The sequence below is a fragment of the Populus nigra genome, chromosome 11 (assembly GCF_951802175.1).
Source record: "Populus nigra chromosome 11, ddPopNigr1.1, whole genome shotgun sequence".
In the NCBI taxonomy this organism is placed as follows: domain Eukaryota; kingdom Viridiplantae; phylum Streptophyta; class Magnoliopsida; order Malpighiales; family Salicaceae; genus Populus; species Populus nigra.
Genome location: NC_084862.1, coordinates 7,104,698 through 7,165,645, shown reverse-complemented (window position 1 = coordinate 7,165,645; position 60,948 = coordinate 7,104,698). Strand labels below are relative to the sequence as shown.

The 60,948-nt window shown below is 32.0% G+C and overlaps 1 protein-coding gene across 2 annotated transcripts; it reads right to left on the bottom strand.

Moving 5' to 3' along the window:
• Positions 1–19,981: 19,981 nt before the first annotated feature.
• On the bottom strand, positions 19,982–33,308 carry LOC133668527 (uncharacterized). Of its 2 annotated transcripts, none has more exons than XM_062088434.1 (7): positions 33,085–33,308; positions 32,768–32,860; positions 30,302–30,350; positions 30,067–30,151; positions 24,768–24,820; positions 22,698–22,760; positions 19,982–20,524 (listed from the first exon to the last, which is right to left on the bottom strand). In XM_062088434.1, the coding sequence occupies exons 1-7, from the start codon at positions 33,192–33,194 to the stop codon at positions 20,351–20,353; spliced, it is 627 nt and encodes a 208-aa protein (XP_061944418.1). In that variant the 5' UTR covers positions 33,195–33,308; the 3' UTR covers positions 19,982–20,350. The 2 variants fall into 2 exon arrangements, with proteins under 2 accessions (XP_061944418.1, XP_061944417.1); XM_062088433.1 differs by having other exon boundaries at positions 19,982–20,623; positions 33,085–33,305.
• Positions 33,309–60,948: the final 27,640 nt, after the last annotated feature.

Sequence of the window (60,948 nt, the reverse complement as noted above, 5' to 3'; positions counted from 1 at the left end):
GCCACCGAGGATGTGTATGAGGCCAGAGTTCATGTTTTTATCTACAGTCATACCAAGTTTGAGCAGTCCGGGGCGGAATATAGATGTTTGTCTTCTTCCGTTGATTGATGGGTTGACGCAGTTATGGTCCTCTAGAGCTTTGACTTATGATATCTCAAGGAAATAAAAAAATTTTATGAGAACGGCTTTGATGTGGACTATCAATGATTTCCCAGCTTATGGAATGGTTTCTGGTTGGAGCACGCATGGAAAGCTAGCATGTCCATACTGTATGGAGAACAACAAGGCATTCACGCTAACAAACGAGGGTAAAGCTTTTTTTTTTTACTATCACCGTCGTTTCTTGCCACATAACCACAGGTACATAAAGAACAGAAAGGATTTCTTTATTGGCAGATTTAAAAAGGATGTTGCATCCCCGCGTCTTTTCGGTGAAGAATTGTTTGATGTTGTGTCAGAGTACGGTGACATTGTGTTTTGGTCTCCAATCAGGTAAGCAGAAGTTTCCTGGTTTTGGTTTGACCCATAATTGGGTGAAGCGAAGTATCTTTTGGGAGCTTCTTTATTGGAAGACCAATCTGCTCCACCATAACCTTGACATCATGCACATTGAAAAAAACATGTTTGAGAACATTTTCAACACCGTCATGGATGTGAAGGGGAAGACAAAGGACAACATCAAGGCTAGATTGGATGTACCGCTGTTCTGTAACCATAAAAATATGGAGTTGGTTTGTGATGGGTCACGGGTCGCAAAACCAAGAGCAAGCTTCGTGCTAGAGAAAAATGCACAACTACTAGTCTACAAATGGCTTAAAAGTCTGCGTTTCCCCGATGGACATGCCTCGAACATATCAACGCTGGTTAATACGGAGGAATGCAGATTATATAGAATGAAGATTCATGACTGCCATGTGTTTATACAAACACTCATCCCATTAGCTTTTCGTGATTTGTTGCCAAAGGGGATATAGGATGCACTAACGGAGATCAGTCATTTCTTCAGAGATATATGCTCCAACAAGTTGAATGTTGATCACATTGAAAGGCTTGAAAAGAATATCGTCGAGACAATATGCAAACTTGAGATGATATTCCCTTCATCATTTTTTGACTCAATGGAGCATTTACCCGTACATTTACCGTTTGAGGTAAAAGTTGGAGGAGCGGTCCAGTACAGATGGATGTATCCATTCGAGAGGTTAGATATTACATGAGCTATGTAATTTATAATTAAATGTTTTTGTTTTTGTTTTTAATGTTTTTAATTGATAATTTATTATTATTATTATTATATATATATATATATATATATATATATATATATATATATATATATGCAGGTACTTGTTCAATCTTAAAAAAAGGTTAAGAACAAGGCGTATGTTAAGGCGTCAATATGTGAGGCCTGTATTGTTGAGGAGATATCAACATTTATCTTGTACTATTTTGAACCTCATCTGAGAACGAGAATCAATTGTGTTCCACGGCATAATGATGGTGATAAAGTGCCTTCAAGTGGGAACTTGTCAATATTCTCCAATCCTGGACTACCCACACCTAAAAATGTCGTAAAGGGAAGATATTTGTTTGAAATAGAGTTCAGACAAGCACACAATTATGTCCTATTTAACTGTGATGAGCTAAGACCTTTTATTAAGTAAGTAGATGTTCGACTTAAACCTTGTCAAGAGTGTACTATTTATGTTTTGTGATACCATACACTCATATAATTTGGAACAACCTTGCAGGCAACATCGACGATATTTACTGTCCAATAACTCACAGCTGACCGAATCCCAGATCTTTCAATTACAAGATGAACAATTTGCCACATGGTTTAGAACACATGTAAGTCCTATCACAAACTTATTATCTCTGGCAATGTAATTAATTGTAATCAATGTTACATAATATTCGTTTATTGATTATTGTTGTATTTAATTTACAAGCTAGGTTTATCAAATGGGAGGTAGTGCTGTTATTTCACTGTCTTTACTATGCTTGGGCCCTGAAAGAAAAGTCAAGTGCTATAACAGGTATTTTGTCAATGGATATGTCTTTCATACTTAAGAATACAGGTATGGAAGAAAGACATACAACAACGGTGTTTGTATTAAGGGATCGACTTCTAGTGAGTTTGAAGTTGACTACTACGGTAGATTGGTAGAGGTCATCGAACTGTAATATCATAACGAGCAAAATAGAGTGTTTTTATTCAAATACTATTGATATGACACAACTGACAGAGGAATCAGAGGAGATCCTCATTGTGGTCTCATTGAAATCAACTCAAAAGCTAAACACCGCAACGTAAACGACGTCTTTGTTTTCGCAAAGCAATGCCAACAAGTTTATTACACATACACCCCTTCCTTTAGAAATGACCAATCAAGAGTTGATTGGTTATCCATTTTAAAAACAAAACCCAAGGGTCGTTTCGAGGTTGTTCAAGATGAGAACGAAGACACAAGTGTGATAGATGAAGTCTTTCAAGCTAGTGAGTTGGTTGAACCATACCGAGTGGCTCCGTCGATTGACTTAAAAGAAAATTTGAATTTTCGTGTTTTCAACGATAGTCTTGTTGATGTTGACGCAGAGGAGTTGAATGTTGTTCTGAACTCTACTAGTGGAAAAAAGAATGTTGTTGAAGAAGATGATAATGAAATTGAAGAGTGTGATGAAGCTGATGATAACAATTCAATAGAGGATGAAGATGAAAATTCCGACTAACTAAACACGTTCTAAAGCCTTATTTTATAATGTAATAATTTGAAACATGAAATATTTGTTCTTCTTTAATGGCCAGCCCTTGTTATTGTGTTGTGTGTGCAATAAGATTGCAATTCAAGATTTTGTGACAGGGTTACATAAAAAAATAAGAAAAATTTAAGGTTTCACCGACGGACTATAACCCGTCGGTATTTTACAGAGAGTTGAAAAAAATTACGGGATTGTGCCACTTTCACCGACGAAGTCACCAACGGACCATAACTCGTCGGTATTTCACAGAGAGTTGCAAAAATTTTGCTATATAAAACCCCCCCTCCCCCCATGTGGTTCATTTTTTTCTCTGGCTCTGTTTCTCTTCTTCTCCATTTCTCCTCTCCTCTTGGTTTATATTTGGCTTTTGGAAGGGATTTTATTGTTTTGGTGGTAGTTTTAAAAGGTATGTATTCTTTTTTCTCTATCTTTGTATTTTTTATTTTAATTATGATTATTTTTTTAGTGTTTTTTGTTTTGTGTATTGTTTGTAGATAAAATCTTAAATTCAACACACTATTAAGGTAAGCATTTTTTATTCCCAAATTTATTTTGAATTGATATAGTGTTTTCTAGTTTTGTGTATTGTTTGTTTTATGTTTATGTTGTTTTGTATAGTGTTTTTTAGTTTTTTCATTTTATTTATTAATTTTATGATGTTATTGTTTGTATTGCTATAATTGTTATTGTTGAATTTATGTTAAAAATGTTAATTTATATATATAGAATTACATTTAATTAGTTTATCTTAATTTACGATATTATTTTTTGTATTGCTATAATTGTTATTGTTGAATTTATGTTTTAAATGTTAATTGAAATATAGAATTAAATTTAATTAGTTTATCTTAATTTTAGGATATTATTGTTTACCTGTCATTGTTATTGCTTGTTATTATATTTTTATATTTATGTGTACACGTTAATTTCTATTTTGAGGTCCATTAGAGTCGATCGTGTTAGGAATGATATTGATTTAGTTACCTTTTGCTTTTGACCATGTAATTATTTATAAATTAAGAGTCTTGTCTCCTAAAACTTGAAATGTAATATTAATCCATAAATTGTAATGTATGACTTTAATCTAATGTTTGTAACTCTAAGTACCAATTTAACAATGAATGTTCATAGTTGAAATTGATTCTTTTACTTGAATATCATTATATGATGTTATTGAATAAGATGTTTTGTGTTGATGATGATGAGTTGGGTTGAGATCCAGGATGATTGGATCGGGATGTGAAATAAAATTGGAAGTGTAATATGATTTTGTCAATAACTTGGGACCCCCCAGTATAGGGGAGACTGTCGAATTTTTTTATAAATAATCAAAGTTAATTATGTAATTATTCGTATAAATTTGTGTAGATGCGTAGAATGAAATCTACAGCACGTCGTCAGAAGAAGGTTGCAGCTAGTTCTTCTAGCAGCGAGGAGGACGTATCCTTAGGTGCTGATCACGACGACGAATCTACGTCAACTTGTGATGCTGCCTCTTCTAGCGCGGTTTCACAACGCCGAAGCGGTGTGCCTTCACAGCGGGGTCAATTCACCCGCAAGTACCAGGCACAATGAAAGGATGACCTCTCAATGCAAGTTTGTTTAGGTTTTAATTTTTTATATATATACTTATAACATAATTTATGAACAACTAATTAATATTACTACTTTTATTTAAATTCAGGTTCATAAACATTGAGGCTGCAAGTACTATAACATTGGCGTTTAAATCGTCGATGGAGATTCCATTGTTTCAATGGAGCTAGGTTTCCAAACATCCTGAGTGGAAACCTAATATCGATGCATGGTTTAAGCGATTTCAGGTCGGTGTTAATTTTTAATTTCCAGCTTATTTTTAATAAATGATTTTTATAATTTTATATCTTCTACTATTTTTATTTTATATGAATTATTTATATACACAGAACAAATTTGAGTGTGATAGGGCAAACAACAATGTTGTGAGAAGGGTATGGGAGAATCACGCGGCAACTAGGTAACATCGAAAATAATATTTATTTTTGTTTTATAATTTTATGTTTTAAATTCTAATTTGTTACTATAAAAGTAGGTTGCGTGATTTTTGGTATGACACCAAAAAAAATCAAAAAGACATGCGAGGGATAACAGCTTGAAGGATGGCATAAGTTGGCGGTTTGGCAGGAATTCAAACTGCCATTCATCTTGGGGGAAATATGGACAACATATATTGAGCACGTGACCTCAGAGCGGTTCTCACGGCGCTCACAGTCCGGCGCCAACAACCAGAACCTGCAAATTCATGGTTTGGTGACCACGCACACTGACGGATCCGTCCTCTTCAGCGCACATGCAAAGCGGATGGTAAGATTAATTTTAATGAAATATATCGTTAATTAATTTTTCATTCCTTATAATATATTTAACTTTCAACCTATTTTTTCCTTACAGGCTACGTCTCTTGGACGTGAGCCGAGTCCAATGGAGCTGTTTGTAGAGACGCATGTGCGGAGTCAAGACCGCCAAAAAGAGGTGCAACAGTTCGTGGACAACCGTGCTCAACACTTCGTGGTATGTTCGTTCATTCATTTTATTTTGTAAGTTATTATTTTCTTGAATTGCATCTTGAATTGCATTTGATGATTTTTAAAAAAAAAATCAGGAGACCTATAATAGCCGGTTGAGGGAGAGATATGGGGACAATCCTTCGACCCATCCAGATTTCGATCCAGATTTATAGATGGAGGTGGGATCGTCTGGTGGACCCGATACAAATCAGGTATACGGGCTCTCCAACACTACAGCTGAAAATTTGTGTTCGGCTCGTAGTGTCTCAACCGTTAGAAGCACTCCATCAGTATCAAGCACCCAGTCTAAGGAGTTCATTGCTTTGAAACAACAATATCAACAACTCTCGATGAATTATGATGAGCTCCGTCAAATAGCCATGGAGATGAGATCAAAGATGAGTGATGATACTTGTGCAAGGCCTTTTTGGTCGTACGGTCCCGGGAACAACCAGCCTCCTCCTCCTCCAGCTCCAACGCTATTCTAGTTTAATTTTGTTTTTTAAACACATTAAATTTGTAATGAATATTTGGATGAATATTATTTAACATTATTTTTATATTTTTAATGTTTAATCCAATTTTATTTGTTTATTAGAGTTTTCCTATTAATAAATTATTTTTTTATATATTTTTTAAATATATGCCGACGACTTTACCGACGGATAATATCTGTCGGTGATTCACAAACAATTACCAGCCATACTATAATTACCGACGGACATATTCCGTCGGTGATTACATACAGACGGATTTACCGACGGATAATATCTGTCGGTATTTCACAAAGATTTGCCACACAATTACCACCAATGCCATCATTACCGACTGATTTATTCCATCTGTAATGTTCCCACGGGAAACTTTTTTTTTGGCACGCGCGTATCCGTCGGTGGGTGGTTTTTGTATTTGCAACAAAATTAGCGACGGAAAGGGTAGTTACCAACGACTATTATACCGATAGACGTGTTTCGTCAGTGAGGCTGTCGGTAATGATTTCACCAACGGCCTTCATTCCTGACACCGACGGAATCAGTCTGTCGGTAAAACTGTTTAATGGTGTAGTGGGCAGAATTCAGTTGTCATCTTTGAAAAATAATATCTCCCTCATATGACATCATTTGTGGCTGAAATTTAGAGCGTTTTATAGATCTTTGAGTCAGGAATCCAAAAAAATTGAGTTTGCATCAATTGGACTTCTATAGCTCTAGATATTCAAGTTGGAATGGCCGAAGGTCAATGTTGGCAGATTGCGAGATTTGACTTTGAAAGCTGCGATTTCCATGCTCTTCTTCATTTTATTTTCTTGCCTTAGATATCCAGAAAGGTATGGATGTTAGCTTTTTAATGCCACTGGAATCACTTCATTTTTACCTCTAGAGCTCACGCTCTACACAAAACATCGACTGAAGGTCAAATCTGTCAATTATCTCCAATTTACTCCTTTTTGCATCTTTCATCCAAAAGTGCGTTCAAAACATAAAACAAAGAATATCAAGGCATTTTATATATAAAACATGGACAAAACATTAGGTAGATGTGGGTGAAACTATCGAATAATATGGTTACATCAAAGGATATCATGGCCTTGGAACAACACACGGCTAATCTCACTGAGAAATACGAGCAACTCTCGGTGAATTATAAACAACTCCACCAAATGGTCATGAACATGACTGGACAGAGTGGTGATACATGTGCGCCCCCTTTTTGGCCATATAACAACCAGCCTCCTCTTACTCCAGCTCCGCCAGTGTGCTATTTTAATATTTTTTAAAAAAACACATTCAATTTGTAATAAATATTATTTAACTTTATTTCTTTGTTTCTGATGTTTAATAAAATTTTACTTGCATAATTGGTTTTTTTTACTATTAATTTATATTATTTATTCTAAATAATTTTTTAAAAAAACAAATTTAAAAATACCCATCGAGGGATTTACAAACGGAATATATCCGTCAGCATTTGACAAAGACTAGGAAATGCCACCATCACCGACGAATTTACAGACGGAATGTATCCGTCGGCATTTCACAGAGTGGTGGAAATGCCACACTCATCAACAAATTTACATAGAGATATTGTCCGTCAGCATTTAACCGGGAGCTGAAAAATATTTACTAGATATGCCACTATCACCGACGGAATAAATCCGTCGGTATATTTCAAGCGAGAATTTTTTTTTGGCATGCAATTTCCGTCTGTAAACCATCGGTAATATTATTTTTTACCGACAGACTTAGCGATGGATTCTGGTATTACTGACGAAAGGTAAGCCGACAGACGTTTTCCGTCAGTGATTTAGTTGGTAAAAAAATTACCAACGAACTCTGAATCTCATACCAACGGAATCTATCCACTGGTAAAACTGTGAAATCTTGTAGTGATTCCACAATGATAATGGGTGTTACAATTTAATTTTTAAAAAATAACAGAAAACAACAAAAAATTCAAAAAATGTGTTTCCAACTATTTGTGTGCCCATTTTATGATTTTAAATATGTTGCTTGGAACCAAGCAATTAAAAGGAAAGGATAAAAACACTTGGTCTATAAATACTAAAATCTTAGCTAATAGGGAATCCATAATTAAAAATACATACCAGAAAATAAATAAATAAAAAATAGAGACTTTCTCTTCTACACACCAAAAACAACCCTGGACTATTCTTCTTAGCCTAGTTGCCACTCTTACAAAATAAGGAGACATGGCCATTCTCTCTCTTTGACGTTCACCACCAACATAAAAAATACTAGCTAATACACTGTGAAAACCTCCATCACACTGTTGAGCCATCCTCTTGTCGGCCACCAACACCGACAGCATTATCAACAACAACCCACAATTTTCTCCCTCTCTCCTTGCCAACCTCTCTCTTCTTGACGAACCTCCTCTCTCAGCCAATGCCATAAATTCAACTAGCCAAGACTCACCAACCCCAAGTCCTCCTCATTACCAGCCAAACACCAACCTCATCACATCATATTTCCTATACCGCTGCCAGACGCCATGGAAGTTAACCATGACAACAACAAACATCAATAGTAGAAAAAAAGGAAACCTAGTGGAAGAAGAAAGAAACAATGAGGACCAAAACTTTAGGGGCTTCGATCTCCTCTCTCGAGTAATAGTGGGAGACATCGTTTGTACCAGAAGGAGGACCAAGAAGAGTATTGAGCGGAGTGACTCAAGCATATCCATCCCTTGTCAGCGCATGCAACAATGCGCCACCGATAATTGTGCCCTCCTAACACATGTCAGACACACTACCACAATTCATCCCACTTCCAACAACTCCTTTACTTGACTTAATTGTTCTCAAAGGTTGATTTTAAACCTTAAACATGGTTTTTGAATAATATCTTTGCATGTTAATTGACTTTAATGAGTATTATAAGGAATTTTATGGGATTCAGAAAAACATTTAATATGTATTGAGTTTAATTCATGTTATTTTGAATTATTGTGAAATGTTTGAGGTGTGGAGATAGTTTTTGGATTTTTGTAAGTGTTGTTCTTGAATTGTGTTATAAGGCAATGTTATAGATTTTTTTGTGTAGATTTCCTACTTGCACGGTTATGGTAATTTTGATTTGTTGGTGTTATTATCTTTTATTTTGTGGGTTTTTATTTTTGATGAATGAATATTTGTTTATGGTTCATTATTGTAAGTTGACATAGGATTAGAAAACCAATGGTTTTATCCTTAGAATTCAACCTAAAAATGATAATAAACCTATTTCAAAAGAATATATGTGTGTGTAGTCAACATATAAATATTCAGTGGTAATTTATTATTCATTGATCGATATAGGATAAAGAAACATTTAATGGATCCTTGGAAGTTGATCTAAAAGTGATAATAAAATTATTTTAGAAAATATATTTTTAATATATAAATTTTTATTGTGATTTTGTTATCTATGGATTGACATGGGAGAAATAAACCCTTGATAGGATTTATCCTTAGAAGTTGATTTAAAAGTGATAATAAAATCACTTCGAAAAATATATTGTTATAGGATTTATACTTAGAAGTTGATTTAAAAGTGATAATAAAATCATTTCAAAAAATATATTTTCAATTATCCATAGATCGACATGGGATAAATGAGTTCTTAGTAGGATTTGTCCTTAGTGGGGTTTATCCTTAAAAGTCGACTTAAGAGTGATAATAAAATCATTTTGGAAAAATATTTTTTCAATGTACATTAGGCATTTTTTTTCATTAAAAACAAATATTAATACAACTTATCTTAGGTAAAATATATAAAATGATAGCTATCTTCTTTATTACATAATCAACATCTTACTTAAAACCTCTAAAAACCGGTTAAAGTTCTTAGTTACAATAAAACTAGGTGATAAGTTCTTTTTCCATTTTTACACGTAGTTCGCCTCAATGTCCCCTGGGACAAAATGATGATTCTACTGGGGATTTTGAGGCTAAGCTATGTTGGTTTGTTTTGTGATGATAATGTGCATTTTCTATTATTGTTTGTTTGATATGATGTTTATTTATGTGTGTGATCCTGCATCTTTTGTTCCTTTTATTGCATATATTATGCATGAATTTATCCCTTCACACTAAGTCTAACACACTTTGATCACACTCAATATCAACTTTAGGTTAGGTGAACGAGTAGTGGTACCCCAATATCTTTAGTATGGGCAAGGCTCGTGAAATCTTCCAACTCCCGTTTGATTATTTACTACGTAATGATTGATATGCCGACCAGATATTATACATGGTCTTTATCTTCACACTCCTTATAAAACTCATATTGATTATCATATTTTAATTTTAGGTTTCTCCTAAAATCATCTTCTTTTCTTTTAAAAAAATAAAAAATAAAAAAGGACCAACAACTTGATTGGCAAAGATAGGCTGATGAGGGATTTAAGTGCAAAATTGGAAGCTCAATTGCACTGTTGAAGAACCTGAATATGAAGAAAAACACAGATTTAAGGCTAATTTGAGTGCATATCAAATGAATTTGCATAAAAATCAAATCTAAATACTTAAGTAGATTTTTAATAGGCCAATTTGATTTAATCACGAGCTCAATTAAAGATCTAATTGAGTTTAAAAATTAATTTAGGCTAAAAATAGAAAAATTAGTTAAGTGTAAGAACTTAATTAGACTTTCAATAAGTCAAATTAATTTTATTAAGGACGTAATTGGTGAAAAACTAAATTTCAAAACCTAATTTGAGATTAATTGAGAAGATTAGAATTTTAAAGAACTATATTTAATTTAGGCCAAAAATAGAAAAATTAGTTAAGTGTAAGAACTTAATTAGACTTTCAATAAGTCAAATTAATTTTATTAAGGACGTAATTGGTGAAAAACTAAATTTCAAAACCTAATTTGAGATTAATTGAGAAGATTAGAATTTTAAAGAACTATATTTAATTTTCTCAAACTCAATCAGATGAAATCAGGGGCAAAATTGCTAGAAATCAAAGTTTGAGAGTCAATTAAAGACCAAATTGAAGAAATTTAAGACTAGTGACCTCTTTACAAAAGGTGTCCATATTCAAGGACCAAATTCTATTGAAAATAGGGGTGAAATTGAAGAAAATAGATTTTTTAAGGTCAATTGAGAACAAAATTGAAAATATTTGAGGTGAATGACCAAGTTGAAAAATGTGTTAAATTATAGAGTCTTTCTAAAATTTTGCAGGGGGGAATTGAATTAATTCTTAAAATCAGAATTTAAATGAGGACTTAAATGAAAAAATTGAAAGATTGAGGGTTGAAATCAAAAGAGGAATTTATGATCTAATTTAGTAAAGAAGTACCAAAACAACGCCATTTTATTTAAATGAAATAATGTGTTTTGACCGTATTCTGACCAAAACAGTGTGTTTCAGCTCAAAATGATATCATTTTAGTCGACGCCCAGTCAAAAAAAAAACAGACGATATGTCATCTGGCATTGTTTATCATCTTCATCACCTTTCAAGTTGATGGAGGTTGTCTCTGATTCCACATTTCAAGCCTCCAAACAAGATAAAAAAAAAATACTCCCCTACACCCCTCTGACGCTAAGCTTGGTCTGCAAGCCATTTTTATTTGTCTTGACCTTGCTGAAGCTCTGTCATGACAAACAAAGAGCACAAATTGAGCAGCAAATTAAAATCTACAGCTACAATGTACTGAAAAGTATCTTTGCAAGGCAAGAATCAACAACCAAGATGAAGACTTGATCATCAACCATGATGATCTTGCCAGCTCAAAACCCTGACATTCCCCAAACCCTTATAAATACCAACCTTAGGGCAGCCATGAAAAAAAAGGTGAAAAAAAGGAAGAAAACTAAGAGAAAATCGAGAGTGAAGGACATGAAACCAGCGAGGAAAAAAAAAACAATCCCACTCTTTGCTCATTCCTACCAAATTGAAACTCAAACACATATAATTTGCTACCTCTCCTCTCCACCCTTTGCTTTACACAAATACAAACACTTTCAATTTCCACCCTTTCTTTTCCTTCCCAGTAGCATTGTCATGTCCATCCTTTAAAGATTTCAGCTTCCATTAAAGCAACTCTACAGCCCAAGGTCAGTATACTCTCTCTACTTAACTGTCGTATACATTTTTACCATGTTTCACATTTGAAAGTTAGGAAGAAATAGAAGATTAATTGACTTTGGTTACTGATAAATATCATTTCTTCTTTTCTTTCCTGCTAATGCCACCAGGCTTGTAAGGCCTTTGAAGGAGTAGAGATTGGTTGATCCAAGCTCAACTCGTGTGGTTGTGCTAGGTTCATATAAGAAAACACAAAAGCCTTTTAGGTTGTTTACCAACCCAACATAATCAGGTTGAGTTGGGTCTGATCCTAACCTGTATGTATGGCTTGGGCCTTGGCCCAATAAACCCAACCCAACCCAGCTTTAAGAGCATGCCTGGCATGCTCTATTTTTGCCAAAGAAAAAATGTTATTTTTTGTCCTTAATACGTGTTTTCCAAACACAACCTTAAAGCATTTTTTATGCCTCTAGAGTTAGGCTAAGGGTGTGTGGGCATACATGTTCCACTATCTTCCCTTTTTAATTTTAGTTTGTCTCTATTTTAGTGTCTAACAAAACAGACCCTAAATAATTTTTAAAAAAAAAATCTTAAAAATTCAAGGACCATTTTAAAATTATTTATAGGTATTTCATGTGTTTTTCTAATAATTTTACCTAATATCTAGCTATAGACTTACACTATAAGATACTGACTATTAAAAATACTTGTTTTTCTCCGAGATTTTGAAAAAAATAAAAATAAATCCTCATTTAAAAAATACATAAAATTTGTTTTTATTTGCATGCATACGACCAAATTCTAAAAAAAAAATTCATGCATATTTTTATAAAAAAAAAATTGTATTTTTATCTTGTTTTAGAAAATACAATAATGAGTATCATGATATCTATTAGGATTTGGCCAAACTTTCAAAACATCATAAAAATTAATTTGTTTAATTAATATTAGGGGTATGAACTTTACAACACAATGCATACTCCCGGTATTAAATCAAATGAATTAATAGTAATAAATATTAGGAATAAATGTAGACTTTATTATTTGAGGGTATAAAATTACATTGTAAGGAATATCCTCAAATATTAAAGATACAGAGTATAAAATAAATGCGATGCTAAAATTTGAGCCTTAGAATGATTATGATTTAATTCGATAAGGCATAGACTTCCTCACGAAGGGAGATATGCCTTAAACATTATATCAGACAAATGAATAGAAACGCAACCTGGCATAACAACCAATCAATAATGCAACTTACAATAGGTAGGGTGTATTGGGGGTGATGCGTCTTCCCCTTACACAATTAATCTTTTTACTCAGACTCTCGTAAACCATTAGATTTTCTAGTAACCATGATACTAGGTGGCTTCTCCTTCAAAATTATAATTAAACCCAAACCCCTTCAATCCATAAGAAAAACCAGTCATTCAACACCATGCATACCATAATAGAATGGCAACTCCACTGAGGAATTGTCTGGTTAGACTAAGCTTTGTTGATTCTTTATGTGTGATTGTTTGTTGTCTTGTTTATTTTGTTAGTCTGTATAACCTAATTTTAGCATGCATTTACATTCTGCTCATATATAAGTACATCGGGTATGAATATGCCTTCATGCATTTTAATTTTGAGAATAAAACTAATTCTAGGCTAGGTGGGGGAGTACCGGTTTACCTCATGACTTTCAGTTAGGGTTTAAATTCGTGAAATACCTAACTATGCATTGAGAGTTTACTTGGTAAAGGTGGTTACATTGTGCCTCAACTATTCCTTTTAAACCTCTATATGGCCTTCACGAGAGATGGTCATTGGGCAAATCATAAATCCTTTTAAGACCAAGTAGTAAGTTTACCCCTCATATAGTGGCTAGAAATTGCCCTTAAGATGTCGACTTCATAATAATTCATTTTGCATCAAAGCAAGCCTGATTAAAATCCTGAACTCTGTAGGATTTATTCAAGCTAAGACCATGACTTTCAAGACCTTTTTCGAGTATAGGAAAAAGTCCAAGATGATGCAATTAGTTAAGAGGAACTTTTCAAGAACCAAGGCTGGGGAATTACCACACATGACCAAATTACATAGCTCGGTGAATAACATGGAAAACCTTATGTTAGTCTTAAGATATGTGGACGAAACCCTTTTTAAAAGAAGGTATGAGAGAATTGATCATCTGGTAAGCTTCCAATATAAATTTCTGCAGTCAAAGCCCTGTTATATTTCTAGGACCTGGGTTATAAATGCTTCACTTTCGGTGATATCAACCTAACCCCTACTATCAAGGAATATGCTTAGATCCTAAATTTTCCAAACAACTTTCACAATATGTATTTTAAACAAATAATTGGGGACACGACTACCAAAATCGCTAAATTACTGCACCTAGACCAAGTTAACAATATAGGACAACTAATGGTGGGTTTAACTAGAAGCTCATTAAAACTAAGTTGAAGGCAAATAAAGATAAGGGAAAGTTAGGAGAAAAGAGATACTAAACGATCATTTTTTCCATCTTTAAGTTGTACCTATTTCCTTTAGAAGCTGCTAGGATCATTAGTGAGGAAGCCATCAATGCCTTTGTTGATTATGAACAAATAAGGAATAACCTTACTACAACTGTATTGGTTAAAACTTTCATGTCACTGAACCACTATAGACTACATAGAAAGGTAGTGATTCGATGTTGTATTTCCTTGTTATTCATATGGATAATGAGTAATTTGGAAACCCAAAGAGAATGTTTTTTTAATAATTTTTTGTGGTTCAATATGAGGCCCTTTAAGCTAGTCTTGAGTGAGGACTGGAGTAACTTGGATGAAAAGCCATGGGTAGAGAAATATCTAGTTGTCCCTTATAGTAACTTTAGGTGGAAAGCCCTTTGGGTAAGAATTCCTCATATATCATGAGTTATGAAAATAAGGCATGGATCCAACTGATTGGGTTCTTTGGTTACATCAGCTATTTACCTTTATTAGTTTCCAAGAAATTTAGAGTGATTCAACATGTGCCAAAGACTTAAGGTTTAGCTTAATATACTGGGTTTTTCAATAATTCTAGCTCTCTTGCTGAATTAGAGGCTATTAGACATGATTGGAAGTAGCTTGTACTAGTCCACAGAGATAAAGATGAGATTGAATCCTCAGTTAGCCCTAATTACTCATTTTGGATGAATGATGGATTGTTCGAGTTACTTAAAGGCTTGGGAATACAAGGCCTAATGATGGTTAGCAAAATTGGACATCTATCACTAGGGAACCCAAGAAAAAAAGGGTTAACAATGAAAACAAGTTGTGATATGAGTTGGATAAGCTAAGAATTGAGCTAGGTAATAACAAGAGTTAGCAGAAGTTCTTAAAAAACCAGCTATTAGAAGAAGAAAAGATAAAGGTCTTTTTGGACCAATAGTTAAGAGAAAAGGATGAATAAATATTCGTATTAATGCAAGACTTGAAACAGGGAAAGAACAATTAAGAGATGATTAGTGAATGATAGGACATGGCTAAAAAGTCCAAGAGAATTACATAGGGAACCAGGAGTAATTGAAGGAAAGAATGGTCAAGTATGATGATTTGGTGAACAAGCATGTGATGATGGAAAAGGAGCTAGTTACTCTAAAAAGGGTCTCTAAAAGTAAAGCAAATGCTAACAAAGAACTTATTACTTTTAAAAAAAAAAAAAAGACAATAAAAAAAAGGTTAGAAGCTGAGAAACAAAAGAACAAGTTGACTAATCTTAGCATTAAGAAAGAAAGAAGCTTAAGAGCTTAGTACAAGATCCAATCTGATGATGAAAGAGAAGCTTGAATGGTAGCCAAATCATACATGAAAAAGTACCAGGATAAAGCAAATGCATAGTTTAATCCGAGCTACAAATCCATGAGGAGGAATTGAAGAAGCTGAAAAAGCAGTATCAAGAAACTAATGGAGAATTGAGAAAACTGAGACAGAAGTTTAAAGAATGGCAAGATCACATCAGTCGACTCGATGTACAAATGAACACGAAGATAACTGAGCTTGAAATTGAACGAGAAGAAATTTATAGGGTTATAGACCAGTTCCAGCAGCTTTAAAGGACAATTCAAACAATGAATAGGAACAACGAGTCTTAAATTAGCTCTTTGAATAGGTTAATCCATATTCGATGTACATGTACATACTCTTGCATCCATAAGCATACATGTATTCATGCTTTGGGGTTTTAAATGTCATATATGCATATTCAGGTAGAAATATAGATCCCTAAAAAGCCCAAATCCAAAGAGTTCACAACACACGACTTCGACAAACAAACATGGTAAATGAAGAATGTGCTCATCGTGGTGCTCACTTCCAAGAGTTAGACTCCTTAAAGATTAACATGGCCCGTATCACTAACTTGCTTAAACAAACGCTCAAAAACATCTTTGGTGAAGGTTCATCCAATCGGCTTGTGCCTTTTGCCCAAACTCCAGCAACAATTTAACCTGAAAAAAGGATTGGTGGACAGGATCAGGAACCCTAGTATAATATAAAATTTGTATAGTCAACAATACTTGCACCAGCCCCAGCAACCATGGATGATTTCACTAATAAATCCCATAAGACAAAGTATTTTGAGGATATTAATTATAATAAGATAGTAGCATTAGAAGTGAGAGTAAGGGCTATCAAAGGAGTGGACTTGTATGATCTCGTATGAGCCACAAAGATGTGCCTAGTTTTGAACGTGGTTAAACCAAAACATTTTTGTGTACCTGAGTTCATAAAGTACACCGGAACTCAATACCCTACCACTCACCTCAAGTCTTATTGTAACAAGATGGTTGAAGTCATGCGTGACAAAAACATTATTGATGCACTTCTTTCAGGACAATTTGAGTGAGGCAGCTCTAAGCTGATACATAAAACTAGACAACAAAAAGATCTAAAAATGGAAAGACCTCGTGGATGCTTTCATCAAGCAACAATATGGATATTGTTCATGATAGATCAAGTCTGGCTCTTTTAGAAAAGGGAGACAAAGAAACCATGCGAGAGTACGCCCAATGATGGAGAGATCTAGCTACACAGGTACATCCTCTACTTTTAGATAAAGAGATGGTCACCATATTTGCAAATACGCTTGAGGCACCGTACTATGAGCATGTGATAGGTAGTTCGGTGTAATAATTTAGTGATGTATAGATGTGGCCAAACTTATATAGCAGGGGTTAAAGAGTGGCAGAATATTCATGTCCATTGATAAAAAAAGGCTTTAAAGGGAAAAGAGTGTTAATCGTATCGAGGGTGGTTATAGAGGCAAGAAGAAGCATTTTCAAAACTACAACCCTCCAACCATTTATCCCAAATTGCCAACATTAACTTCAAGTCACCTTTATTTTATCAAAAAACTTGAAACCCAAAGCAACCAAGCTAAAAACCAACCAGGGAAAAATTATCAAAGAACCTAGGAATAATTACCCCCGTTATCGCTACCCTTGAGTGAGATGTACCATAAATTATTAAGCATTAAACATGTAGTTCCAATATCACTTGCGTCACTGCAACCACCCTATCCCTACTGGTACAAACTAGAACTCACATGTGAGTATCACACTACTGTCACAGGGCACAACATTAACATTTGTAATGCCTTTATGAACAAGCTCTTACAATTAATCAAAGCCAGATGAATAATATTTGAGGAGGCTCTAAATATGAATATAAATCCACTACCTAATCATGTTACGGGTAGCAGATCTGTAAACTCATTGGAGATTGAAGGCCCGATGAGCTTAAATATGTCTCTGGATAGGATTTATGAAATGCTGGTAGAAGCTGAATACAAGAAGGGTAGTTGTGAAGAAGGGTTGAAAAGCAAGGACTTCTATAAGTATCACTAAGAAAAAGGCCATATGATTAACCGATATGAAGATTTACATAATGAGGTGATACAAATGCTGACGGGCAAAAAGGTTTCCATGGTAGATGAACCTAGCAAGAACAAAGAAGTATATCGAGTATAATTTACTGCAGACATGTTGCTCAAGTTGATTATGTCTAAACCTACAATAGCAAGTAATGGAAACTACAATACTTGTCGTATAATCACGGGTATTCCTTCCAAAACATGCGACCAACATCCATTTTCAAGCAGAAGTTAGAGGCTTTATCCACAGCAAAAGGTGCTTTACCCTGGAGGAACTTGAGAAACAAAGGAAAGCCAAAGGGAAAGAGGTAGTTGATCTATTAGAGGAAGTAAATAAGCCCACCATTGAGGAAGAGAACAATGAGTTCTTAAAGTTGATGAAACATAATGAGTACAGCGTTGTTAAGCAACTCAAGAAAACTCTTGCTAGAATATCAATGTTATCTTTGATTTAGAGCTTTAAACCATATCGAAAGGCTCTGTAAAAGGTACTAAACGAGGTATATATACCTCACGATATCAACCAAGAAACCATAAAGCACTTGGTAGGCAGGATCCAAGCTTCAAATTATCTATATTTTATTGAAGGTGAGTTGGATCCCGATGTACTGGGCATAATAAACCATTGTACATCACAGTACGATGCAAAGATGTCTTAATAGGAAAGGTATTAATCAACAATAGTTCGACTTTGAATGTATTGTCAAGACACATGCAGAAAGAGATGTTTGTCATTGAATCACATATAAGGCCAAATACTATGATGGTGAGAGCATATGATGACTCACCAAGATAGATAATAAAGACCATGTAAATGAAGTTGTATGTGAGGTTGCAAGTATTCTTGATGACACTGCAAATGATGAACATTCATCCTTCTTATAGTATATTGTTAGGAAGACCTTAGATCCATAGACTGGAGTGATAGCTTCCTCATTACATCAATAATTGAAATATATCATGAATGGAATGTCGGTAACTATCAAAGCTAAAAAAATAGTTTCCATAATAAGAGAAAAATTGACCCTCATAACTTCGCATGATCCATAGTTCTGATCAAAATGTTGTGATCAAATTAGCCTTGTGAAAATCCTTCATTAAAACAAGTCTGAAAAATTAAACTTGTTTTTTTATTTCAAAAATAATTTGATGTTTTCTCAAATCAATGTTTTAGTATCTTGCTCATAGGATAGAAAACAATTAATCAAATAGCCTCCACTCTAAGATGATTAACTAACATGAACTAAAAGACATGAAATTTAGAGAAAAAACATGCAGACACCCACACATACCATGTCTTTTATATCATGTTTTAGATGTATAAATAATGATATGTAATGGATTTAGTAGTTATAGACTCGTAAAATACATTTCTTTCCAAACCCAAACCATTACACTAGACGAGAAATAAATTTATTAATTCTAACAAATTATGCTTGAAATGATAAAGGATCATATTTGTTATCCCTTTCAAATTTAAAAACAAATATATCTTTTACATTTCTTTTTGAGCCTGCAAGAAATTTTCTTATAAAAACCTTGACTAGTTGACCATCTACAACATCAACCTGAAAAACATGATCAGCAAAAGAAGGATGTTTAACATCTTCAAACAAATTAAACTCAACCTCTTTTTCACTAACCTTTTAAGGTCAGCCTACCATTCATAACATCTATGATAGGAATCTTGGTGTCTTTTTCCATCTCCAACATAATAAAATCAACTGGAATGATAAACTTCTTTACTTTGATCAGCACATTCTCAAGAATATCCACAGGATATTTCACCGATAGATCAGCTAGCTGTAAGGAGAAGTTGCAGGTTTCAACTCCTTTAATCCAAGTTTTGTAGACACATAAAAGGGCATTTGTGAAATACTAGCATCTAAATCACACAAATCTTTAGAAAAACTAACATCACCTATAGTAAAAGGGATAGAAAAACTCCCTGGATCTTTTAGCTTTGGTGGAAGCTTATTTTGGATAATGACACTGCATTTTTCTGTCAAGGCCACGGACTTAAAATCCTCTAATTTCCTCTTCTTAGACATGATCTACTTCAAGAATTTTGTATAGGCAAGGAGCTATGCAGGCATTTGCAATAGGAATATTACCTAAACACTTTTAAAAATGTCTCAAACTGTTGACCAATTTTATTTGAAAAAGATGACCGCGTAAGAGTAATTTATAAAAACGAACTGCCTATTATTTTCTTCAACTCCAGAGTCCTCTGGCAGGCTCATGCATAAAAATGTGCTTGGGCGCAGCTATATAGTAGTTCCACCAAATAACACCAATCAGAATTTCTCAAGACAGTTCAAACAAGTTTTCAGATATGCCGACCTATGTGGTGTTTACAACATTGAGTATAAATAGAGCACTCGAGCAAGAGATACAGACTCGAACATTGTATTAAATTCAAATGGCAGGTCTATGCTTTCCCTCACAGCCGCTAACATGGACAGACTTGAGACTCAAGAGCAGAAAACCATGGCCCACCTCATTGTCCACAACATATGTGAATCTTGTCTTTAAGTTCCCTCTCTAAAGAGAAATATATCAATGTGAGCTTAGTGGACTGACTTGTACTGGCTGATAAAGACAAAAAAACTCAAGAATTTCCAGTTGATGTAGAATTTGTTTCTGATGATGCAACTATTTCTTCCAAGGCTTCCATGTCAATGGTCATATCATCATCAATGTCAGCCTCCTCTACCTCAGTCATTATTTCATCACCATCTCCTACCACAGGTTCAACACCATTCTGTACCGCGCTGGATTGCACCTGCAGTTCTTCATTTGGTTTATCAGATTCACCCGGCTTTTCTAATGCTTGTGGATACGGATCAGTACAGACAGCCAATGTGGATGTAACCAATAAATTCTAGAAACAGGAATTGGGGAATATTAGCATATCTAAGCATCGGGAAGATAAGCATAAAGGAACAAAATTTTAAAAAAAAATCATTCAGTTGATAGGAAAATTTTTCATATTAAACATTTGAGGTGAAAATAATCTCAAATTATCAACATATATTCTTTTATTCATTTATGTTTTTGTATCATATAATGGATGCAAAGGATACCATTTCCCAGTATTTCTCCCAACACAACTTCCATACCCAACATGCCAATCAAGTACATAACAAGATATGCATGTGATGATGGAAGAGAGCAAGAACTCCCCAGTCTACCAGAAGTCATTGTACAAACAAAATGCTGTTGAATATATCCTTCCTGAATAACAAATTTGCTATAAATGTTTCCAATCCATCCAAAGCTTTATGCAACCAGCCAAATAAGGGTTTACTAATAATTGGAAACTGATTAGAGAAAAAGAAGAATGAGAGGACAACAACTCACATCCAGGGCTCAAAGGAAAGAGTAAAGTGAATGAGAACTGGCTCTCCCACAATTTTATTCAATCAAAATTCATCACCTCCATTTGCAATCCAGATAGGAGCTTTTCAGTAAACAAGAAGCCATCTAGGGCAAAGGGCAGTCCTCAGTTACATTTTCACCTAAAGTACGAGTATTTTGAAGAATCCTAATTAGTATATGCACCTAATTGGATATAGCATTGTTTCAGGGCTTGTTTATGATGTACAGTTTCTAATGCTTGGGTAGTTTTCCTCAATGGAAGTTGAATGAGATCGACGAGCTCTTTTCTATTAAAGCTTTTTGTATTAATAATTTGAAAGATGCATCATCCTCCCTATTCTACTATGTCCTCTTCTCTGAAATCCATGGGGTTAGCTTTTATCTTTATTTATTTTAAACTGCAATTGGGAGGTGCTTTTCCAGCCATGGCACTGCCAAGAAACATTTCATAACCTAGAAATACATACTTTTTGAGCTTTTATGGTGCAAAATTTGCAGAAAATAATCAATTGTTTCAAACTGCTTTTTAGTTTTTTCTTGACAGCAGACAAACTTCTTCAGCTTTTCATATTACTATTATATGACCATTTTATTAAACAAATTGCAAGTTATTGATATTCAACAACACTATCATGATTGTTATATATACTTTTCAGCATTTCTCTGACAATTTTATCCAACAAAAATAGTAAAAACAACATCAATCCAAATATGGGTCTCTTCTTGACTTTATAGGTGCTGTAGAAACTACAACAGTCTAATACATAAGGTGAAATTAAGAAATCTAAAAGCTCAAACATGAAAATAAAAGTTGATCTTCCATTTGTAACTTAAATCATGTTTCCATAATTGTCTGTTTTTTTAATACAATTTACTTTAACAACAATGAGAAAAAAAAGAACAAAATCACATCAAGGAGAACAGAACAACTTCAGTTGAGAAAACTAAGAAAATACAAAAATATGACTGAAAACTATTAAAGAGAAACTGCCCTTCAATAGTCCAAAAGTCTAATCCCTTCGAATGTCATAAAAAGAAACCCCAAAAATTTTCCCCAAGCGGAACACTTCAACAAAGCCAAAAATACAATTCCATCCCACAACTGCTCATGTTGAGATCAAACCCCAAATTTAAGTTCTGCTTTCATCATTCATTAAATAAAAACAGCAATGTTTAAAAAACCTGCTATACTTGTGTCGATTTAGAAAAATATCCAGAAACATGTCCTATAAAGGACGGAGGTTGAAGAACTAGATTTGTTTTTTTTTTTGACTTATTTGCAAGTTAAGCTCTGGTTTATGACAGTCGAGTTCATATGAAATCTAGACTTCAAGAAATCTATTTGTGCACAAATTACACTTTGACAACAGATCAAAATAATAATAAAAAACAGGTTCGCATAATTTAGAAACAGGTAACAGGATATTGAATAATGCAATTAGACTTGGGGATTAAATATTATTCGCTCTACATATCAAGAAAGGACTATAAAAGAGGTTAACATGAGCGTGAAAGCATGTAACCTCTAGCAAATCATTATATTCAACAAAGAAAGTATCAAAGATCAACGAACACACCTTTTCTAGGGCTAGGGCAAGCTTTGAGAGATTTGGATAGAGGTGTCTTGCTGCCAACAAAATCTGTTGAAAGCATAGAATTATATCACATGATGTTGTTCAGTAGTATTTGAAGAATGACCAGCAATAAATAGGATGAACAGGTGCAATAGGAAGAACAAGGAAATATAGTTTTAAAATCATGATTTGTATCAACTGATGCACCCTTCTGCTTATTTGATAAGATCAACTTGCCACAAAGATAACATTGAATATATGAGTAAAATCATACATCACACATGACTAATAACTAGGATTTCATCGTGTAATAGATAACATGAAATAGCAACAAAAAAGTTGATGGCACATACTTCACTAACTCCGTCACATCCAATTCTCATTGAATTGCTAGTTTAGATAACAAAAACATAAAGGGAAACCTATCAATGTACCCTTATATGATACATGTTTACTCAATTATATCCTTGTAAAAAAAATAATCAATTGCAACATTTAGTTTATCCATATTCTCTAATATGCTCATTCGATCAAATTTTTTTTTTTTTTTAAATTAATAATCATAGGCATTGCACATGGTAGCTTTCTTATGAATCAATGTAAATTCCCTTTCAAGAGTATGTAAAAGGAAACAACGAATGTTTTAAATGAGCAAGTTTTAACAGAAAAAAATTGATAGATGAGCATATATCACAGAAAATATGGATATCTAAGGGGTTATGACTCATAGATTTTTTTCATACAAGTGTACAATTGAGAAGATGTGTATTATATAAGGTGGCATTTGTTTTATGTGAAACATTTTATGTTTTCCTGATTTTCCCATGTTTGTTTGGCATAAAGTATTTGAAATCATTTTATAAGGAAAATTGGTGAACGAAAAATATTTGATATTCCTATTCTCAATCGAAAAGGCCCTCCAAATGCCATGATTTTTTTTTGTTTACTTTTTCAATCAACCTATAAACTTGGTTCATTTCTTAGACAATATTTTCAGCATAGGAAGTTGCATAAAATATTTTACTAATAGTGATCAACTCACAATATCATACAAATATTTCTACCACCATCACCACCCCACTGCCAGCACCCAACACACCACCACCTTCAACACTGCCACCACTGTTCCACCACCACCACCCTATCACCAACACCACTGCCGCCACCACCTCATAAATGCACTTAAAAGACATTAATCAGTTTAGAACAAGGATGATCTGCCCATCCTAAGTATTTCTCAATCTTGCATGTAGAAAAAGAATTCTGAAGATCTTCACTACCTTTATGAGGATGGAGAGTAGAAGGAAAACATTTGGGGGCAAGGAAAGTGAGGGGGAGGAAGTTACCTTCCATTGTTTTGGAAAGAAGGAAGATGAGAGGAAAGGAAGTGAAGGGCATATACTTCCATGGACTCATCAAATAAGTGCAAGGAAAATAAATACAATTACTCAATTTACCTCATATTATATTTTATTCCATCACAAAAATAAAGGATGAAAATGTAATCTCATAAACTTACCCTACACTTCCATTCCCTTCAAAAAAATTTCTATCCAAACAAAAAAAAGAGAGTTCTTTCCATTAACTTTATCTCCCTCAATTTCAATCCTTCCACTTTCATGCTTGTCTTTTTTGGTTCCCAAACAGAATGTTAAGGTTCTCTCTGAAGGCTAAGTGCGACAATCAAAGAGTAAGTTGTCATACTTATTCTCCAGACTCATGAATCACCATACATGTACCCTAAGAATCACCCAACCTAAAATATTCTAATCATAGCAATTTCTGAAATTTACATGGGTTTAGGTGACGCACAAATCTTAATGTGTTCAAGCAATGGCCAAAACAAGTCACAAGGAACAAAAGCTACTGAATAGTCAACTTTCATCATTATCGTGGACCCAAATTGAAATCAAGTCATCATTATCCTAGGCCTCACATTAAAGAACCCATTACAGGTACACATCGATTTTGAAGCCATAACCAATGCAAGACTACACTTGGTAAACTAGAGAGATGCAAACAGCAAAGAAAGATCAAAAGAAACATAAAGCCCAAAAATAAAAAGTAAAGCACCTCGCAAAGCCTCTGTAGGGTAAAAGGAGGACCTTCTTCGAAGTTGTGGAGAGCTGGGGAACAAAAGACAAAAAAATTACAAATTATCTCATCCAAGGGCAATAATAAGACTCAAAAATTTAGAATATTCATAAGGCCTATCAATATAGCTAATTAAACACCCTGTATCAAAACCAAACAAATTGCATGTCCATTCACGGATTGAGAAGAAAAAAAACCAAATGTGAGCACCATGTCTATACTAAAGCTACATACCAGCCCATTAAACACCCATGGAAGTTGAGAGATACAGTTAGCTCATTGCAACAAAGCTCTCTTAAGACTCTCTCATCTATTATTTAGATTTCTTGTTTTAATTCACTGTTTTCACTTCTGATAAAAGATAGATATTTAAATAATAGTTTTATGGTGAAGAGCTCGTAAATATAATGTAGTTCTCAAATTATTCTATCTATTCCATAGCATTTAATTTCTTCATTTCCCTTCACAATTTTCATTTCTTACGTGTTTATGAAATTAATTTTATGTTTTCAAGCTCTTGTTGTTGTGACATTAACTCAAATTTGTGCAATTTAAGTTGAAAGACAATAAAAAATGTAGGAGCACACATTTAGTCAATAGTGCAAATTTCGAGACATTTCTCTCAGAACTGCAAATTTCAGTTTCAAATTGTAGGATCTTTAAATTACATCACCTGGTAAACAGGTGCGCTATGGGGGTGCCTAAGGAGATGCTCTTTAGGTGGGGCCATCTAGCCTTTCAGCTATTATTACTGCAGTAGTTGACCATCAACATTTACAACATTACACATATCAGACAAATATTATAGAACTGCCAAGGCAGTTTAGGCCCCTGAAATCCAAAATAAGAGCTAGTGAAAAACACTACATAGGCTGGTTCCAGCTGGGGTTCGAGCCAAATAGATTTGCTTGCTTTAGTGTTATGTTTCCCCATTCTTCCATAAACTTTGTGCACAATATTTGCATCACAAATTTGTGGCCCCTAACCAAACTACATTTAAGCAAGACTGGAACAATCTGAAAAATATAAAATTTCAGGCAGTCATCAGTTAAATTGATTTTATGGCTAATTATGGAGCAAAGTTTCTATAAACCCAATTATAATTGGACGCTTAATTTACATATTAATGCATGAGGCCCAAGTCAACATCAGGGAATGCCATTTTATAAAAGGTAATAATGTGGGAAGGGGAAAACAGTAAAAAACAGAAATTAAAGCAGCATAATGGCTAAAATTAGGATAAATAGAAATTGGAACAAGATAATAGAAGACATTTAATCATGCATGTGAACATGATCACTTTTATAATGAAAGAGATCAGATAGAAGGGCATTCCTTTCAAACAATCTTCAACAAGTTGATGCTTCCTTTTTTTTATTTACTTTGAGAGTAATATCATAAAAGACAAACAAGAGAAAAAAATCATTATAGTATTTGTACAAAATTTCCATCAGAAAGAACTCTAGGGTACAAAAATTTGGTCTACAAACATAGTCTGAAAGTTGAAGCAAGAAAACGAGGACCATGTGTTACAAATACAGATTCCTGGCAGCCTTCCAGAGTTGACCCTATATCTAATGCCACAGACACAAATTTATAGTTCTTTGCCCATGCTAGTAAATTACAATTGGTAAAACAAGAAAGCATGAAATGTAAAAACAAGGAAATGAGGGATGATTTCCTAACATGCATGATGCCGAGAATTCCCGCATTAGAAAATGTCAAGCGAGGTTGACCTCTTACTCAACCACATAATTGCATTATTAGACTAATTCATAAGTTTTAATAACAGTAACATCAGAAATTCAAATTTGCAATTAGCTACGCTAATACAGTTTTAGGTCTTCGAAACTGAAATCATGCAAATAGGATTTGAATCTTTTATTTTATAAACTGAATGAAGCAAAAAGTTTTTGATAGCCATGATGTGTTAAATATGTTGGGTATTTTAATTCCACACCACTGTAAACGGGGGAAATTTAAAAGATTTTCTTGCATGGTCCGTCTTGCAATGACTTGGATAACCCAAAAAAAAATCATTGGATCAAATCATTTTTTGTGAACTTTGACTTATAGAAATAATGAAAAAATTCAGACGCTGCAAAATAAAGCCACACGCTTGATGCAGACACTTTCTTCTCCACTTCTATTCTTCTGATCCCTAATTGACAGTCTTTTTTTGTACAATCTTCCTCTCTGCCAAGATCTTCCTTCTTGATGAACTCCTATTTGATAGATTCCAAAAGTTGACACAAATATAAAACATTGTTGATGAAATGGACAAATGATTACATTGCCAAACCATTTGTACCCCTCAGATTTCATTTCAGTTTAAAAGGAGCTCTTTTAATGGCTAAGCTTTCTCTTTTTATACATCTTTCACCTTCTTTATATATTCACTGCTTATCAAGAACTTGGTCGCCATGGCTCCCCTCGTTCTTTTGCACAAGCTTGATTTTGAAGGATCTAAAGACTCTTTCCAGAATATGTGTTGGGCTACTTAATTTGTTGACGAAATGGACAAATGATTACTTTGCTAAACCATTTGTACCCCTCAGATTTCATTTTAGTTTTAAAAGAGCTCTTTTAATGGCTAAAGCTCTCTTTTATACATCTTTCACCTTCTTTATATATTCACTGCTTATCAAGAACTTGGTTGGTGGCCATGGCTCCCCTGGTTCTTTTGCACAAACTCAATTTTGAAGGATCTAAAGACTCTTTCCAGAAGATGTGTAGGGCTACTTAATCCAAGAGATATGGCCAATTTAGAAAATCACCTTTTTCAGTTAAATTCAACCTTCAAGATTTAGAGTTTGGAGACATAAAAACTGACTCCAAAGATGGTTGTTTTTCCAAGCATTCCAGCATCAGTTGCTACTTTTCTGATCAGAAGATCAAGAGAACTTGGGTAACAGAATATTAGGCTACAAAAGCTCAATACTAGAAACTTATGAGAGAAGTGTTTTATGTTAAGCTGGGATTCTTTGGGATTTTGCACTGGTAGATAGAGGGGGTTGCTTATGAGATCCAAACTACCAAACCTGAGGAGGGGGGTTTCACCTGATACTGGTGCAATTGGCCACACTGCTGAGTCCTCAAGGACATTTGTACCTAAGAACCACCATCTGTATCACAACCAGTTCCACTCAAACTGGCCAAAACCCACCAAGAAAATCCTAGTTCCACTTCCACCCCGTCACACATACAACTGAGGATCTCTACTGCAATCAACTACACCAACTTTACATTCCCAGTGGCAACCCCTCCACATTGACAAGCCATGTAGTCACCCCTGCTCTAGATCTACATCTCTTCCAAAACCCATGGATTCAATTTAGTCTCCTTTCACCGAATCATAATACTAATATAAATTTAAATTAAGTTTTGCATGCAAACAACTAGTGACTAAGTTTTATGGTACATTTGTTTCAATTAAGATTGTGGTTTTGAAAGGCAACTAGGCTCTTATTTTATGCATAGCATATTAGCTTAATAAACTGCTCCAACCACACAAAAAAAGCAATGTCAGTTATTTAAAAGTGATCTTTAAATCTCTAGATTTCTTTCTTGCGAACCTAGTCTATTTAGGAATTCATCTTACTTAAGAATCTTAATACTATTTAGAAATTATGGTTTGCTTGGGAATTAGCATATTAATTTGGAGTCTTATGTTATTTTATGATTTCCTTTTCTTGTTGGCTTTTCTATTTGATGTAGGACACAGGAAAATAGAAAATGCAGCCAAAGGATAGTTTTTTGGATTGTACAGCCAGGAAAGAGAACAAAGCTCTTTATCAAATTCTCAAAATATCATATCATTCTTTTTTACAGCAGTAGCAGCCTTAAATACTAAGGAAGACCCGAAATAAAAAGAAATTGTGGCCCTTGAAAATAACCAAAACCTAGTCGTCCAAAACTCCATATTAAGCAGCACACAAATGAACAAGGAAAAAATCCTAATTATGAGAAAGCAGCTAGAGTCAGGTGAACAACAACTAAAGATTTGTCTTGCATCATATTTCCTCTCTGGTTTAGAACTATTGGGCTTTGGTGCCTATAAAGAAAAGGCTATTCTGTGTGATTGTAAGGATATAGATAATGGAATATTATTGAGAATTTGAGTTATCTTGAAGGCTTCTTCATGCTTAGGGTTTTGCCTTCTCTTTTCCTTCTATATACCCCTTGTTCTTCTTCTGGCTTCTAAAAGTCTGCTTGCTGTTACAGTCCCACAATTACCATTCACAGCCTTGAATTCAGTCCCACATTCTTCTAAAACACATAACTAAACAATTCTAGTTCCTTAGACATCAATTCTAACCCTAATTCCCACCTAAAATCCTTAATTATCTTAACCTAGCTTCTTCCAAATCTTTTGCAAGACAAATCCAAAGCTGTCCTACATCATGACATGCCTGTAATTTTTTGAGGTTTTAGCATGGTTCAAATTTATTCAGCAAGGTTTAGGGGAGAATAATGAGCACAGAGGTAACTTCAGCACATTATAAATGCAATGAACCGTATTGTTGGTTTAGAAACACAAAAAATAACATTTTACTACACAAAAAATCAAAAATAAAATACACTTCTCTTGTCCATGTTCAGCTGCACTCATTTGGTTTGTTCAGTAAGGGGTAGACAAGTCTTAGTTGGAAACTTTAGACCATATAGATTAGAATTAGTTCATCTGTGAGTTTGCTGTAACCAGTGCTTTTACAAGCAATCCATCAGGTGACTAATATAAAAATTCTCACTACATCATGTTAATGTCTTTTACACACTCATTTATTTTGTTAATTAGTTTGTCAGTTTTACTTTGTTTTGGATAATAAAATGGGCCATAAAACTACATATTTAAACATTAAATTTGACCTCACACTCTCAGAAGAACAGCCCATGCCCAACATATGCATAGTTGACCCAGCTAGACCATTGTCATAGACTTTGACATTTTGTGTGGAGTTATTTAGGGACTTCTCGGTGTTTTCTTGTTGATTGTCATTTTATCTTTCCATAAAAAAAAAGACGCAAATGTTTAAAAGAAAAGAGAGAGAGAGAGAGAGAGCTTTTTAAGGCTAAACTAAAGCCATTTCTGGGATTTATAGCCCCAAGAACCATGCATCTGAGTCCACAATAATTGCTCCCAGCCAAACTCTATAAGAGGCTTGGTGCAGCATAGTCATTATCCCCATCCTTAATTCATAGTTTCAAATTGTATCACAGATGCAAGCGAACCTTATAGACAGCTGAGAAAAGCAAAGCAAGGATAAAGATGAGATACCTTCATCCAACTTTTTCACCAGCTCTTGATAAGTTTCCTCCTGTTCCTTGGTTGTCATTTTTGCCTCGGGATATTCTGACAGAACCTTCATAAATTAGAGAGGGAGGTGAGCATCAAAACCAAGGAAACAGATATCATTCAGACAATGCACTATCATTAGAAACAATAGATATCTTCAGTTATCTTGCCATTGCAAAGTAAGAAGAGGACCACATGCAAGCATACCTCCCCATACCTGCTTCAGCTGAAAGGATAGCACACTCTTCAATTTTCCCCAATCATGCCTGAGATAAAAATAATGAAAATACACATGTTATTAATGGGAGTTAGTAATTTTATTAATCATTTTACTTCTCACAGTCATAACATGCAGAAGAAAAGAACATGAAGCAATTAACTTCTAAATTATAACATGCTTAAGGCTGGTTGGAGTGTGATACAGTAAGAGATATGTTGCTGACATCTAACTGCCAAGACTATGCATATCCAATGATGGATTTAAAAATTCAACGTTTACTAACTATACAAGGTAGTATCTTATTTTTTTTCCCTTTGGATTTCATTATGAATGTAATGATCATGTACCTAAAGAACTAATTCAATCATGACAAACCTTTAACTGAAGAGAGAATGGAAAAAATTCAATATATAGTGTAATTTTTCTTATTTTGTGAGTGGTCAGTGGAACAAGAAGGAAAGGATTAAGGAAACTACACAGACCATATAAATCACTAGGAGTTCCTTGAAACCACAAGGAGAGGGTAAAAAGCACACCCAATAGGTGAAAGATGACTACTGTATGAACTTTAAACTAAGCTGGTTCATAAAAATATAGCTTACAACAAAATACAGTTATTGAATTTCTCTTATGTAGGCATATCTAAAGAGCCACTAAACTCCCAAAAAGAATAGGAAAGAAATAAAGCTTTATTTCAAAGATCCTACATAAGATCAAATCAAAAAAACAAGGAAATTCCTAAATCATGCTGAAAATTTTAATTTATAAAATTATTAAAATCACAATAAATTTACAATAATTGTTAAAAGTCCTCCTTCTGGACTATTGAGTGCATATTTTCTAATACTCTCACAATGTTGAAGCATATAACCTCTTGAGCTAGAAACCAACAATTGCATAATCTGAAGGGGAAACAACCACGACACTTAACCTCTGTTTAGCACAGTTATTAAGCAACTTTTGGTCCAACTTTAAAAGTAGAAGTTTTTGGTAGGGAATTATTTTTAAAAAAGAAGGCATGTTCATTATAAGGGAAGCATGTATTCTTCTGCTTTTATTACACTATAAACTAAAAGACATGGGATTTTTATTGTTCAAAGTTATTGTTCATTTCACTATAACACTTTGGATTGCTATAGTGTTTTTTCCCAAAAAAATCAATTCGACCCTTGAAGTTTATTTTGGAAATCTAAATCAAAAATTATTATTAAGAGTCATAAGAGAAAAGAAGGAGATTAATAATTGGACTTTCCAATTTGGTGTGCAAACAAGGAAAAGAACAGAAGAGGAGTCAAGACATTTATTTTGGAAATGAAAATGCATTATCAAGGAAAATGTGTTATTAAGTTAGAGAATCCATGATGTATTTATGCAATGCATTGGGCCCCAAGGGGTGAAGGAAGGCAAACGATCCCTGCAACAAAAAAATGGAAAAGTATGCCTAGAAGAAAACTTGTAATGAAACAACTGCAAGACTTCACACAAGGTTCAAATTATTTTCAATAAATATCCATAAAAATACATTAATGGACAAGTGGTGAAACCATTTTTCCATCAATTTGCTCAAGAAGGTTGATGGGAGAGTGGAGATATGACTACTTTAGGAACTTTGAAGAATTATTTATGAGGATGATGTGAAAAACAATTGGAAATGGTTCACGGTGATGAGTAAAAGTACAAGTACAGCCTAAATTATAACAAACTATGGTGTTTCATATATAGGTATAAAGCATGCTTGTGAGATGATATATGAGAAGAAAAAATGTAATAACATCACGGAAAATAACCATCCAATAACAGAATGGTATCGGTGGTAATGGCATGAATAAGGATGGCAATGGATACTGACCAGAATGGATAGGAAATCTTTAGACCTGCTGGTTTCAGGTAAATGCCGAAGGCAAAAATCGAGTTTCAAGTTGGGTACAGATATTGGTCTACCTAAACTAAACCCTAACTTGAACCCGGCCTGAAATAAATAAATAACTTTAAAGTTTGAAAAAGATAACATGTATACCAAGTTAATTGTGTACTTAATAGTTGTAAATTATAGCATTCAAGTTTGGGCTCGAATCAGGTTTGGGTTATGGATAACAGATGAGTAGTCAAAACCCGATCAGGTCATGTTCAGGTATCAAAGATCCATACCCGGTCAGGTTTGGATAGTTATTTGGGGTTCGGGTTCAGGTATGGATAGTGCAAAACTTGACCCATGGGTATCCATTTCCATCCCTACGCAAGAAAAGGGCATCATGACACGGTGATTAATGGGTATGTTGAAACTGCTATGGCTCCGGAATCCGGTGGTTTATTATGTGATAAAGGTGACGGATTTAGTCTTTAAAATCAAGCCGGGTAACTAAATTTTTTTGTGCAGTTGCATCTATCTAGCATGTGAAAAAACAAAAAGCACCAAATCTATGTATTGAAATCAAAATAAAGGAAACATCAAAAGTGCAGTACCAAAATTTGCCAGTAGATGCAATAACTTGTAGAATGCCTCTCACTTCTTCTTCGTCTTCTTCTCCAGCAATCTCAGGCTTGGATTCTTTTTCTCTACGTTCCAAAAAAACAAAAAGGTTCAAAAGCTCAATGCCTAGAGTACAATCCAACAATAGGGACATGAAGGCCTGTGCCTTAGCAGTTTGATATTTAATTTAAGAGTTCAATTTCTTTGCAAATCGAAGAAAAACAAATAATTCATGACCAAACATAAATTTCTCCTTTTTCCTTTTCCAGAAATCCAAGTGGAACAAACAGAAATTACAAGAAAGTAGTACCCAGGATTTATGGAGGACGCATCCTCCGGATTTTCATCGAGATTGCGAGGGGAGATGGTGTTATCAGCAGCGTCGTTTGCAATTGAAGGTGGCGTTTCCATATCTACCATTTGTGATGAGAAGAAGATATTTTATATCTCTCTGTTGCTTTTTCGCACTGGTAGCAAGGAACCTAGGTTACAGCCACTCGGACCAAGAACGCCTTCTATATTCGCTTATTATTATTACTATTTTTATTTTTATTTGTTTTTTGAAAGGAACTATTAACCAAAAAAAAAACCTGAAATATTACAAATTTATCATTATAATTAATTTAATGCCACGAAATGTCTTTCGTGATTCTTATATCTTACTCCTCCCACCACCGTTTACCCATCTTTTCCCTTCACTATCCTGCCTCTTTTTTTTACATTTAATTTTCTAATTAAAAATAAAATTTATGTTCTCTCTTTAGTCTTTACATAATGTGATTGTCACCTGTTGGGTTAAATTTAAAAAAAAAATTGTTTAAAATTAATTTTTTTATGTTTTTATGAGTGAAAAATAATTTTTAAAAATAAAAAAAAAATTATTTTAATATATTTTTAAACGAAAAGGCACTTTAAACCACAACCGCTACCATAATTTTACATACATCCTATAAAAACCATCAAATAATTCATCATATTTTATTTCTTGGCTTCAATTTCATTCCATAATCAACATAAAATCTCTTCAAAAACAAAACTCTGGTCCAAAATCAATACCAAAACACCAAAAATCATTAAAGTAATTATCTACTAGTTTACTAATCTTACCAAGACACAAGTCTAGAAATTCAAACCAAAAGGACTTTAATTATTCGTATGCGTTTAAGTATATTTTTAAAGTGTGTTCAGCTTGAAAAAACTTTAAATTAATGGTTTTTTAGTGTATTTCGATAATTTTGATATATTTATGTCAAAAATAAAAAAAAATATTTTGATATAATTTCAAGTAAAAAACACTTTTGAAAAGCAATTCGCACCACAATATCAAACACAAATAGCCTTTTGCAATATGTATGGTTGGATTGTGGTGTTATAGAGAGCATTCAGTAGGCTTATTTATAATATTTAGATCAAGGTGGATTTCAAAGAGGAAACATCAACAAGTGAAGATCAGAATTTAGTCAATATAATTCATACATAAAAAGAGCAAGATCCATCTACTTCACGGGCTAATTAGTAGTTAGAGGCTTTTTTTTTCTAATGCATAGTTTTATTCTAACAAGTATTATTTTTTATCCGACTAGTACATCGGGCTAAAAGTTCACCATAATTTTTCAGATGTCTTGTTTTATATTGAATTAAAGTTTTAAGGCAATAAGACATTTAGAAGGCCTTGTAATAAGGTCAACAAGCTGTGAGGGAATTGTATTAGTTTCCTAGTTAATTTATTATTCTTTCTCCTATTTTATTTAGAATTTTATTATTATTTTTCTAGCATTTTTTAAGATGTTTTTACCTATTATAAATAGGGTTAATTTGCTTGTATTTAGGTTTTTTTATAGACTTTAATTTCAGCAATTACTATTGTATATGAGATATTTGGCTCATTCTTTTTTGTTTTTCATTGAACCACTGACTTATCGAAGAATTAACTAAGTTTCATGGCGTCTTTTATACTTCTTATTCATATCTCTTTATAGGTGTTGGGTGGGGGTTTAGTTACTTATATTTTTTATCTCTCAATACAGGTTATTGTTATATCAAGCTCAATTTCAAACTTGATTTTAGCTTTATTGGAAAGAGTCAATTTATATGGGTTTCTAGATTTTTAAATCCATAAGGTTCACATTAGTTAGTATTAAAGAAAACCTCCAAATCAATTTATATTCTTTTTTCCTTCAAGTTTTCGCATACTTCATTGTTGTTGAGTTCTTTATTTTCTCTAAAAACTAGTTCCGACATCAAGTTAAAAAAAATATTTGTATTCTTGATTAAATAAAGTTTTATTAAAAAAGAAGAACAAATAAAATCAAAAGAAAAAAAAGGTTCTCTGTAAATTTTAATTTAAAGAAATATATAGTTCAGCCACTTACTTTATTAACTCTGGAAAAATCTTGATTCTTGAGGTTTCTTTGAGATAAATCTTAATTTGGAATATTTTAGGTTTACTTGGTCGGGTTTTCTTGAAAATTACAAAAAAGAAACGGGTAGTTTAAAGCGCTATTGTTATTTTTAGTCATTTAAATCTTATTTAATTAGTTTTTTTAGTTTTCATAGTCTTTTTTTCGAGTATTTGTATCATTCATATTTTGCATGAATTCATATTAATATTTGCGATTTCATATTCATAATTTCATATCGATAGTTTTCAATCATTATTACTTCTTGAGTCTTTATATTATTTGATTGCATCATTAAGATATTAATCTTTGACTTGTTATGAACTAGTTTCTTAAAGAACTGAAATGTTGAGAATTGAGTTGTAAAAGGTGAAGGGGAGTATATTGGAGTGAAAAGCAAAGAAATTATGTGAAACACAAGAGGAGTGGCATCTAATAAGTTAGTAGCAAAATATATATATATTCTTATTAACTTAATTTTCAGTTCTTGACAATGTTAACTAAAAGTAGATCGCGATCACCAGAAGATAGGAATAATCCTAAATAGGGTTATCTGGTTATGCAATAATAATTGGAGTTGATGAATTCAAAGTTTACTAAAGTAATGAGTGGGATGGCTAGTTTGAGAACCGTAGTGGCTTATCTTTAAGATGGGTTAGATCGTAGGGGTTTGGAGAAAAAGAAGGTATATGAGACAAGTTAATTCACATCTAAAACAATCTATAGCTAAAAATACAGATAAGAAAGCTAGGGATTTTGATGATAACCATGGTAATTAGTTTCGGTCAAATAAACCAAAGGCCTAAGGGATTCCGACCACTTGAGCAATTTGGCCATAATAAGGTAGATAGGGAGGATGGATTTTAGGATGGTTTGGATAGAGAGTTAGGCAGTATTAAGATGAAGATTTTAAGCTTTTCAAGGCAAAAACAATTTGGAAGCTTATTTGGAATGGAAAAAGAAAATTGAGTTAATGTTTTAGTGTCCTTATTACTCTAAGGTAAAGAAAGTGAAACTTATTATTGTTGAGTTTAATGGTTATGCTATTATTTGGTGGAATTAACTTGTCTTGAGAATGAAGAGGAATAAAAAGAGACTTGGTATGAGATAAAAAGCAATTATAAGAAGTGGTTTGGAACTAGTCATTATTATCGGGAACTATATCAAAGATTACATATCTAATGTTTTAGAGGATAAAGAATTTATAATGACAAGGTTATTGAATGGATTGAATAGAGAGATAAATAATATGATTGAGTTATAGTATTATATTAAGCTTGAAGATATGGTTCATATAGCTATCAAGATAGAGAGGTAGTCGAAGATATAGGACAATACACATTAATGAGGTAATTTAGGTTCCTTTTAAGCTTGGAGGCTTAATTATAAAAGAGAGGAGTTGTCACTTTAAAGCCAAATATTATGGGCAATAAAGCCAAATCATATAAGACTTGAAGGAAAGATTTGACCACTCAAACAAAAGATAAAATTGAGATCTCATCTAATCATAACCACAATATTAAATATTTCGAGTGTTTAGGGAGTAGACATATAGCTTTATAATATCCAAACAAAAGGATTATAGTTAGGAGGGAGCATGAGGAGATTGAGTCTAAAAGTGATAAATCCAAGAAGGATTAGATTAGGGATAAGCAAAAAAACTGAGAAACCGAATAAACCAAGAAAAAAATAACCAAAAAAACTGAACCGAAAAAAAACCGATTAAACCGATTAAATTTTTTGTAAAAATTTTCGATTTGGTTCGGTTTCGGTTTCAGAAACCTGAAATTGGAAAAACCCCAACCGAACCGGTTCGGTTTAAGGGGTACTATAAATAATTACAAAAAAAAAAATCACGTTGTTTTTCTTAACCCTAGCATCCATACTCCTGCTCTAGCCGTCCTTCTCCTTTCTCCTGAGCCACTCCCTCAACTCACAACTCACAATTCACAATTTCACATCTGTAACAAAATCAATCCATCTTCATCTACTGGACCACAACCAGCCACATCCCTCTCCCACCATCTTCATCTTCAAACGCTAGTCAGCCACATCCCTCTCCCACCGGCCACCATCTTCATCTTCAAACACCAGTTAGCCACATCCCTCTCCCACCGACCACCATCTTCATCTTCAAACCCCAGTCAACCACGTCCCTCTCTTACACGGTTACACCCGATCTTGAATCGTAGGACACACACCATACCGGCTCACCGAACCTTCAGAGTCCAACTCAAGATTAAGCGAACCAATCAGGCAGTCACCTCCCTCTCTCACACCCGACCTTGAATCGTGTCACACCAGGTATGATTTTTTTTTTTCTATCAATCTTTGTTTTTTTTTTTGAACATATGCTTTGTGATTCTGTTTATTTTTTAATAAACTTCTTAAGAAGAGATTTATGACAGAGACAATGTGTTTTTCTTTGCTGAGAAAGACAATATGTTAATGAATTCGTGTTTTATTAAGGTCATTAGTAGCAATGAAAAAATAATGGAATCTAGATTAATATCAGAATGAGGATTAATTTAATATACAAACTCTTGCATGTTAATTTAATATACAAAACGCAGATAATTGGCACTGGTAGAAATGGCACTGGTCATGAGAAAGACAATATGTTATGATTGTTCCAAATGCTAAAGCTAACAGCACATCACTGAAAGAAATGGGAATAATTGGCACTGGTAGTGGTAAAACTTGATCATTACTGAAGAAACCTCTTTGTGCCGTTTTAGCTAGACATTAGAGATTGAATTCCACTCATATTCTGAGGTGGAGTACTAGTAAAATATTAGAAAAATTATCTCATTATGTCAATAGCCAAGCGACTGAAGAAGAAAATGATACTAAACAAATGATAAAAGCTTGCAATACCAATGCGGTGAATTGGTATTATGAGCCTGATGTTATTACATCAAGGAGAAAAATGGGAAAAGACAGTTTTCCCGAGAGGCATTTGTTTTAAATATTATTGCTAATCCATTATTATGGTGTGCTGTGTGCTAAAAAAATAGAGAATAATGTTTATTATCTGTGTTAAAAAAAAGGAGGTTCGGTGGATTGTAATTTATCAATTCTGAAAATTGATTTTATTTTATTTTATGAAAAGAGAATAATGTTTATATATATATTGTATTGTATTGTTGTCTATTGAAATTACAAAATACAATCTCAGCACTCAGCAGTAGAATTTTTTTAACAACATATCAACCAAAATAAAAAAACTTAACTTGTGAAAATAATATTTAAAATTACAGCTGAACTTATGCATGTCATATTATTGTTAATCTATTATAAATTATTGGTTTTTAACATGTTTTCATTATGTAATAACAAATGAAAACTACTCAAATTCAAAATGCTTCATCCACAGGCACTACACCAACATCAACTACTTCTCCAACTTCAAAACCTAACGCAGAATCAACCAATGCAGGATCCACCACAGATACAAAAGGTAAACAACCTCAAGTCCTTACATCTAGGAAAAGAAATGCTGATGATAAAAAGAAGTCACAAATTTGGGATCACTTTACAAAACTTGATGTTGATCCTAAAACCCTTAAAGCTGAATGTAATTATTGTGGAAAACATTATGCATGTCATACTATTGTTAATGGCACAAGTAATATGTGGAGTCATTTAAAAGTGTGCAAGACGTTCCCTTTTATGATTGATAAGAAACAAAAGGTTTTGGTATAAGAACCTAAGATAGAGAAGGGTGAATTGGGAGAACAAAATATGGGAAGTCTTAAGGCAATATGTTATAATTATGATGAATGTAGACAAGCACTAGCAAAGATGGTTATAATTGATGAGTTGCCTTTTAATTTTGTGGAGGGTCGGGGATTTAAATTGTTTGCTAGGACTATACAACCTAGATTTGACATTCCTTCTCGTTTTACAATTATGAGAGATTGTTTGAAACTTTATGTTGAAGAGAAGGATAGATTGAGGACAGCTCTTAGGGGTCAACGATTGTGTTTGACAACAGATACATGGACATCAATCCAAAATATTAACTATATGTGTTTAACAGCTCATTGGATTGATAATGACTGGAATTTGCATAAAAGAATTCTTAATTTTTGTCAAGTTTTCAATCATATGAGTGAGACAATTGGCCAAGTTATTGAGAATTGTTTGTTGGAGTGGGGGATTGATAAACTGTTGACTATTACATTAGACAATGCAAGCTCTAATAATGTGACCATTTCATATTTAAAGAATGTGATGAAAGATTGGCCAACTAATATATTGTCAAATGAGCACTTGCATGTTAGATGTTGTGCACACATTGTAAACCTCATTGTGTGTGATGGCTTGAAAGAGATTAATGATTCAGTTGTTAAGATTCGAAATGCCATTAGGTTTTTGAGATCTTCACCGTCGAGGCATCTTGCATTTAAGAAGTGTGCTGAAAAGTTGCATATAGAATGTAAGAAATCATTGTGTTTAGATGTTGCAACTCGATGGAATTCAACTTATCTTATGCTAGAAGTTGCTGAAAAGTTTGAAAAGGTGTTTGTGAGGTTAGGTGAAAAAGAACTTAGGTATATGAGTTACTTTTTGAAGGTTGATTCAAAGGGGAATAAAAAAAACATAGGGCCACCTAGTTTGGAGGATTGGGAAAATGCAAGAACTTTGGTTAAGTTTTTAAAGATATTTTATATGGTTACATTAAGATTTTCTAGCTCATTGCATGTCACATCAAATTCTTTCTTCAATGAATTGATTTACATGCATACAAACTTGTTGCAATTGTGTAAAAATAAAGATAGTATTTTAAGTGGAATGACGATGAAGATGATGTTAAAGTTTAAGAAGTATTGGGGTTGTGAAGTAAATCAGAATTTTTTGTTATATGTGGCTAATGTCTTAGATCCACGTTTGAAGTTGAAATATGTGAAATTTTGTTTTGGTGATTTGTATGATTATGACAAAGCACAATTGCTAACAAATAAGGTGAAAGATACTTTGATGAGCTTGTATGAGTTTTATTTGAAAATTGATGAAGTGGTGGATAATAATAGGCATAAACAAGATGTTAATGCTATTGATGATGTGGAGGTAGATGTTAACACTTTGGCTCGATTCAAAAGACATTTGCTGGAGGTGGATAGTGTGGAAAATAAAAAAGAGGTTGAGAGGTATTTGATTGAAGGTTGTGAGGATCCTAATGGTGATAAGTTAGATATTTTGGGTTGGTGGAAAAGTAATGCTTTGAAATATAAGACACTTTCAAAGGTTGCACAACATGTTCTGGCTATTCCTATATCCACAGTGGCTTCTGAATCAGCATTTAGCACAGGTGGTCGTGTACTTGATCAATTTCAAAGTTCTTTATCTCCAGCAACTGTTTAAGCACTCATTTGTTGTCAAAATTGGTTGCATCATGGATCAATTCCAACTGATATTACAAGCTTGATAAATAATCTTGAAACCTACGAAAACCTTGAGTCAAGTAATTTTTTTTAGAAATTTACACATTTTATTTTGTTATTTATTAATTAAATTGTTTGCAATCATCTAACATGTCTAATTTTTTATTTTGTAGAATTTGGTGGAAAGTTACATTTAGTAATGGATGATAATTAGTTCAAAAGTTACTTTGATGGTAAAATACTACTTTTTATTTTTACATATTCTAATTTATTTTATCATGTTATAATTTTAGATCTTGATTTTCAGGTTTTGATGTCAATGGTATTACGGAATCAAAGTGCAATGTTCTTGTCATCTTGATGTGCTTTTTGATTGAGATGATGTGCATAATTTATATTTTTTGCATGAAGTATTTTATTTTTTATGGCAATGTTATTTGTTGTTTTTTTAAGCCCTTTTAAAGGCAATGCTTTGTAATTTTAATTTTAATTTGGTGTGTGTGTTATTTAAATTTTGATGCATGAGGAGTCCAAACTCTAAAACATAAATATTAGAAAGACTTGCAACATATTAAACATAATATTAGCACTAATAATATAATAAAAATGAATATTTAGTGATAAAATATTAAATATATTATAGAATTTTGTAACAAAATTAGATGATATTTACATTAATTATAAGCCCATCAGAAAACCCATTAAAAAGCCCAAAAAAGCCCAAAAAACAATAATACAGGTTTTCCGGTTTTTCTGTTAAAAAAACAAACCGAACCGAACCGAAACCGGTCGGTTTGAACCGGTTCCGGTTCGGGTCCGATTTGAATTTTTAAGTTTTTTAAATTTGATTTTGGTTAGTTTTTTAGATAAAAACCGAATCGAACCGAAAATGATCACCCCTAGATTAGATATCACCACTTAAAGATTGTAATGATATTGAGTATCTAATTAAGTAAGAGGCTTTGCTGATCAGGAGAGCACTTAAAGTTTAGATTAAGAAAGATCGTATGAAGCAACAAAGAGATAACATATTTAGTACTAGATATCACATAAATAATAAGATATGTAATATTATTATTGATAGTGAAAGTTATGTTAATGTTACTAGTACTATACTTGTTAGAAGATTAAATTTGAACACTATTAAAAATGAAAAGCCTTGTAGACTTCAATGGTTGAATGATTGTGGAGAAGTAAGAGTTACTAGTAGGTTTTGGTTTCTTTTTTTATTGAAAATATAAGGAGGAGATGTTGTGTGATGTTGTGTCTATGCACGTTACTCGTTTATTGTTGGGAAGATCTTGACAATTTGATAGAAAAGCCAAGTATAATGGGTTTAAGAACAAGTATTCTTTTGAGAATGATGAGAAGGCATTCATATTTATATCATTGTCCCCTAGACAATTATATGAAAATCAATTGAAATTGAAAGATAAAAAGTGAAACTGAAAAAAAAGATCAACCATGTAAGGATGTGAAGACATGAAGAAAAGTGAAAATGAAGTGAGCCTAGAGAGAATAAAGTTAAAATCATTCAAAATAAGAATTGATGGCGATTCGATCAAGAGAGAAAAGAAGAAAGTGTAGAAAAATTAAAAAAAAATATGTTAATTTTTATGTAAAGAGAAGTGAGATTAAGAATACTTATTTTTCTGACACTCCTATGAATTTACACGTGTATAAGAAGATATATTTTAACATTAATAACCTTGATCATTGTCTTTCTAGTGTTTATGTTTTTTTATTACAGGTTTATGAGGATATCTTTTCTGATTAGATTCCTAGTGGGTTATCACCTATTAAAGGAATTAAATATCAAATTTATCCTACACCTAAAGCTTTTATACCTAATCAACCAGCCTATAGAATTAATCCCAAGAGGACAAAGAAACTTTAAAGGCTAGTGGAATAACTTATGATAAAAGAGGTATGTAAGAAAGAACTTTAGTCCATGTGCAGTTCCAGTGTTGTTAATACCAAAAAAAGATAAGACTTAGAAGATGTGTGTTGATTGTCGTGTCATCAACAATATTATGGTAAAATATAGACACCTAAATCCTAAACTTAATGATATGTTAGATGAGTTGTATGGATCTTGTATGTTTTACAAGATTGATTAGAATAATGGTTTGACTAGTTTTTATAGGAGATTTATTAAGAATTTTAGTACTCTAACCACACATTTAACTAAGATAGTTAAGAAATCTATGGGTTTTAAATGGGGCAAATAATAAGAGCATGCTTTAATTTATTAAAGAAAAAAAATAGGTTTGGCTCTATTATTATCATTGCCTAATTTTACAAAAACTTTTAAGATTGAATATAATGCCTCATGGATAATATTGGAGCTATTTTAATGCACGAAAAAAGACCCATAACTTATTTTAGCGAAAAGTTCAATGGAGTAACATTGAATTATCCTATATATGATAAGAAACTTTATGTTTTGGCAAAAACTTTGGAAACCTGGCAACATTACTTGTGGCATAAGGAGTTTGTGATCCATACCGATCATGAGTCCTTGAAACATTTTACTAGCCAAGAGAAGTTGAACCGTCGACATGCCAAACGAGTAAGAATAATTCAATGTTTTCTTAAAATAATGTTTAAATACCTCTTTATAAGATGGCAAATAAGTCATTCAAGCAATTCCCATTTTAATATGACCAAACAATTTTGAATCAGGACATGAAAAATAAAAAACTCATACCCCGTGTCTTCTTGGCTATATTTTAGTTGTATGCATAATCGCATATAGTTTGATTTGCTAGTCATTGATCATGAAAACATAATTCTTATCGCACGTGTGCGGCGTCGCGGTAATTGTCCACTCTTTGTATATGGGTAATCGAGAAAATGGTGAAGATAAGGATTTATTGTTTTTTATCCATGGAAAACAGGAATGGGAGTCTCACCTAGTATTTTGGTCACTAAGAACCCTAACTGATCTCAAAGATCGTGTACGGGGACTAATTATGTAAAGGAAAGATATTAGCACCTCAAATACATCTTACCTAAGGTAAGTTGTATTATTTAATTGTCTGATATAAACTAAGGTATTGTCTTGTTTTCTAATTGTTGGTATGTCTAAAACTTAAGGTAAGTCTTAATTGGTAAGGAGATTCTTATTTTATTCGGTAAAACCTAACCATATGTCTAAAGCTTAAGGTAAGTCTTCCTTGGTAAGGAGATTCTTATTTTATTCGGTAAAACTTAACCATTTTAAAGTCTACACATAAAAGAACTACCTTTTTAATACAAGGAATACGTCTTACATGTAAGTTCGTACTCCAAGATATTAAAAGAAAACAAAATAATTTTTTTAATATTTTTGAAATATTGGCCTAGTTCTCATGGCTTTAATAAACTAGTTATTAAAGTCCAAAATGCATGTTAAAATATTTTTTGAATTTTTGTTTTGTATGAAAACATGATATGAAATTTTTTTATATTTTTTAGAGACTTGGCTATAAGTATGAAAACAAATACATTTTTTTTTGTTTTTTTTCTATATAATTTTTTTTGCAACATTTTAGAGAAAACCGGGTATTTTAATACCGGATTTGTATCTTTATACTATAAAAATACAAACCAATATTAATCAAAATTGGTAGAACAATGAAGACGGGGGTAAATGAAGCTAGGAAAAAGGGGGAGAGGGAAGGTTTTCCTGCTGATGATGTTGGCAGTGCTGGTGGGTCACGGTGTCGGTGTTGTGGCAGCAGGTGGTGGTTCATAATGATGCTTCTTCTTCTCTATTTTGTTTTTCTATATTTCTTTTTTTTTTTGTTTTCGTTCTTTCCCTTCTTTGTTTCTTTTTTTCTTTGCCTAGTTTTTCATATGTTCTTCTGTCACTCTCTTCTATGTCTTTATTCTCTCATGTTTCTTTCCCTTTCATTGTTCTGTTTCTCCTCTTTATCCTTTATTTTTTTTTGTTCTCTTGGTCCTCTATTTTTCATTCTCCCTCTAGTCCTCTCCAAAATGCCCCCTCGCCTTCTCTAAATTTTTTTAAATCTTTTTATTCCCTCTATAATCTCCTTTATTTTCTCTCCTTATCCGTCCTTTCCCTCTGTGTTGTCCTTCTCCAAAATCTTTCTCTCTCTCTCAAGCACTCTTTCATTTGTTCCCCCGTTCTTTTTCTCTTCTTTTTTTTCCCTCCCTTCTCCCTCCTTTTTTGCTCTCCTCTGCCTCCCCGTATTTATAAGCAGGAGGAGAGGGGGCCACCTTGTCCTATCCTGTTATCGCACAAGGTAGGGTGACATGGGGCGTCCTTTGCAGGGCATGGCTTCCCTCTCCTTCTTCAGCATGATGGCAGGGCGTATAAGGTGGTACGAATTGTCAATGTTTAGTCCAGTTGGGGGAAGAGAAAGAGAGAGAGCGCGGGAAAAAAAACAAATTCAAAAACCTTCCTCTTCCCCTACTGCACATCCAAGGGAAGAAGAAGAAGAATGCCATTCAAAACATCACCGTTTCGGGCTTCTCTTTTTTTTAGGTATTTTTTTTTATATGGGGATCCAAAAATGGGTAACAACAATTCTTATGCAAAAGTTCCAAACCATTGAGTCTAGTTGATTACAAAATCTTGAAATAAAAGAGAATCTTTAAAGATAGATTTGGCCTAAAAGGATAAACCTAGTCGTATTAGTTAAAGAGATGTTCATGATCATTAGTAAAGAATGACTGTAATGGTTTTCTTTAAGAATCTAGGAAATTATCTCATATTGGAGAAGCATGGCCTAACTAAGGACAACTTAATGGTTACATAGTACCTATAATGGTTGCTAGAAATGTTCACTTCGATCAATATAAGTTGTTCAATAAGATTAAACGAGCTGAGAGCAATTTATTGTGAAGAACATTAAGCATACAATGAGGATCCTTTGTTATAAGCTGAGTAGAAAAATGCATTCATGAAAATGATAATACATGACTTGACAGTTCCATAAATGTTGATGATAATATATGCTTGAAGAGTATGGTTCAACTAGAGGCAACTTGACGGCTAATTGACAATCTCAGATGAGGTCGATACTAGAAAACCTTTTGATAATTGTTGGCAAGATGCATATAGCTAATTAGAAGACAATTTTTGAAATAATTCATGAATTTGAGTTATTTTTTAAACTTTTTTATGATAAAGCAAGCAATAGCACACTTTGGTGCATAGTCGAGCTTGATAAATAATGAGAGCAATAATAATTATAGATAACCCAAGATGGGCACTTATATTTAAGTAGAGAATTGACATACAATAAACTCGAATGAGTTCGTGAATCAAAGGACTAAAAAAGCTTTGGATAGCAAGCAAAATGCACTCTATAATGATGGAGCATCGAAAAGGGAGGGCTATGTTTCCAAACCAGGTAAGGATGCATTCATCTAACCCCAAAGCATTGCATAATGTTTTATTTTACAAGAAAATTCCTTAAAATTAGACTTGGATGAGTCAAATATTGGTAAAAAATAAATCATTGGGCTAGGTAATTAAGAAAGGGGAAGTTAACCCTATAATAATGAAAAGGAACTAGCTTTGCACTCAAAATGTTTCGAATTCAATCACAATACTTAAGACGCTTTTGGATAGTTCTAGTTGAAGGGAATCACTGAGACATAGGATTTCAGGTCAACTGATCTGAAAATAAGAGTCGTTGAAATGACAAAACTCTGCCAAATAGTTGTATAGGAGAATAATTACAAGAATACGGTTCTTCCAGTAACTACAAAACCAAAGTTCTAGTTGAAAGGAATCACTGAGATGTAGGATATCAGGTCAATTGAGCTAAAAACAAGAGTCGCTGAGAAAATAGGTCTCCACCAAATATTTGCACAAGAGAATAACCATAAGAAACGATTTTCTTAATAGCTGTGAAACCAATGTTTTAGTTAAAGGGAATAGCTGAGATGCATGATTTTAGGTCAATTGAGCTGAAAATAAAAGTCGCTAAAATAACAAAACTCCACCAAATAGTTACACAAGAGAATAGTTGTGAGAATACAGTTCAACTAATAGTTGTGAAACCAAGGTTCTAGTTGAAGAGAATCACTAAGATGTACCTCTTATCTCTTACCAATGCTTCATGGGTGGATGGTTAGATTAATTGGGAATAGCCTAACAATTAGGCTTATTCACACTAGTTTTTCTTTCTTGGTTCTTGTATTTTGTGCTTTTTTTGTTTATTTTCTAATGGTTTCCACTTATTTCAATTTTGATGAAAGAGGATGGATTTGTTTTAGTGGATGTTGTGGTTTTGTGTTCGTTAAATTTTCTTTAACATTGTTGGAATTGACTCCAATTACATCTATTTTAATGTGATTTAGGTGTCTTGTCTTATCAATTTGATGGGTTGTAATGAATATACATTAAATACAATCCCTACTTGCTCATATAGGTTTTAATCTTATTAGGATAGGTAGGTTTCTTTGTGATTTATTGATAGGGTTAGGTTTTAATCTTACTAGGATAGGTAGGTTTCTTTGTTATTTATTGATAGGGATGTGTAGAGTTCTTTGTGATTTATTGATAGGGATGTGGTTGATTTTATGGGATCAAATATTTCCTTTCCGGTTAAGTTTTTAAGGTTGTTGATTTCGATATTTGTTTGGGTCAAGCCACTTTTCAATTGCATTTTAACTAGATAGCTTGTGGGATATAATCTTGCTTTGTTTTCTTCTTTTTCATTATACTTTTAACAGTTACCATTGTTTTCTTCTTTTTTATCTTTATTTGCTAAGGATCAGATATTTGAGTGCTATAAGAGACCTACTAAAGGTTATTTATAATACTTTTTTTCTTTTTATTAACATTTCAACACCTACTTTCTTTATTAGTAAGTTTTTTCTTCGCTTGGCTTTCAATTATCATGGTTGTTTTTCTTTTGAGATTGAAATTAGTGTTATCATTCCTTTGATTACTATAAAATTTGATTTTTCTTTCTTTTATTATGTTATTTTGTTGCTTTTCCTCGAGGTCTCCTTGCTTTTGTTAGCTACCTTACTCAGTTTGTTAGTTTTTCATGTGTGATCCTAAGCTCTTGGTCTTTTAAAGGCATTTAGAGCTGTTACAATGAGTCATTAATACACTATGTCTTGAGTTAATTTTGGTTCTATTGTAATAGTCCGATTGTACAACTCGATCAATGTTAAAAGATTCCAACATATCCTTTTTATTTGAGGATAAATTTTTTTTATTTCCAAAAATCGGCAGAGTTTCGTTTGCATTTAGAACATCCCAAGTTATCGACTACTATCAGTTTACTCAATCAACCCATCATTACAAGGTCCCTTAATTCTGGACCTTATATCAAACCTCAAAATTATATATATATATATATATATATATATATATATATATATATATATATATATATATATATATCCTACAAGTAAGTTCAATATGAACATAGTCCAACACATCATATCATAAAATTTAAAGGAAAAGGAATACTAATATGCAAAGAGAGTATTTACAATATAAGAAGTGTTCTTAAATATTTCAAAATGGTTAATTACAAGATAACTAAAAATACTACATGCTAAGCTGAACCTTTATAAATACATCAAGGTTTGCACAAAAGTATACTACATAAACACGTTAATTCCTTTTTGTTTTAAGTTAAATATTTACATAAGCTTCACAAAGTAGAGTCCTAAACTAATGATCTTCCTGAATGTTTGATGGACATGTTACATAAATAAACATACCATTATGTTGATAAAGAATATATGTATGCTCATGTAATGATACGAATGAAGTATTAACTTTCTATCAAATCCATGAGAATTCTAACAAAGAACTTATATTTTGCTTGTAAATCTTTTAAACCCAATTAACACTCAGTTGTATATTCTTAATTGAATAATCTTATTTACTTGCATAAACTAGTGACCTTGTAAGGTTTAATCCTGTAATTCATTTCCCGGCAATCCTATCACGGATGCCATTAGCCGGAGCTAATCGTGTGAATCATATCCCGGCAATCCTATCACGGATGCCATTAACCGAAGCTAATCTTGTAAATACACTAGGCTTTATTTACATTGAACACAATATTTATTATTATTGCATTCACCATAAGGATTCTAAATTTTATAAGTGTAAATAGGAGGGAAAATCACGCACTTGCTTTACTTGTCTCGCGACCTCCCCTAACAGAAGATCCAATCCTGGTTGCTCCTCCAGAATCACAAGGAAGTTTTTTTTTTGTTATGATTCTTTCAAGCCGATATTATAGAGAATTTATATTCATCCATTACTCATATGTTACTTTTTATGCATGTTCATTTCCTCATAATAACATACATGCATATATCATGTATATTTTCAAAGTTTAATATCTCAATATACAAGTGTTCATATGACTCAATTCTTTTATATTCTTATGTATAGTATTCCATGAAAGTCTATTGTTATTGTCTAACTTTGAACTGTTACTGTTCAATTTCCAACTGCTACTGTCTAACTTTTCCAACCGTTACTGTCTGACTTTTCCAACCGTTATTGTCTGATTTTGAACTGTTACTGTTTGACTTTTCCAACCGTTACTGTCTGACTTTGAACTGTTACTGTCTGAACACTCATCAGATTTTTAACTATATCTAAAGTTCTAAAACTCCATTTTAACTAAGATTGATCTCGTTGGAAAGCTAAAACACGAGGCTACTAGTTCTCTGAGGGAGGAGAACCCAGTTTTGCCTCCAAGATAGTCAAAATTGTTCATTTACTAATTAGTCCTACTGCCCTACATAATTAGTCACAACTCAGTCTCAGTTGGTAACCCATAACTGGATTTCTACATTTCCAAATTCAACAAGACCAGTTTTCTTGATTAGCTAACATTCAAATCTACAATTTCTATGAGGAACCCGATCCTAATCCCCTCATCCTCCTACCCAAAATCTCATCGAAAGTTAGGAGACAAGTCTGTCCAGATTCGTCTCCCCCTCCCCTTCACACAATACTTTCATAAACTAAATACCACACACATGAATTAACTTAATCTTAACAATAAGTACTTTTTCCCCAATTTATGTCTAAGAACCCTAACTTATAATTCAATATCAAGGCATCAATTCTTTATCGAATTTAAAAAATGAATTTTTTTAAGATCATGTTTAGAATACCTTACCTGGTACAAATTAAGATTTTGATCTTCAACTAGTTGAAGATTTTCAACTCCCTCCTTTCTTTTCTTTTTGTTCAATTTCCCTCCTGTCTTTTCTTCTTGTTCAATTTCTTGGTAATCCTTTGCTCTCAAGTGTTTATCACATCTTTAAGCTCTTAATCTTGGATGGGTTCTTGAAATTTTAGTGTTTCTCTCTTGATTTCTCGAGAATGGGTATAAAACTCCCTCTTTTTCTCCTTATGGTTCCTACAAATTTTTTTTGGTGAATAGAGAGTATTTATACTCTATATTTTCCCTTATTTGCATTTAGACCCCCTTTTTCCTTTAAGTGTATTATTCCTTTCAATTAAATCCAACCCTCAACAGTACCGGGTTTATTATAATGTCTCGAATTATTTCGCCAGGAAATTTATATTCAAAAAATTCTGAATTTCTGTTTTTATTTAATCATATGCATGAATTTCTTCACTTTTATTTATTTATTATTTTTCTCGGGGTTTACATCTACAGTTTTTTTTTATCATGGTTAAAAGCTTTGTCTCCTAAGTTGGTCACTTTTGGAAGCCCTTTTTGGTGTGGTTTCATGTTTTGTTATTTATAGGGTAGTTAGGTTTATCCACTGCTTTATTAGTGATTAGAGTTTTTGGTCTTTACCAACTAATTCATCTTCTTTTATGTTGGTTCATGGATTGTAAGCTTTCTTTCATCCTTTGTTGATTTCAAGTATATGTCAAGTTGGAGTTGTTTGAGCAGTATTTTAGATGATGCCATAAACTTTTTTTCTTTTGCTTGTATAACAGTTATGGACCCCTTTTTATTTCTTTTCATTTTGTGTTTTGGGTTGGGTTGAGATCAATGTCTTTTTATGATGATTAATTTTTTCTACTTTGCTTCATTGATTAGTGATTAGTACTTAAAAATGCATTTTTATCAAGGTTTTATATCATCATTTTGCACTTGAAGTATTAATAACTCTTTAACTAGAGCATGTTTTGTAATAACAAGTCTGATAATATAAGATAGCTTTAATTTATGGTAAATGCTCATTTTAAATGCAAGCATATCTCACAATTCAAATGATTGATTGTTGTGATTAACTATTAAAAGTAAAAGGACAAAGAAAAGGCTAAGCTTGGAAAAGAGATGTCAATTCAATTCAAATTGGAACACTGTTCAGTCATTGAGTCATATCTGAAGCTATAGATCTTAAATTTTAGTTTGGTTTATATGGCTAGAAAGCTAAGAAATAGGCCTACAACGTTCATGATAGTGGAGGACCCAAATCTACCATTTTCAAATTCAAAGTTTGGCCACAAAAGAGAAGTCAGAATTTGTCCTACAATTCAGCCCCAATACTGCTCAGAATTTTACCCATAGATAGAGTTCTAGAAGGCAAAATGACATCAAATTTAGTGGGTGGAAGGATAAGACAATTTCCAATAACTTGCACACGACCTACTCCAGTTCTGATGTTAGTAATGACATTTCATCCAAACAAGAGCTTGAGGGCTATCCACCACGTCCACCAGAAGCACTACTCAGTATTTTAGCCATATCTCAAGCTCTAATGATCCAAATGCTCTAAAATTTTATGGATGGAAAGAGGAGATGATTTCTAACAACTTTTATGAAGAACACTTTGCCAAATTTTAATTGAATCAATGTCATTTCATCCAGCTAAAATGCTCGAGTACTGTTGTCCACCAAGTCCACTAAATCAACAGTTGGCCACTATATCAATAATCAATTACCAAATGAATAGTTCTGAATTTTAGCCTATAAAAGGAGACATTTACCATTCATTTAGGCATCTTGGTTCTTAGAGCACAATCATGTTCTTACTTTCTTTATATTTTGTAATGTTCAAGTTTTAATCCATGTTATATTTCCTTTAATCTCTTATTTACGCTTTTCATTTCCTTTACTATACTTATATAATTATGTTCTTATCTTGTTTATTTATGTTCTTCTTCTTCATTATGTCTAGTTAAGTTAATTATGTCAAAGTGAAAAGGTTTCACTAATGGTGTTAGAATATGTATAATATAAACTTAATATGGACTTTAATGTTTATATCCAAGAAAGTTTGTTATTAATATGTCTTATCTTTTTATCTTATCAATTTTTAATACCTTGCTTGTTAAATGGTTAATCTAGATTTGTTTTGTATAGCACTTGGTACAATAAATGCTTGATTCTTCATAGTCTTCAGCCAACATCGTTGTTATGAGAGGAACTTGATTTGTTGTTAACATAAGTTAGCATCATGAATTCCTGACAATATTTAAACGTATGGTGTTACTAAAATAAGATAATTAATATGATTATGATGAAAATTTATAATGAACTATTAAGGATAAATCATCCGATTGGAATCTCATTTGCGTGTGGTTTCTAGTTGAGTAATAAAAAGAGTTTATACAATACTTATTTCTAGTAGCATTAGTGGATCCTCTAACCTTGACATCTATTTTTATTATTGTTTAATCCTCATATTAATCTCACATCTCAAAGATCTCTTTAACTCTTTGTTACATTATATATATATATATAGTTGACCTCCCTGTATTTCGACCCCGGTCTTGCCGAATTATTTATTACTTTGACACTCTTGCACTTAGGATAAGATATCAATTCTTTGATCGTGTCAATTAGTGATTGTTTTATCCTGTTTAGTTTGTCATTTGTTATGATTTTTACATTCTTTTTTTTTCTAGTTTGCTTCAATCAATATTCTTTTATTTTTTGTGCTTGCTGTTTTGCTAAGGAATTGTGTTTTTTCATTTTGTTATTTTTAGAGATAGCCACATTTTTGCCATGACAGGCCAAGAACATGTTATGTCTTAGTTTTGTTTTGGTCTCACGTTTTTTAGTTGTCATTGCTTCCTTTGTTTCTTTGGTATGTTTCCTTTTGGACCCTTCTATGGTATATTTTTAGTGTTGTTTTTTGTTCCAATAATCTTTGCTCATGTGCTGATTATCTTATTTTCCAGTTTAGTTGTTAGTTTTTGTGTCTCCTTTTTTTGTCATGGGCGATTGGTCTATAGCAGTAAAAGCGAAGAAAAACATTTGTGAAATTTCTTCTTTTATGTTGTCACGAACACACACTATCAGACATGGATAAGAAAAAATGCTTTGATAATGAGGAAAGCCAAAATGTATTTATTCATGTTAAATTAGGCTAAGGTTAATGACTTCGTAACTTAGGATAAACCTACAGCTTTAAGTCTAAGGAACATGTCTAAATAGCACAATAAAAATCACAATTACTTAAATAGAGCAAAAATAAGTTTTTACACTGACTAAATTGCTTAGAGTCTTTCTTTTATATTTTTTTACTTATAAGGAGTGTCTAGTGATTATCGTAGCACGTATTAGAACAAAAAAATTTCAATGTCAACTTTACTTGTAAAAGTGTATGTTGTGTAAATTATAATAGATTGCATAATATATCGATATTTCCCCTTAACTCGATAATGGGAAGGTAAATTATCAATTCTTTAAGTATACGACTTAATTTTGGATGACTTTATATATTTACCATTTTGTTATTTCACCAGTTTTTGTTTCATCTTTTCTACTCTATCTTTTTTTTTTCATTGAGCCTCTTCATATCATATTTAGCTATTGTTGAAATTTGATCAACCTTTTTCTTTGCTCTTTTTGGTTTTGCTTTTAATCGTTTCTTCAATTTCACATCTTCAATATACTCGGCATTAAACTAAAAGTAAAAACATTAATATATGAGAGTACATGAAAATGAAAACTGTGAATTTTATGTTGAAATGTAAGGAATCGAGACATGTCAAGTGCATCATCTTATAGCAAAATCACAACTAATTATAATTCTTAGGACAACTTTTCCCATAGTAATGCATTGTCTCCCAACACTAATCTCGCACAAAGCAAACCATTGCCCACAAGATCATGTAAAATTATCAACTCATGATGCAATCATTTACAACTCTTTTGTTTTTAATCATAGTTAAACTAGAGGGTTAAATACTGATAAGAAAGAATGCCTCGTTACTTTTGGTTTGTGTTACATCGAAACCTTATTTTTGTTCGTTTTTCCATAAACTTATACTTGTTAAGTTTGATTTCTTCCTATGAAGGATCCTTTGCAAAGTTTTTGGGACACATCTCTCAATTTATGCCCGAGAATCCTTTAACGGTGAAAGGTTAGTAGTTCTGTCCTTTATAACATTTAATATAGGCATAAATAATTATGCAAATGGTTATTCGTAATCTCTCCTATTTGAATGTTGTTTTAATTCATTGCAAGGAATTAAACAAAGGTTAATTGTTGCTATGTTATCATATTAGAAAATTAATCATGATTTTTATTATCCTTGATTGATACACAACTGCATTCAAAAGGATTTAATTCATTAAAATGATTCCTTAAAAGCATGGCAAATTGAAAAAAAAAAAAGTTAATGTATAAATTATCTATATAGATTCAAGATTTAATTGTGATTGTGGGATAACACCAAATTTAGTTTGAAGCTAGAAAATTATTTTCTAAAGCAATTGTCCACAAATGTTTGAAGCAATTCTGCTTGTTGTCATATTTTAGATACATTCAACAAGGAAATTATTGTCTAGAACAAGTGTATTGCTATCATCTTTTCACATTTGTGTGAAAAAAGCATTTGGGTATATAAAGATGTTTTCTATGTAAAAAATTTAAAGGGAATTTTTTTTGTGATTAATGGACATTGAAACCTAGCTACTACACTTATTGTTGCTACTACATCAACAAGTTCATCTTTTCCTAGCATCCTCTCTTTCATTTTCTTCTTCTTCTTCTTTTGTATAAGGTTTTGTTCTTGGGTAAAGTACATAAATAAAACATGTCCCAATACTAATCTTGATAAATAAATGATATAATGTTGGTACAATAATGATCACACAATTGATTTGAGCAAAATCAATCGCATGTTCTAGCAAAATTTTCATTCTGTTTTTTTTTTCAATCGTTATGAAAGTTCATCTTTATTCAATAAAAAATTCTTATTTCAGTATTTTAAAATGAATACTTTAGTTTGTTTGTTTGTTTTTAACTAATTCGATTACTACTTTATTTTCAACAATCTTGTAATAGGTTCGAAAACAATCTAAACTTTTAATTTCCAATAACCCCTGTGTTAATGGGTTTAAAGCTAATAAAGAACTTTGTTGGTTGATGGGGTTCACGAATTTTTTATGATAGATTACAAGTTCTTTTTTCTTAAAAAACTTTTTCCCTTTCCTCATGTCTTTGATATCTAAAAACAACATCATCTATCTTTTGCGTGAGGACTGAAACTCCAAGAAGGCTGAACTACTACCTTTAATCCAGGCTATTGATGTAGTTATAGCCTTCTACAACTTTTCAACAACTACTATGGTGGAAATGGTCAATCAACTTCATGTTTATACCTACGATCAAATAGTTTTGCTTATAATTTTAGTAATCTTTTGCTTTTTTTATATATTTCTTTGTTTCAATGATGAAACTCCATGCTTTACTAGCCTATCATTCTAACCTAAATAAGATGATTCGCATATCTTATTGCACTAAGAACCCTAACTGGTTTACAGAGTCTAAATAAAAGGACCGGTTTTATATAAGGAAGACATTATCACCCTTATTCCCCCTACCTAAGGTAAATTGCATTATTTATTTGTATGATTATTTCTAAGGTCTTGTTGTGTTTTATTATTCATTGGTCTATCTATTGGTTAAAGCAAATCCACTTCAGTAAGGTGAATCATAACTTCATGGGTTAAACTTAGTCATTCTAAAGTCAAATAAACTTTTATTATAATTTTATTTTTGTTTCTTTTAATACCGGAAATATATCTTACGTATAAGTTTGCAATTTTCATATATTAAAAGTAAGCAAAAGGAGAGAGAGGGGAAGATTATTTTATTATGGGCTTAATTTGCTTTTTAAATATTGTAAATACACATTACATGTAAGTTCATAAATCCTGGTATTAAAAACAATTAAATTAGTTTTTTTCTTATGTTTTTGAAATTTAAGCCAACTTCTTATGGATATTTACAAACTAGTTATAAAATCAATTAATTGATTTTTCTTAAATAAAATAAAGAAAATATTTTTTATTTTATAAAAAAAAATGCATGAAAATTACCTTAGACTTTGGCCATATGGAATTTAAAAGACAAGTCCTTTTTTTTTTGAAAAAAGGATTTTTATTATTTTTCTATTTTTTTTCAAAATCCGGTTTATTTAATACTAAAAAGATGCTTTATGTATAAGTTTACAATATCAGATGTTAAATATAAAATGGTATAAATGGTATAAAAGACCCAAAATTAATTGTAAAATGATCCTCTAAAATTTTAAAATTAAACTAGAGCATGTTTGATGAAACAAATAAAAACAAAAAATAAAGCTGTGAAAAATATGTTAGGATGAGTTTACCTTACATGACATTTAACTAAAAAACACAGGTTTAAAAATTACTTAAAGGAATATTTGTCAAACACGAGTTAATAATCTAAAAATGCACTTTTCTCTTTTACAGCTTTGTCAAACATAATTTTAGATTTTAAAAGGCTCAGCCAGTCACATGAACGAGGCTTCTTAGCTTGATCGATAACCCATGCTAAAAACTAAATTGTTTTAAGGCATATATCAACCCATTTGCACAAAGCAAAGACATGCTTTAAAAAAAACAAGCTTGAAAACTTGCAGGCTTTGTCCAAAAAAGACAAGTAGGCTTGAATCAAAACAAAAGAAAAGGTCCAACCCTTTTACCTTTTCAAATCAAACATTTGTTTTTTTAAAAAAAAGCCCAATCCATTTTATGATATTTTTTATGGCCTCCCCCCTCTTATTTTTTTTTTTTACTATTTATTGGCCAAGTAATTTTGTCTCTTTCTTTTAATTGTTTAGTCTCTAAGCAACTTGGTTTTATCTTAATCCCTTTATTTTCTTACTTTACGCTTTGGTCCCTTTATCATTTCGCATGTATTTTTATCAATTTTTATTTTTCTTATTTTTTGTATTTTTATTTTTTTCAAAAAAAAAGAAAACGTTAATGCCAACTCTGTGAGAAAATTTAATCAAAGATTTTGAAATGAACTCATTAATAGTTGAACACATTTAAAAAAGAAATTGGATTTCGAGTTCTTTTGAAACAACATTGAAAATGATAAAAACAACATAAAAACATCAAAAATATATTTTTTGGATTTTATTTTTCACTATTTCTTGAATTTTTTTGGAAAAACATAAAAAAAAAACAAGAGGGAAAAAATTAGATTATGATATGTCTAATAGCTTTAAAGGAGATGCCACATATCATACTATTGCCATATTATTTTACATTACGAACTTGCATAGGTTCTAAAAAAGTAAATATTTATTGAATAAATAACTCATTTATTGATTGAAATTTGAACCCTGGTTATCACCACAATCACAATGAACAAGATTTTATTCAATTAATATCCCTTTAAAGAAAAGTAAAAAAAACAATCAAGTGAAAATTATATTTAATTAAACCCAATTAATTAATTTAGTATCAATAACTTGAAATTTATATTAATTACATAAAAAGTATATAAAAATTAAAATAACCAAGCAACCTATGAAATATGAGTGAGAATTAAACAAGAAATCAAAGGATCAAGAACTTATCTCAGTAATAGAATGATGGTTAAAAAGGGAGGAAAAGATCTGAAGACCAAAATATAACCGAAAGGACTATTATTGAGTGTTTGTGAAATTTGAATTGGAGTAAGGAGGAGCAACTCGCAATACGTGCAAAGTTCATTGACTTTTGCTTAGTTGCAATTAAGTGGTGTTATTATTTTTTAAAGTGTATGATGCTTTATGAAACACTTGTTTGTGTTGATGTTTTGAAAATCAAAGATACAATTCTTTTAATTTCGATAGAAAGATAAGCTAACTAATGGATCAATTAAAAAATGACTAAATTTATAAGAATATAATATACATAATTAAAAAATAAGAATATATTGGAGACTCAATTATATAAGAAAACAATAAGCATCCAAGTACCTCAACTTTTATTATGGTTGTAGTTTATTAATGTTTATCTATAAAAGATAAAGTAATGTGGTTTGGGATTTATTTATATTAGATATATGGTGGTTATGATGGTGATCAAAATCATTGATGATTGTTTGTGTATGATAAGATGGAGATGATGATAGTAATTGTTTTAAAATGTATGACAGGTTATCACAGCTGATAATAATTATTAGTTGACATGATGGAATGGGTGACAAGTATGAAATTTTTAAAACTCGATGTTTTTTATATTTTAAGGAAACTATACAAATTCTCATATAGTTTGATCTGATTTTTTTTTCCTGTGTTCTTATAAATTCTACTTTACATCCCGTGTTAAACAAAAAAATTAAATAAAATACAATGTTGAGAATGTAAATTATTTTTGAACATGTAAACTATAAGATGAATAGCGTGGTTTATGAAAATATAAAGGGAAAATAAAATTCATATCAAACTATAAGAGGATTTTTGTAATTATCCCTTGTATTTTTATTATGAGTTGACGTAGATGTAAAATTCCTCCATCTTATTTATTTTTTCAATTTAAATTAATTTTTTTATTAGGTTTTATTTTTTTATGTGAGCTTCATAATTTATAGGACCTAAATGTATTCCATACAAGTAGTGAATAGAATAAACTTGACATTTAGTTTACTCACTTAAAGTTATAACATTTGTTTAAAAACAATTAAAGAAGAGACTCAATTGCACAAATATTAAAAGTTAATACACTTTTATGCCTATCTATAACATATAATGAATATGGTTAAGATTTGTTGGTATGAAAGCTTGACATATGACTAAGTGAATTATTGTTTTTTAAAACTAGAGTATTAGGGGTAATTTTAGAGAATAGAGGAATGTGTTTTGAGAATTTATATATTAAATTATTTGTTAATCCTTATTATGTGATAAAATGTAATAATATTGAGTTTAAATTTAATCAAAAGTTAAGGGTATTTTCAAAGAAAAGAGGAATGTGTATTAAGAATTTATATGTTAAATTATTTTTTAATCCTTATTTTGTGATAAAATGTATACATCCTTATTTACTTTTTTGTTATAATTTACATAAAAAATAAAATAAAACTGATGATTTAAAAAATCAACACAAAAAACTAAAATAGAAAAGGAATCCTTATTCATTTATTGCGCATTAAGGCATATTTCAATATTCATTCACTATTCATCTATTGTTCATTGTCTTTTTACTCTATTTTGATGCTCAAACTTATTTTCTCTTCGATTGTATCCTTTTATTGCTCAATTAAACCAATTTCTTGTAATTTGCAATTGAGAGTTAAAATCCTAAATTAGAGGACTACAATGTAAAAGACAAAGACACCAAGTGGCCAATTACAATTATGCATACAAAAGTTATCTCTATTTTAAAAGTTTTCTTTTCCTTATTTTCTAGTCCTTTTAATTTTTTTAATTTTTGAAGGATCAATTTTGTTCATTCTCAACCTTTAGGGTTGAGAGAGAAGAGAGAGAAGTTGATGAAAAATAACGTGTTAAGCAAAAATGTTTGTTCATCCTCATTTCGAGCTCTAAAAAGGCAAAACTTGATATCAATAGGTTTTTCTTGGAAATAAGAGTTCATTGGTGGTGGTTTTTTCCATCAATAGTACTAAATAAATTAGATCCATACTCAAAAAGTATTTTTAGATTCGTTTTAATTATTGAGTTTTGGAGAGGTTTTAGGTTGTTTTGGGGTTTAAAAAAAAGTCATAGAGGTTTGCAGGTTTTTCAAGGCTTTTTTTTTAAAGTAAAAAATAAACTTAAAAATAAGCATTAAATGTCAAAAACCCTCTTACCTGATTGTTCAACCACCAAAGGTGGCCAGGAAATTTCTACAACAACCAACAAGTTCTCTGTTACATCTTTTGTTTTCATATTTTTGAGATGACATGTCATCTTTTGATAGTTGGCACAACAAGTGATGCGTTGTTAGTTTTTTTTTTGAAAAAAAATGGATGAATAACCCAGTTTTTTTTTAAAAAAAATACAGGACCAAATGCATAGACCTACCCTTACATCTCCACACATGCCTTACCATCTCTTTTTAGGCTAAGGAGCACTAACCAATTTATGAATTTTTTTAATTTTATAAAAAAATCCATAAAAATATATAATTATATTTATGTTATTATTCTATTAAATGCTTTTTATTTTTAAATTTATTTTCAAATACCATTGTAATAATTTTTTGATATGAACAAATGTTTTTTCTAAACTGTTCTTGTATTTTTCCCTTAAAGTTTAATAAGAATTAGTTATAATTAAATAGATAGTATTATATTTAAGATGTTATTTTGTTAGAAATTTTCAATTGTCATATAATAAAGGAAAAAAAAAAGATCAAGAGCTCTTAGTTATGCGGGATGATATAGTTTAATATGCATTTATCTTCCACCTTTACAATTTAATTTTGAGTTTACATTGACAACTCTTTTTTGAACTTATTAATATATATAATTCTTAATTTATTTTATTAGAAATATGCATCAACCTTTTGATTTAAAAAAAAATTTTGGTGTTAAGAAACACATTTGTCAATATTTGCACATTCATTTTCTACAATTAGAATTCTCTTGATTCGGCTCGTAACGGGACGCGAGTCAATAAACTAATATAAACTAAACAATAAACAAAACAAAATTAAAAGGGAAAATTGCCTTTATTTAATTAGCTACAAGTTTGCCATTATTTAATAACTCATGATGCATGAAAATAACAAATTTTCTCATCAAAATAGCATACTTAGTGACAATTAATCACCCATTTACCACTACATAATAGCTATCAATATCTTTATCAAATCAATTATGGAATTTTTCATCATATAAAACAACTTCATGAAAAAAATTGAGAATTATAAGCACGTTAATATCATGAGAAATAGTACATCAATGTTCTAAATCAAACCTAAAAGAGAAATAACCAAAAATTTAAAAAAAAACAATTATTCATCTATAACCTTTAGAGAAATACAAAACAAAGATCACACAGAAAAATCAATTTTTCTTTTAAAAAAGATAAAAAACTGTAGGATTTAACCCAAGACAACAAAAATCTAGAAAGACAAAAAATTTATGTCATACAATTAAACAATACGATAAATGCATATGATCAGAAGAAAAGAAAATTGTATCTTCTTAAATTATATAATTGCTTATGATCTTTAGCCTTAACACAAATTCTAACCA

Coding starts and splice junctions, on each gene's coding strand:
- LOC133668527 (XM_062088433.1), bottom strand. CDS start 33,194: ATGGTAGATATGGAAACGCCACCTTCAATTGCAAACGACGCTGCTGAT. Junction 32,861..33,084: donor GCGTCCTCCATAAATCCTGG/GTACTACTTTCT, acceptor TTTGGAACGTAG/AGAAAAAGAATCCAAGCCTG. Junction 22,761..24,767: donor CCCTACAGAGGCTTTGCGAG/GTGCTTTACTTT, acceptor TGCTTTCAACAG/ATTTTGTTGGCAGCAAGACA.